The sequence below is a fragment of the Helianthus annuus genome, chromosome 3 (genome assembly GCF_002127325.2).
Source record: "Helianthus annuus cultivar XRQ/B chromosome 3, HanXRQr2.0-SUNRISE, whole genome shotgun sequence".
Classification (NCBI taxonomy): domain Eukaryota; kingdom Viridiplantae; phylum Streptophyta; class Magnoliopsida; order Asterales; family Asteraceae; genus Helianthus; species Helianthus annuus.
In genome coordinates, this window is record NC_035435.2 from 53948000 (window position 1) to 54020088 (window position 72089).

General features: G+C 36.4%; 1 long non-coding RNA gene across 1 annotated transcript; it reads left to right on the top strand.

Annotated features, from left to right (window-relative positions):
• Positions 1-6346: 6346 nt before the first annotated feature.
• LOC110927639 lies at positions 6347-8001 on the top strand. Its single transcript, XR_002585786.2, has 3 exons — positions 6347-6481; positions 7223-7310; positions 7832-8001. It is a non-coding gene; the product is annotated as an uncharacterized LOC110927639 (long non-coding RNA).
• Positions 8002-72089: the final 64088 nt, after the last annotated feature.

The following is a 72089-nucleotide window of genomic DNA, read 5'->3' on the forward strand; positions in this document are numbered from 1 at the left end:
CACTTATGATGACTACCAATTTGGTTTGTTGACTACACTAAGTCTATTAATTCATATTACTATCATGACCAACATAATTCAACGCAAATGTCGATTCAACGATAAGATTTTACAAAGCTTATCAATAACTCATTTAATGTAACTAATCAAGTTACGTACCTTCAAAGTAGACCTTTCAAACGTGCGTCCACACCGGTTTGCCCGCTAGATGCCCCGGCCTCCTTTCCTATAGAGTTCAATCACCTTATGTTTAGAACTCTTGGTTTCACATATATATAACGCACATTTTGTCATACATCATAACTATGCGTTTTTAACTTAAAAATTCAGTTTCAAGCCCTCTTTGAGGCATTTCAACAAACACTATAGAGGCAGAATCTTTTATATCTTTTGTATTCAAATTCATGGCTTGCTAATTAGCTAACTTAATGTCACACCCCGAAAACGGGTTTGGTAATCAAACCACATTTATATTAAAAGACGGGTAATTTACCTTTAGTGGTAAAAGTAACCCGGTGAATATTGGGATTATTAAATAAACAAGAATTTACTAACTAGGAATTTTAACCTAGTTATCTAATAGTCTAGAGATAACTTATAATAGGGTTAAAATTTAGCCAAACTATAAGTTATACAAAAGTGGAGGGACCTAAGTGGTAGAACTAGAAACTAGAATTTAATAAAACAAATAAAAATAAACCAAACACCCCAATTAGAGGTGTCTGGTCGATCAGAGAAGAGAGCAGGTCGATCCCCACTCTTCAAAACCCTAGAACTTCACTAAACTTGCAAATTGAAGGTCCAATTCAGTCCAAAATCGAAATTAAAGCATGGATTATTGATCCTCATCACAAGAGGATTAAAAGGTATGTAAAATTTAATGAAAACTCTTAGCTTGAAATTCTCATGAAATTGGGAATTTCTGAATTTATGGTTGCATGTGTATGTTATGATGATTTAGGAACAACTATAGTGTCTAGGGACAAACCCTAGACAAACACAAGCTGAAATCATGTGAAATTTTAGTGAAAACTATAATCACCATTGTAGGTGATTAGTGAATTATGTGGAAATTGATGAACACTAGGAAATAGATTGTTGATCTAGTGTAAATTGACAATTTTGAAGTGATTTAGAAAATTATAGAAGTTAACCACTTTGTAAGATGGTTGATTTATGTGAAATTAGGGCTAAGAAATAAGCTAGAGATTTGATAAATAAACATGCAAAATTCTGCCCTTAAAGTGTTTGTTGAAATGCCTCAAAGAAGGCTCGAAACTAGAATTTTTGTAGTTAAAACACCTAGTTGTGATGTTTTGGCTATTATGCAAAATGTGATTAAAAAGAGTTCCAAATGTGATGAACGTGGTTAGAACTTTGGTTAAAACGGTGGTCTAAAGATAACGCCTACCGGGTAATTAAAGAATGCTAGAACTAGATGATGAACTCGAATATGCAATTAGTATACTAATGGGCATTTGACTTTAAAAAAAAAGTCATACTGACCTATAATTCGATAAATGGTAAATTTTGATATAAAATGTGTAAGGTGGAATAATCGTATGAAATTATGATTAAACTAACCACCTTGAAAACAATGATGATAGTTTGACTCTTGACAAGCTAGAAGGAGACTTGGGCAAGGAACGGGTTAAACGGTTCGTGTATGGGAAAAAGAGCATAACCGGAGGCAAGGTAAGCGACGCTTACATCCTTTTGTAGAATATGCATTATTTTGTAAATTACTAATGCGATTAGTGTAATATCCGAATTAAGGGTTCCGACGCTATTAACATGAGTCGGAACAAACAAAAATGATAAAAACCATGTATTATGGTAAAAAGAAGCGAAACGGTAATTTAGTCGTGTAATGACTAATAACTAAGAAGTTTTCGTTAAGATTATTTTAAATGCAACTAATAACGAGAAAATGAGTAAGAATGGAAATTTAGTCAAGTATTGGCTAAAGTAAATTAGAGTTAAAAAGGGGCCCCCGTGGCGTAAGCCGAATGGGTGAAAACATAAGAAAGGAGTTTAAGAGAAAAAGGGGTCTAGTAGCAAAAATCCGAAATGGGTCGGATAAACAAATTGGCAATTAATAACCATGTTTTGCTACTTATGAAAATGCCTAGTCTTATAGGCCAAACGGGTCAAATGGTGTGATAACACCTTTTGACAATATCGACTAATATGGTTGTCAAGTCTTATGCTAACAGGACCGATTAGCAAATCGGATAATTTCGTCACTATTGATTTTGTGATAATGAAAACAAGGTATAAAACGGGTCTACTTGTTGATCCGGGCCAGGTACGCATATTCATGTTGTAGTTTAAATTGCTATTTTGGTCGAATAAATGGGAAAGAGAGTCTTTCGTAGTAAAAAGAGTAAAAACCGACCAAAACGCCCTTGTTGGCTAATTCGAACAAACAACCTTTAAAAGTTATTTGGAAACGAGTTCTATGATTAGGTAAATACTTAGAATAAGTATAGAAGCTGAAAGAGGTATTATTTTTAGCCAAATGGCACTATTAGAGTTTTGCCGTAAAATATGGATTCTAGAGGTAAAATTTGGGTTATATAAGATCACCACAAGAAACCCACTTTAATACAGTCGAGGTGGGATATAATAGGATAAGAAATGTGGTGATGGAATACTAGAAGCAATCGAAAGCGTTTTTAGGCTCGAACGTGCTTAAATACCCTTAACGGGTCAAAATAAACATTTGAGTAATAACGGGTTCAAGAATGTATGTAAACCGGGATTTTGAACCTCTTATGATAAATAACAATGAATTTATGGAATTCATAAGAAATCGGAGTCAAATAATTATGATTGTTTGACAAATACAAGAATAGGTCAAAATTGGGTAAAAGGGCGATAAGTTGAAGACTTAAAGGTCTGAATTTTTATTAAACTGAATGTTGGATTTTAACCTCTTAAGGTGAGGAATCAAATTACAATCACGTAGGAAGAAACGGTAGGGCAAACGGACAAGCGGTTTGAAAGATACGAAAGTTTTCGTGTCAAAAAGCGGCAAAATGGAAAGGATGGATGCAGGGGCCGCCGTAACTTACGGTGCCACCGTAAGTTACGGTGGAGCCAAAAATGCTACGGTAGGATACCCCTGATTTACGGTAAGGGAAATGAGGATTCAGGGGCCACCGTAACTTACGGTGCCACCGTAAGTTACGGTGGAGGCCTGAAATCAATTGTTTGTTGTGGATCAAGATTTAAATGTTGGATTTTCTTGATTTCCTTGTTATATTAGTTAATTAATTATCAAAACTGACCTTTAAGTTGGTTTTGATCACAGGTGAATGTCGAGAGTCCCGGATGAAGATCGAGCATCGAGCAAGAACCGAACACACATTATACAAAGCTTCCGCAACGTTGTTTGTCGTTATTCTAAACGGCGAATTAAATCACATTATGTTTATCGCTCAAAATGTAAAAGTTTTTAACAAACCCGTATTTCCGATGTATATGTAATCTTAAATTACATGATTATTTTCGCAAAATATACGTTAAACCTTGATTTATAAGAACGGGTGTTACAAGTTGGTATCAGAGCCTTGGTTTAAGAGATTCGAGTATGGTGGGGAGGAACCATGCTTGGACTTAAACCTTATGCTCTTGACAAAGAATAGTGTTCGGTTCGAGGCTTGATCGCAAATCCGGTAAGTGCATGTATGCTAATGGTTTAGCGTATTAAAGTGTTGTAGACAACACATAGGGTTACCGTGTAATACACGTTACCCCAAATAAATGATTGATATAGTTGACAAAAATACGCGCATTGACGTGTATAGTAGAAAAAGCCTTGTATTATAATACAGGCGATTATTGAAGTTGATATTACTAACTTTTGTGAATATCTTGATTGAAGGACACTTGCATTTAAAGATGACAAGAGTTGAACAAATTAAGGATATGATAGAGGAACGGTCCGAAGTATGACGATAGGAGCATGCTCACTAAGGACTAAATCGCGTAACGACTGCGAACAAGGTTAATGGCAAGAAACGCCCGTCGGGGCAAGCATTACCAGGTGCGTGTTTTTAAATATAATCGCACAATTAGCAATATGCAACAAACATGTAGAGAATGATCGTTGCATAGGTAAATTACAAACTTGGAAAAACCTGAACAGAAATACATATCCAGGATATAATTTCCAAGAAAACCGAATAGAGGCATTACTTATATAGGGCGTGATGTGAAAACTATAAAAAGGTCGTGTATGTCATGTGTTAAATCGCTTACTCTGGCCAAGTAAGTAGTGGCATATGATACCACGAGTTTCTTATAGCGGACACATTTACATCAGATGTAGTAAGGGCGGAGTGAATGGGACTAATTAAAAAGTACCCAAATGAATCAGATAAGCAAAATGTTTGATAATAAGGTAAACGCACAACCGAGTGACGGAAGCGTATTACATCAGGATAATGAGCCCGAATGAAGGGACAAAGAAGCATGTAAAATAATTCAGACAAGTATTGGGAGGGAGTGTACTTACACTCGAACCCAGAAAACACAAGCATGAAAAATGATTTAGACAAGTATTGGGAGGGAGTGTACTTACACTCGAACCCAGAAAATACAAGCACGAAAAGTGATGTAGACATGTATTGGGAGGGGGTGTACATACACTCGAACCCAGAAAAATATAAACATGTAAAACAAGGTAGACATGTATTGGGAAGGGGTGTACTTACACTCGAACCCGGAAAATATAAACATGTAAAACAAGGTAGACATGTATTGGGAGGGGGTGTACTTACACTCGAACCCGGAAAATGCGAATATGTCTCTAAACGGGTCGTTTTTGTAAAACGTCAAACTTGAGGACAAAGTCGGAATATAAAAATGAAGCGAAGTCTTGATGCATACCGGGAGGGTTGCAATAATAACGACTTCGGTGAAACACCCGGTTGATGGGTAAGAATTAAACACATGCGTAAACCAAGAGACGTGAACGCGGGTTGAAAAATCAAAGTAACTTGGATTACGAGTTAGGACTATAAAGTCTCGTATATAGAAATTGTGAGTAAATATGTTCAACTATTCGAAGTCGAATGGGTTGAATAAAGAATAAAGTTGATTGTTTATTAAGTGATGGATTTCACATTAATAGGTCAAACGTGTTGAATACAATATAACGCCGAATGGCACAAATGAGCGCTAGCCAGATAAAGGTAGCGTTAAATGCAAGAGAATAATGAGCCCGGTAATGGGATATAAACAAATAAGAATAAATTAGGGACTGTCAATATCCTGGTATGGATAATTGACAAAAGTTAAAGAGAAGATCCTAAAACTAAAACTTCGGTTTTAGTAAGAAATAATGTTTTTACAAACATAAATTCTGCTAGGAATTTAAATAGTAAGCATGAAAGATACAAGTCTTGACACTGATAGGCGCAAGACGATATATTCGAAAAGTGATATTTTCGAAAATGAAATTTTGATATAAATTAAACATGATGTAACACAATCACGGTCAAGAAATATAATGTGAAGTAGAATCACATTATAACCAAGCAAGCGGTAAAAAGTAACTGGACTAATAAGTCTAGTTAGCGAGACCGGTTAAGGCCAGCAATTCAAATCAATAAAATTTGGCTTACTTGTAAGCGATGGATTCGATATAACTAAACCGAATGAATAAATCTGAAAAAGAAAAAAACAAAAGAAATTATTGCGGAAAGTGAAATATTTCACTAAAGACCTTTAAACGGGTTAAAGTAACGGATTCATAAAGAATTCGATATTATATGAAAGCAATGGATATCCCTAAGTTAACTAAACCAGTGGAAATAACGAGATTACGTTATTTCAAGTTGCACTATGTCGTATGAGTTAAGAAGACAATTAGTAACCGAAAAGATGTTATCATACCTTTCTGGTAATACAAACTATTGGATAAAAGCACAAGTAATGTGTAAAAGATTTTGCGGATCGGATACATTGAGTTAAACTCAATAAGTTATGTAAGAAAAGGTTTGGAGGACGAAACCTCTTTAAGGGGGGTTTTGACTTGTAACACCCCAAAAACGGGTTTGGTAATCAAACCACGTTTATATTAAAAGACGGGTAATTTACCTTTAGTGGTAAAAGTAACCCGGTGAATATTGGGATTATTAAATAAACAAGAATTTACTAACTAGGAATTTTAACCTAGTTAGCTAATAGTCTAGAGATAACTTATAATAGGGTTAAAATTTAGCCAAACTATAAGTTATACAAAAGTGGAGGGACCTAAGTGGTAGAACTAGAAACTAGAATTTAATAAAACAAATAAAAATAAACCAAACACCCCAATTAGAGGTGTCTGGTCGATCAGAGAAGAGAGCAGGTCGATCCCCACTCTTCAAAACCCTAGAACTTCACTAAACTTGCAAATTGAAGGTCCAATTCAGTCCAAAATCGAAATTAAAGCATGGATTATTGATCCTCATCACAAGAGGATTAAAAGGTATGTAAAATTTAATGAAAACTCTTAGCTTGAAATTCTTATGAAATTGGGAATTTCTGAATTTATGGTTGCATGTGTATGTTATGATGATTTAGGAACAACTATAGTGTCTAGGGACAAACCCTAGACAAACACAAGCTGAAATCATGCGAAATTTTAGTGAAAACTATAATCACCATTGTAGGTGATTAGTGAATTATGTGGAAATTGATGAACACTAGGAAATAGATTGTTGATCTAGTGTAAATTGACAATTTTGAAGTGATTTCGAAAATTATAGAAGTTAACCACTTTGTAAGAAGGTTGATTTATGTGAAATTAGGGCTAAGAAATAAGCTAGAGATTTGATAAATAAACATGCAAAATTCTGCCCTTAAAGTGTTTGTTGAAATGCCTCAAAGAAGGCTCGAAACTAGAATTTTTGTAGTTAAAACACCTAGTTGTGATGTTTTGGCTATTATGCAAAATGTGATTAAAAAGAGTTCCAAATGTGATGAACGTGGTTAGAACTTTGGTTAAAACGGTGGTCTAAAGATAACGCCTACCGGGTAATTAAAGAATGCTAGAACTAGATGATGAACTCGAATATGCAATTAGTATACTAATGGGCATTTGACTTTAAAAAAAAAGTCATACTGACCTATAATTCGATAAATGGTAAATTTTGATATAAAATGTGTAAGGTGGAATAATCGTATTAAATTATGATTAAACTAACCACCTTGAAAACAATGATGATAGTTTGACTCTTGACAAGCTAGAAGGAGACTTGGGCAAGGAACGGGTCAAACGGTTCGTGTATGGGAAAAAGAGCATAACCGGAGGCAAGGTAAGCGACGCTTACATCCTTTTGTAGAATATGCATTATTTTGTAAATTACTAATGCGATTAGTGTAATATCCGAATTAAGGGTTCCGACGCTATTAACATGAGTCGGAACAAACAAAAATGATAAAAACCATGTATTATGGTAAAAAGAAGCGAAACGGTAATTTAGTCGTGTAATGACTAATAACTAAGAAGTTTTCGTTAAGATTATTTTAAATGCAACTAATAACGAGAAAATGAGTAAGAATGGAAATTTAGTCAAGTATTGGCTAAAGTAAATTAGAGTTAAAAAGGGGCCCCCGTAGCGGAAGCCGAATGGGTGAAAACATAAGAAAGGAGTTTAAGAGAAAAAGGGGTCTAGTAGCAAAAATCCGAAATGGGTCGGATGAACAAATTGGCAATTAATAACCATGTTTTGCTACTTATGAAAATGCCTAGTCTTATAGGCCAAACGGGTCAAATGGTGTGATAACACCATTTGACAATATCGACTAATATGGTTGTCAAGTCTTATGCTAACAGGACCGATTAGCAAATCGGATAATTTCGTCACTATTGATTTTGTGATAATGAAAACAAGGTATAAAACGGGTCTACTTGTTGATCCGGGCCAGGTACGCATATTCATGTTGTAGTTTAAATTGCTATTTTGGTCGAATAAATGGGAAAGAGAGTCTTTCGTAGTAAAAAGAGTAAAAACCGACCAAAACGCCCTTGTTGGCTAATTCGAACAAACAACCTTTAAAAGTTGTTTGGAAACGAGTTCTATGATTAGGTAAATACTTAGAATAAGTATAGAAGCTGAAAGAGGTATTATTTTTAGCCAAATGGCACTATTAGAGTTTTGCCGTAAAATATGGATTCTAGAGGTAAAATTTGGGTTATATAAGATCACCACAAGAAACCCACTTTAATACAGTCGAGGTGGGATATAATAGGATAAGAAATGTGGTGATGGAATACTAGAAGCAATCGAAAGCGTTTTTAGGCTCGAACGTGCTTAAATACCCTTAACGGGTCAAAATAAACATTTGAATAATAACGGGTTCAAGAATGTATGTAAACCGGGATTTTGAACCTCTTATGATAAATAACAATGAATTTATGGAATTCATAAGAAATCGGAGTCAAATAATTATGATTGTTTGACAAATACAAGAATGGGTCAAAATTGGGTAAAAGGGCGATAAGTCGAAGACTTAAAGGTCTGAATTTTTGTTAAACCGAATGTTGGATTTTAACCTCTTAAGGTGAGGAATCAAATTACAATCACGTAGGAAGAAACGGTAGGGCAAATGGACAAGCGGTTTGAAAGATACGAAAGTTTTCGTGTCAAAAAGCGGCAAAATGGAAAGGATGGATGCAGGGGCCGCCGTAACTTACGGTGCCACCGTAAGTTACGGTGGAGCCAAAAATGCTACGGTCGGATACCCCTGATTTACGGTAAGGGAAATGAGGATTCAGGGGCCACCGTAACTTACGGTGCCACCGTAAGTTATGGAGGCCTGAAATCAATTGTTTGTTGTGGATCAAGATTTAAATGTTGGATTTTCTTGATTTCCTTGTTATATTAGTTAATTAATTATCAAAACTGACCTTTAAGTTGGTTTTGATCACAGGTGAATGTCGAGAGTCCCGGATGAAGATCGAGCATCGAGCAAGAACCGAACACACATTATACAAAGCTTCCGCAACGTTGTTTGTCGTTATTCTAAACGGCGAATTAAATCACATTATGTTTATCGCTCAAAATGTAAAAGTTTTTAACAAACCCGTGTTTCCGATGTATATGTAATCTTAAATTACATGATTATTTTCGCAAAATATACGTTAAACCTTGATTTATAAGAACGGGTGTTACACTTAACATCAATAAAGTCCCCATATAGCATTTAAACATCATACTTTTCTGAAATCACTTTCTATAATCAAATTACACTAGGATAATCATTCTAAACCCTAATGTTCATCATTATCTTGTAAAACCCACAACCCACCTTCAAGGTGTTCATGAATTTTCTGAATTTGAGCATGATTTCACATGTATTTGTCTAGGTTTCACTTCTAGACACTATATTATCCCTAATCTAACCAAATAACATACATGCAACTAACAATCCAGATTTTTCCCAATTACATGAGAAATTCAAGTTGAGGGTTTTCATGAAATTTTACATACCTTGTAACCCCCTTGTGATGAGGATCACGAATCTATATCCAGATTTTGATTTGGAACAAGGATTAGCCTTCAATTGATCAATTTTGTGAGGTTAGGGTTTTTGAGAGAGTGGGGATCGCCCCCTGTGGTTCTTGTATGATCATGCACCCTCTTTTGGGGGTGTTTGGTTTATTTTAGTGACTTAATTAACACTAAGTTTCAATTTGTACAACTTAAGCCCCTCACTTTGATTAACATTAAGTTAGTTGCATTTTTAACCCTACTATAAGTTATTTCTAGACTTGTAACTAACTAGGTTAAAATTCCTAGTTAGTAATTTCTTCGTTTATTTATACTTTATAATTCTAATATAAAGTTTTATATTTTCGGGGTGTTACAATATTCCAGAAAATACCGCTATAAATATATTTTTGGTAAATGATATTTTGGATACAATAGATGAAAATATGATTTTTGTAAATATTACCAAGTTATATCATATTTTCGACAAAGAGAAAATATATTATTTTTTTGGGAAGTAAAAATATATTTTCCTAGAATATTTAGAAGATATATGATTTTTGGGAAAAATATATATTTTCTTGGAATATGTTATTTTTGGACAAAACAAGTTTATATATTTTCTAAAGTGAGACTTGAAAATATAATAATTTTGAACTACAAATAGTTTTGCCAAAAGAAAGATTATGAATAATTTTTCTAAGTGATATTCCCTAAAACATGTGTTTTGGAGATAAATATTGGATATTTGTTCAAAATTCCTGAATAATCAAGTATGAGCATACGAAAATACATGTATAAGATACCCCCATCCTTGGGAAGGAAATACGAAAATAAATACTTGAGAAGTATTATTACAAAATACTGTTTAAACAATTATTCCAAAATTAAATATAATTTAAAGTTAAAATAGTCATTATTTTAACAAGGAATTATAACTTGGGATAATATTAAAAGAAACGTAACTCAAACACGTAAATTCTAAGGCAAGGCACGACCCGTTCGTCTAATAGACATAGTACATAGTAGGTAGTCGTGTTTGCTGACGAGAATTGAGTTACGAGTAACGAAGACGCAAAACTGTGAGTTCATGTCCCCCTTTTCTTTAAACTGTTTTGTTTATTAACTTTGGGGGTGAAATACATGTTACAAAAGGATTACATACAAATACAATTGGTATGGTTAGCCTAGGAAGGTATCATAGATCATGTGAATGGGTAGGCGGATACTTGAGACCATTAATCCTCGTATAAGGACCGACGGGCATGAGTGATAGATCTATTTAGGTGTAGCGAGCCCACACCCATGAGGACCAGGGTGGTCCATAGGGTGACTATGTCTTCCATCCGGAAGCCCGGTACAAATTTGCTAGGTTTGAGTCTTCCTACACCGTCACACATATTAGTGGCCTTGCAAACCATTGGTGATCTTTTCCTTGTTTGCTTTCATACCGGGATTTACAAACATACATACATACATACATACATACATACATACATACATACATACATACATACATACATACATACATACATACATACATACATACATACATACATACATACATACATACATGCATCCATGCATGCATGCATGCGTGCATGCGTTGCATGCATGCATGCATGCATGCACGCATGCACGCATGCACGCATGCATGCATACATACATACATACATACATACATACATACATACATACATACATGCATGCATGCATGCATGCATGCATGCATGCATGCATGCATGCATGCATGCATGCATACATACATCCATACATGCATGCATGCATGCATGCATGCATGCATGCATGCATGCATGCATGCATACATACATACATACATGCATGCATACATACATACATACATACATACATACATACATACATACATACATACATACATACATACATACATACATACATACATACATACATACATACATACATACATACATACATACATACATACATACATACATACATACATACATACATACATACATACATACATACATACATACATACATACATACATACATACATACATACATACATACATACATACATACATACATACATACATACATACATACATACATACATACATACTACATACATACATACATACATACATACATACATACATACATACAACATACATACATACATACATACATACATACATACATACATACATACATACATACATACATACATACATACATACATACATACATACATACATACATACATACATACATACATACATACATACATACATACATCACAACATACATACATAATACATACATACATAACATAAACATACAATACATACATACTACATACATAACATGACATACATACATACAGTAATACATACATACATACATACATACATACATACATACATACATACATACATACATACATACATACATACATACATACATACATACATACATACATACATACATACATACATACATACATACATAACATACATACATACATACATACAATACATACATACATACATACATACATACATACATACATACATACATACATACATACATACATACATACATACATACATACATACATACATACATACATACATACATACATACATACATTACATACATACATACATACATACAAATACATACATACATACATACATACATACATACATACATACATACATACATACATACATACATACATACATACATACATACATACATACATATCATACATACATACATACATACATACATACATACATACATACATAAACATACATACATACATACATACATACATACATACATACATACATACATACATACAAATACATACATACATACATACATACATACATACATACATACATCATACATACATACATACATACATACATTACATACCATACATTACATACATACATACATACATACATACATACATACATACATACAATACATACATACATACATACATACGTACGTACGTACGTACGTACGTACGTACGTACTACGTACGTACGTACGTACATACATACATACATACATACATACATACATACATACATACATACATACATACATACATACATACATACATACATACATACATACATACATACATACATATACATACATACATACATACATACATACATACATACATACATACATACATACATACATACTACATACATACATACATACATACATACATACATACATACATACATACATACATACATACATACATACATACAACATACATACATACATACATACATACATACATACATACATACATACATACATACATACATACATACATACATACATACATACATACATACATACATACATACATACATACATACATACATACATACATACATACATACATACATACATACATACATACATACATACATACATACATACATACATACATACATACATACATACATACATACATACATACATACATACATACATACATACATACATACATACATACATACATACATACATACATACATACATACATACATACATACATACATACATACATACATACATACATACATACATACATACATACATACATACATACATACATACATACATACATACATACATACATACATACATACATACATACATACATACATACATACATACATACATACATACATACATACATACATACATACATACATACATACATACATACATACATACATACATACATACATACATACATACATACATACATACATACATACATACATACATACATACATACATACATACATACATACATACATACATACATACATACATACATACATACATACATACATACATACATAACATACATACATACATACATACATACATACATACATACATACATACATACATACATACATACATACATACATACATACATACATACATACATACATACATACATACATACATACATACATACATACTACATACATACATACATAACATACATACATACATACATACATACAACATACATACATACATACATACATACATACATACATACATACATACATACATACATACATACATACATACATACATACATACATACATACATACATACATACATACATACATACATACATACATACATACATACATACATACATACATACATACATACATACATACATACTACATACATACAATACATACATACATACATACATACATACATACACTGTTTACAAAGGTTTATACATATATACGAAACACATGAACTCGCTTTTGTTGATGTTTTCAAATTACATGTATTTCAGGGAACTAAGTGGATCTGGTAGGTGTTTGCATGTTTTCAAGCTGCGTCATGAATAAAGGATGTCATCCGTGGTCGTGGGGTTTAGGAGATGTATCTGATTCCTGGATGGGATACATGTTTCTAAACTCGGTTTTATTTAAGGTCTTTTGTTGAGTCTTTGTGAACTCATTTAAACATGTTGTGGTTGTAACTTAAAACTTGGTGTCTACGTTTCAGACAAGTATGTTGTGGTATTTTCAAACTAAATTTTATGGATGAACATCTTGTGGTTTTATCATATAGTGTTGTTATGATTGAATGCTATGGTATTAAGAAAGTCACACCAATAATCACGCTTCCGCAAAAGTCAGGGTGTGACAACTTGAGCCGAGGGTTGTGGTGTAGAAAGAGTGATTTCCCTGGGAGAGGGACTTTTAAACATACTTTCATATGAAAGGTCTACTTCATGTTGTGGTGTCCCTTGTACTTACAACATGATCCTTTTGTGACAATACATGAGGAGTTTGGATGATTTGAGTACTTTCCAACAACTGTGAAGAAGTAATAGCAGTGGTTTCAAGTGACATTTGTGTTGTCACTGCATTAACCTCCGGGATCTCATATTCCAGAGGAACCTTTTTATTTTGTTTGGTTTTGATAGGCTTTTTGGATGTCACAGCTTTCTTTTTGCGTTTTCCTGGTGTGTGTTTCACAACACCGGTTGGGGTGTCACGATCACCAGGAGCAGTTCGCTCAACAACAGAAGTTTGAGCAACTGATGTGGACGCATCTAAAACAGGCTCATCCCCCTTTGTTTCAATTGTTGAAACTTTTGACTTTTTATACATAAGTTTAGTAAAAGTTTTACTTGTAAGACTATTTATTTGAAAAGCTACACCTTGTTCAAAATCTGTTTGAGTTACTTGTTTTCGTAGGTAGTAGCTTAGAAGTCTTGGATACAACAGAAAAGCATTACTACGAATACATGTTTTCAATTTTTTCACATTTTTCACATTATTCAACAAATCAGAAAACAGTGCTTGTGATAAATTGTAATCAGATTTTGTTAAAATAGCATAACCCAAATACTGAATGTTCAAAGGTATCTCATTAAACGCGGTGGTTTTGGCTGAGAGACAAGTTAAAAGAGTATGAAACAAAAATTTCATTGGCGGAGGGAAGTTTGGTTTGTAGATAGTAACTTCCTTTAATTGTGCATCATACCCTCTTTCAATGACCTCTGTATGAAGTTCAAGTTTTTCAAAGTTGTTCTTACCTCCTAAGTCGTCCAATGAAAATGTAGTGGAAATTGTAAAGGGAGAAATTCGTACCACACTTTCCCCGACCTTAGATGTGATGGCAACTGGATTATTATCTTTACCCTCTATTTCAGCATTAAACCAAAATTGTCGGAGTCTTTCTGTATGAACCGGAGCATCAGGAGTAAGAATTAATTTATATTTCGATGACGTTAAAAGGTCAATTATTGAGTGATAGCTGGTATTTTTGCTGGTTTTATCGAAGGTGGGGAGGTAATTGTGAGGGTTTTTGATGTTCAGAGACATGATCGGAAATGAAGGTGATTTGGGGATGAAACAGGCTTTAAGTTGGAGAGTTTTTAATATGCTGGAAACTGTTTTTGAAAATTTTAATAATTCGAGACTGCAGTGGTAGAACCTCGATTTAGGGATGAAACAGCTTTTATATGGAGAGAAGAAGTAAATGATGACGTGGCAGTAGTTACAAATATTTGATGGCTAAGATTTGTCCACGTCAGAACCTCTATTGCGACAACCGATGACAGTTGTTTGGAAACCTCTGTTGGTCGTTGGGAACAGTGTGAGTCAAACAGTCATTAGATAAACCGAAGTTATGAGAACAGATGATAACTTTCAGCAGTTGTTTTATTTTTAGCTAACATCTGTGCACGTCAGAAACTTTGTTGTCATAATGGATAACAGTCAGCAGTACAGTAAATCAACAGTCATTAGGATAAACAGAAATTATGACAACAGACGGTAGCCTTTAACAATGGATGTATTTTTAGGCAAGCAGAAGTTTCAAAAACAGTTTTTTTCAATCGGTGTAACTCAACAGTCGTAAGTCTAACATATGTTATTAGCCCAACCACTGTTAGTATCAAATCCTCTGTTAAGCATTTTAAGATTGAATATCATCTGTTATTCGTTAACATCTGTTGACCCATAGCAGACCATTGCATCTTTAGACATTTATTCATCAGCAGATGTTCTCTTTTGTCAGACTTTAGCTACAACACACCTTTTATAACACAAAAATATACCGTAAATTCTTCCAAAAAACTGTTGTTGATAAACAAAATTATATAATAATACTTATAGGAGACGTTATATAATAATACTTATTCATCATTAGCCCAACCACTGTTAGTATCAAATCCTCTGTTAAGCATTTTAAGATTGAATATCATCTGTTGTTCGTTAACATCTGTTGATCCATAGCAGACTATTGGATCTTCAGACATTTATTCATCAGCAAATGCTCTCTTTTGTCAGACTTTAGCTACAACACACCTTTTATAACACAAAAATATCCCGTATATTCTTCCAAAAAACTGTTGTTGATAAACAAAATTATATAATAATACTTATAGCAGACGTTATATAATAATACTTATTCATCATTAGCCCAACCACTGTTAGTATCAAATCCTCTGTTAAGCATTTTAAGATTGAATATCATCTGTTGTTCGTTAACATCTGTTGACCCATAGCAGATCTTTGCATCTTCAGACATTTATTCATCAGCAGATGCTCTTGTTAGTGTATTACGTCTATTGACTTCGTCTTGTATCATGTAATAGGATAGGTTAGGATAATCAGTGCACGAGGTTCGAGAAACAGAAGTTAGTGGTTAAGAGGGTGACTTCGCTCATATGGACCAAGGTCACTTGGAGCGAAATCAGAAACTTCTGATTTCGCTCATAAGGCATGGTCATATAAGCGAAATCACGACTATTATATATAGTGCACTTGTTTGTTCATTTGGCACAGAATCTGAACTGTGTAACAAAGTGCTGCCAAATTGTTCTCAGGTTGTAATCAGTGTTAAATCAATAAAAGAGACATTATAATTACTTTAAGCGTCCATTTCATTGATTCCACCTTTGATTCGGATAAAAGACTCTTCTGATTGACTCATTCGGGTCCAACAACGATCCTACAAGTGGTATCAGAGCACAGGAGGAAGAGTTTAGCTCAATTGGACCAGTTTTCTGTCTTCTACACCTTCTTTCTTCAGTAGAACAAAATTTACCGGTCAAAACTAGATAAAAATTTCACAGATTGATTAAAATTGGACATAGATAAACCCTTCAAAGTTTCACATCGAAATTCGGACTAAAAATGACCAAAATTGACATCCGAGTTAATTTCGCTAATATGGACAATGTGTGATTTCGCTCCAATAACAATCTGATTTCGCTTTTAAGACACAAGGATATCTGTTGATTTCGCTCTTGTGGACTAGATAGTTGTGATTTCGCTTCAAGTGTTATTCTGATTTCGCTCTTAATAGCAAAGAATGCTATATCGCTCCAACGTGCAACCTGATTTCGCTCCAGTGTTCAAAACAGATTTCGCTCTAAAGACTTAACGCCTAATTTCGCTCATAGTGTTGTTGTTTGATTTCGCTCTAAGGGAATATTTGATTAAAGTCTGATTTCACTCAAGAAGTCATATTTCGCTCGAAAGTGAACTTTTTCGCGTCAAGATCATTTCACAACAATCGAGTGTTAGTGTATTTCAGATTATTTGATATTGTTTAAACTGAATAAGTTTGTTTGATTGTTCTCAGGTGATTGAAGGTGTCAAGCAGCGGTGAAGAATTTTACAACACATTCTACAACGCATTCACTTCCGAATCGACAGATCGAAGATCCGAGATGAGAGAATATTCGAAGGAAATCTTAGAGAATTTGAAATTCGAGAACATGTATGGAAGCCAACAGAAACCACCGAAGCTTATGAAAGTTGAAGACTTTAACTGGTGGAAAAACAGATTTGAGGGTTGGGTAAAAGCTTTCGCTCCGGAAAGTTGGTTAAAACTGAAAAGTGAATATAAAGCACCAGTGAAAGAAGGAGGAGAGTTAATAGATGAAAAGGATTTTACAGAAAAAGATATAAAAAATGTTGTGGCTGAATATAAAATGATAACATTGATCAAACAGTCAGTAAGAGAAGATATTATCTCGTTACTTGAACAAGAAAAAACTTCAAAGAATTTGTGGGAAGCGTTAGAGAGAAAGTGTGTAGGAAGTAATGAAATTGTTAAAAACAAAAAGAAATTGTTGCGTAAAGAGTTTGATCTTTTTAGTTGCATGAAAAATGAATCTGTTTGTAAAATGATCGAGAGATTTGGACATCTGAAAATGGAGCTGGCCAGACACAAAATCACATATACTGAAGAGGAGATGGTGGATAAATTGTTTGATTCATTGCCAAATGATCAAGATTGGCAATACTTCGCTCTAATGTTGAAAAACACAATCAAGCCTGAAGAGTTAAAAGTGGATTTGCTGATTGAAAGGCTTGAAAGCCATGAGTTGGAGATAAAAAGATCTAAAGTCAACAATCCAGCTTATCAGCAGAATGTAGAGCTTTACTACCGAGGAAATGCACCACAGGCTGGGTCTCCAAGAACAGCTTTTTCTGCAGAATGTTCAAACTCAGTGAACAATGAAAGTCTTCACAGTGGTTTTCATAGTGGATCTTCTTCAAACACTTCAAGTCAAACTGCTTCAAAGAATTTATTCCAGTGTAATATTGCTGTAGATCTGAAGAATGGGCAGAATTTCAGTGAAGAGTCAGCAAAACAACAGATGATTTTCTTGGCATCTGTACTTGAATCGTATGAAAGCCTCGTTGCAGGGAAGATCGGCAACACCAACTTGACGAAAGAAGATTATGATCAATTAGACCCCGAGGAGATGGAACTAAAGGATATAAGATGGTGCATGGCCAGTGCTGTTCGTCGAGCACAACGGTTCATGGAGATCACGGGGAGAAAGTCAATTGGTGGACCATCTACCAAACTGGGATTTGACAAATCTAAGGTGACATGCTTCAAATGCAAACAAAAAGGTCACTTTTAGCGCAAGTGCAGAAATGCGTATGCTGATGATGATTCTGAAAACCCGTTCAAAGAAGATTATTACAAGAAAGCGATTTACCATCAGAATAAGTCAGAACCGCCAAGATTAAAGCAACCTGAAGAAAGATCAAGGGCTCTTGCAGTTATACATGACGATGAAGGTTACGACTGGAGTCAAGTTTGCCCTGAAGAAGATGCAGTTGGATATGCATTTGTTGCAAATGATGATCATGATACTTGGTGGAAAAGAGACAGTGCGAGATGGGAGATTAGCAAGTTGTATGAACCATTTTAGGAAGTACAAAGAGCCAAGAGATGGAATGAAGAATTGGAGTGTTACATGGATCCACAGGGTAATCCAGTAGTTGATTCGTCCAAAGTGGATTTTGATGCTGTAACCAATTTGTTTCCAAGTGAGGGCACTTTCAACACAAGAAGGCTTTCTGATAAAAGTTACTTGCCGGATTTGATGAACAAGTTAAAAGAGGTTTTTGAAGCAAGTCTACCGAAGGTGGTAGAAATGAAGAAGAGAAAAGAAGACGAATTGAAGAAGATGATTGAAGAAGTGAAGAATGTCGCAAAGCGTGCTGCTGGAGAGGAACAGAGAGTTGAAGAAGAACAGAAGAATGAAGAAGTTCAGAAAGAAGAAAAAGATGAAGATCAGAAAGCTAAGACAGAAGAACCGGTGCTGAATGAGACTGAGGTAAGAAAATCTTCTGATTTATCGAACGTTGAAATGGTTGATGAAAAAGAGAACAAGTGCAGGAATTGCATAGAAATGTGCAAAGCCTGTACTGAAAAAGATAAAATAATAAAAACAAAAGAAATTGAAACAAACGTTTTCAAAATGAAATGTAAAGAAAGGATTGAAACAGAAGAAATTTTGAAATTAAAAATTGAAAAACTGACACAGAAATGTCAAGGTCTTGAAAAGGATAATGAGGTTTATCGACAATTGTGGGCAGCAAAATGTGTTGATTGCGTTGAAAAAGAAACTAAGTTTTTAGATTTACAAAAACAGTATGATTCTTTAAAGTGGTCGAGTCAGAGAGTACAAGAAGCTTATGATACTTTGAAAAGCCAAGTCAAAAGTTTTGATCAAAGACTGTTTGAAACTTTAACAACCAAAGAAATGTACGAGAGCCAGTTTAGAGAAAAGCAAATTGAATTAAACAAATGTGTTGATGAAATTGCTAATCTTAAACAAGTCTTAGTTGAAAAAGAAAAGGTTGTAACCAAACTTCAAAGTTATCATAACTCTTCGTACATTCTCGAACGCATTTTCAACATCAAACCAGATGACAAAGATACTGACAGTTGTAAAAAGGGTATTGGTTCAGAATTTCATCAGGTACCACCACCATTGAGAAACAATTATACTTTTTATGATGAGGAAAAGGTGGCAAATGGTTTGAACATAGCTGACCAGTTACCTGAAAGTATCGATGTGACTTACTCCAAATCTGATGATGCTAATGATTCAGAGGTGGTAAGTAAGGTTGTTGAAAGCGTTTTGAAAGATGAGTCTACAAAAGGTAAGTCTGAATCACAAGATGAAGATCAAGGTAATTTTCATGATGGTTATCTGAAAAAAAAACACAAATTCCAAGAAAAATTTGGATGATGATTCAAAGGGATTGGTCTATACCATGATTGGATCGGACAAACTATTCTTAGATGTTGTATTCCCGATTCAGAATGTGATTTCAGAAAAGGTCGATAAAGTTTTCAAAATGGTTGAGATTGAGAAGTCGGAAATTTCAAAGTTTGCTGGTAAAGGTCATATATCTTTTTATAAAAAACCTGGTTTTAAGAAGAAAAACATGAAGGCTGGTTTGGGTTATAAAAAGAAACATAATCGAAAACAAAATGAAAACAGGATTTGCAACAAAAATTGAATTTTGTTCAAGGAAAAAGTTTGAAAGAAGAGGAAAAACTCAAATTTGGACAGCAGTCTAATGAGGAGTTTGAGGCTATGAAAAAGAAACAACAACAGGCCAAGGATGTTTCAAAGAAAGTGTGTTTTAAATGTGATCAGATTGGACATGTTGCACGAAAGTGTCCAAATCCAAAGCCTGTTGATGTTGAAAAACAGAAATCTGAGGATGTGAAACCAAGGTCAACCAGATTTGATTCGAAACAAACTTGGAGGTACAATACAAACAAGTTTGCTTCATATCAAACTTGGAAATCAAACCCGAACAGGTTTGATTCAAGACAGACCTGGAATTCTCACACACCCAGATTCAGAACAACACAAAGTTGGAAAACATCAGTTGATATGACAAAACCTCAACAGTTTTGGAAACCAATTGTTGTTTAGAAACAAAGTGTTCAAAAAGAATCACATTTTTATAAACGAGGAACACCGACGGGTCAAACATGGTCTGTTAAGAAAAATGACAATTAGGTAAAAGATGAAAAAGTTGAGATTAACATTGATAATGTGTTTGAGAAAAATGAAAGAAACTATCCAGTTTTACTTGGAAAGATTCATGTTCAACTACCTGAGTCTAAACAGGCTTGGGTTGCGTTGTTCAAATGATAAAGTTGTTGAATGTGCAGGTGCTCAACGAAGCTGAAGATTGTGAAAAGGGAAGTTGGAGCAGCCTGGCACAGGAAGAGGTTGCAGGACGCTGGTTTGGTTGAACAGGGAGTTTAGTTTGATTGTTCTCTGTACATAAATAAACAATAATTTTCAAAACCCTAAAAACATGAAAAATAAAAAATAAAAAATATGCTTCTAGTTTGGTAAAATTTGAAAAACCAAAAATATGTTTGTTTTTAATTTTTTGTTCTGAATATATGTTGATTGAATACGCCGAAACCCTCACGGCTGAACAAACATGATTACGTTCACCAGATTGAAAAACGGTTTTCAAACGGTAAAAATCAGTGTGTTGTAAATCATGGGGGTAATTACTGTTTTTAGTGTAATCCAGTTCACAAGAAGCAGAAAATGGATGGCGAGACAAAGCTATCTACATCGGTTATCAAATTTTTAATGATTTTGCGTTTTAGGGGGAGAAAGATTTGTTAGAAAATACAAAAACTTTAGAAAATTTGAAAAATACAAAAACATGATATAATTTGAAAATTTGAGTTTTGCGTAAAAAGATGAAATGATAGTACATCAGTAGACAATTACAGTATGCTAAAGAATTGTAATGATTAAATAGTGTTAAACAGTCTCACTGATGATATGCCGATAGGTTTTTATACGTTTAGTAAACTTTTTCGGGATATAAACCTAAATTCAAATTTGCTTATTTCATGGGGAACACTACTTGGATGTATAGGTAACCCCTGAAATCTCGTTTGAAAGGTCCCTTATTCTGAGATACTTGGTCTTTATACTCAGTGATATCTGGGGTATTATTCCGGGACTTCTGCTGAATGGAAGTTCTGACCTAGTCCCCGAATAATACTTTCTGCAAATGCTTGAAACATAGCATCACCCTCAGCAAGCTGATGAAACAATAAAATTGATAGTCGCTGCTGTTGTAACTAAAAGATCCTCTAAAGGGGACACACCGAAAAGTCGAAGCCGTCATCTCTCTGCGTATACGGAAGTATCGACCTGAGCTCTCACGGCCCTCGCATTTAAACCCTTACAGATATCATTTGTAGTATACTCACCTGTAAGACTGAATAATTGGGATTCTGGATACGGGAGTATATTCAAGAGGTGGGACACATGAATGAGTTTAAGTCTTAAAACACCTAAATCATATCCTGAATCAGTTGAACTTTGTATGAAAATTTACGTGGATCAGTATATCGACAATCTAAGTGAATTGTTTAATTCTTAATGTGTAATTAAGCTCAACGGTACTTGTGACTTGTCAAAATCTGATATGATCCTCTGACGCATACTCAAACAAAAATATTGTATGTAAATATGTTTGTACATATTTCTTTACTGCTTTATATTTTCAGAAAAAACAAAAAGATTTTGATTTCTGCTTTATTTTCGACAACCGATGTCTGAGATGCTGAGTTTCCAAATCTGAGTAAGCTGATTGTGTTTCTGTAAATAAGACAAGTTCATTAATTTGAAACTTGAATTTCTATAAAAATTAAAAAAAAAACAGTTTGTGATATCTCCAAGGTCATTAAGTTGGACTTGGATGATTAACTGTGGGGGATTTGGATGTTTATACTGTTAAAGAGTTAGTTTATGATCCTGTTTGTTGAAATTGCAAATTTTTTGTAGATTGATGATAGGGGGAGTGTTTAAATGGTTTGATTTGTCAGATTACGATATCTGGAAGCTTAAAATGTTGTTACTTATCAAGTGTATGAGTGATTGCAGGAAAAGTCCAGACTACGATCCCGAGAGCAGAGTCTAAGGGGGAGTCTGAAGACAAGCTTGAAGTTTGGAAGGAGCTTGTAGATGGAAAGCTAGGTGTCGATCCCTAAAAGTACGGAAGCTTGTCGAAAAGGGGAGCCTGCTGATGATAATGTAGGATCGGAATCTGACCCGAACGAGTCAATCAGAGGAGTTTGATCAGATACAGGTGCGGAAAACAAGTACCTGACGAAACAGCTAGATCTTCACTTAATTCTCTTTACTGATTGATTTAACACTTTTTACACGCAATTCTCACACCGGCAGCACCTCGGTATGGAATACTGGAAGTTGCAAATGTGGACCTCTCATATGGTATTTATAGGTGAGGTGGACCTCTTATTCGGCATGTCCGTATAAGCGGTCCAGGTAGGTGTGAGGTGGACCTCTTATTCGGCATGTCCGTATAAGCGGTCCAGGTCGGTGTGAGGTGGACTTCTTATTCGGCATGTCCGTATAAGCGGACCAGCACTCTAAAACGCCTAAACTCTCCAGTTTTCTCGTAAAACGCGCCCTAATCTATACAATACAATGAAAAACTCGATCTAAGACGAAATCAACAGATGTAGTGCACCAACAGACTCCCCCTCAGATGTTGATGGAGTCGACTATCGAGTCACAACAATGCTATGTCTTCACATCTTCAGTCTTGATCAGTCTCTGGGCTTTCTTTCTCTCTATCTTCAGACTCCCCTTCTCGATTTACTGGCATTCCTTTGTTCTTCAGTAATATCTTCAGGATCGTTGTCTGTCTTTTCATCTAACAACTTCTCATCTTTTCCTGCAAATTCTCTACCCAAAACATAAGTTTTACAATTTTTAGAATAAAGACATATGCACTAAAACAAACTCTTCTACAAATCAAACTGAAACTTTATCAGTGACAATCTTGATGAATCCCCTGAAAGGTTAAATTATGAAAACATCTGATTTCAAACAAACACTCCCCCTCAAATATTGCTCATCATGTTTAGCACTCGGAATTTTGAAAATCAGCTTTCCAATATCAGTTGTCGGAAATCTTTTTGACTTTTTCAAAATTTTATGCTAAAACACACTGAAAATCTTTTTGAATTTTGGAATAGAGAAACATGTAATGCAGTAAAGAAATATTTACAAACGATATTTTTGTGAGTTCGTGTAAGAGGATCATATCAGTTTATGAGACAAATCACTAACACCGTTAAGCTTCATTTCATTTTAAGTTCTAAACAATTCACCTAGATTGTCAGTATATTTGTCCACTTAAATTTTCACACAAAGTTCAACTGATCCGAGATACGATATTAATGTCTTAAGAACTTAAACTTATCCGTGTATCCCACTACTTGAATATACTCCCGTATCCAGATCCCAATATTCAGTCTTACAGGTGAGTATACCACAGATGATATCTGTTCAGGGGTTAAATGCGAGGGCCATGAGAGCTCAGGTCGATACTTCCGTATACGCAGAGAGATGACGGCTTCGACTTTTCGGTGTGTCCCCTTTAGAGGATCTTTTGATTTCAACAGCAGCGACTATCAATTTTATTGTTTCATCAGCTTGCTGAGGGCGACGCTTATGTTTCAAAGCGTTTGCGGAAAGCATTATCCGGGGACTAGGTCAGTACTTCCATACAGCAGAAGTCCCGGGATAATACCCCAGATATCACTGAGCATAAAGACCTAGTATCTCAGAATAAGGGACCTTTCAAACGAGATTTCAGGGGTTACCTATATATCTAGGCAGTTTTGTTAACCCACAGAATAAGCAAGTTTGAATTTTAGGTTTATATCTCGTCACAATCTACTAAATGTGTAAAAACCTACTGGCATATCCGCAGTGAGATTGTTTATCACATTTTACTTTTCATTTCTTTTGCATGTTATGACAGTCAACTGATGTACTATCATTTCCTCTTTTCACAACGAAACTCATTTTAAATTTTATCATGTTTTTGACTTTTTCGAATTTTCTAATGTTTTTGGATTTTCTGAAATTTCCCTACTCCCCCTAAAATGCAAACACATTTCAAAGGAAATTTGAAAATAACTAGATTCTTGACCCACTTGAAAACATAGAAAACAACACAAACTGTACAGAAACATGACAACTAATATCAAATCGCCTCAATTCGCCATTCACTAGGCATAAACAATTTGAACTCCCCCTCTCACAAACCATTTTCTCATTTAGATTTCAAAACACTTAAGTTTGTTTTAATCAAAATGATTTTTCCGGAAAATGAGTTTGTTAAGATAAAAACCACTTGTAGATTTACCACTTGTTTAAAATCGGGGATATGGTTCATCATCTTGTTCTTTGTAATATCATGAATTAGTAAATCAAGTACAACTTAATGTCCCTGATTTACTATTTTGCAATTAAGCAACCTGTACCACTTGTAAAATAACCATACAATACCACTTGTATGTATGTACAAAATGCCGATTTCTGCTTCACACTTACCAACCTGGAAGCTCCGGCGTAGTCATTCAACCTGTAAAGTTTTAACAATTTTAAGACTTTTCCATACAAATTCATAATACAAGAATGATGCCGATTCCTGATCCACGATTACAAACTTGGGATCTCCGGCAAAGTCAGGTTTTTCAATCGAAGAAAATGTCCACCCAAGCCTGACCAGCCTTGGGTGTTTTCAAGTCGGATTTAGTTGGGGTGTAAGTTGCTTTCTTTGTAGCGTAGAAGTCTTTTACCCCTTTCACCTTCCCATCGACCATCTTTCCGAAAATCTTCTTAACTTTCCCATTAAATGCTTTCTCAACATCAAAATTATCTTTTTCGGAAAAATCCTGATTTGAGATTTCAGTCTTTCCAACTTTTCTTTTAAAATTCTCAGTCCTCAATGGTGGAAAGTTCTCATCATCCATTGAAGGAACTGAGTTTTCATCACTCTCATCAAACTGTGGCTCCTCTGATTTTGTGGAATAAGATTCATCGCTATATTTTACCTCAGATTTCTTAACAACCCATTTTTGGTTGTCAAGTTTTACACTTCGTTTGTAAAATCTCTTCGAACATTCACCAACTTCAAATGTAGAATTTTTGAAAACTTTAAACTTTTCAGTTGGTGGTTCGGTTTTATCAACAACAACTTCTTTCATTTTTCCAGAAACTCCCTGTTTTGTGTTCGTCGCTTTCGGACAGTTCCATGCAATGTGACCGGCTTCATTGCATCGGAAACAGGTTCTGGTTTCTCTCTTCACGTAAGCTCCATTCTTTCTCTTCTCGGCAAGAAATTCTTGGTTTGTTTGTCTCTAGAATGTGCTTTTTGCTTCCTCTTCCGAGCTAGTACCTGAAACAAATTTTGTATTTGTTTTAGAAAATTTTTCATTTTTATAGTTTTCTTGTGGAGTAAAACCAAGTCCTTTCTTTTTGTAGCTACGATTTTGGTTTGGTTTCTTTTGAAAACCCGAACCAGAATTGTAACCTTTTTTCTTGTTTAGACGTTGTTGAACTCTTGAGGTGTAAAATTTAGGTTTTACAATAAGATTTTCATCTTTTATTTCAGAAATATTAATTTCTTTTAGTTTGAAAACCTTTTTAATCATTTCTGATTTAACACCTCTTATTGGAAATTCTTTATCAAAATATAATTTGTCAGAACCATTCAAAGTATATGCAACTTCAAACGTTTCGTCATTCAAATTAGATTTTGACAATAAAAACTCTTTACTGTAAACCCGTTTTCCCGATGATTTAGAACTCTTTTCAGACGAACTCGAACTCCTGACTGACTGACACGAACTTTCGGACTCGGACTTTGACTCTGACTCCTCATCCTTATCCAACACCTGATCAACCACTCGTTTTATCAGTTCGGACTCATGATCTGTGTCGGACGCTGTGAACGTGACGTCAATATTGTCTGGTAAAACATCGGTTATCTCGGATTCTAACTTAATATTGACCGTCTGTTTTAGTTCTTCCTCTTTAGGTTTTCTAGGCGAGTACCCTTCCCAAATCGGAGGCGGACACTTATTATAACAGACACCCTGTTTCTTACCAGTATCCTTTCTCTTCTTTGGTTGTTCATCTTTAAATGCCTCAAAACCTCTGTTGGATAAATTCTGTCGATTACGTAGTCACAACCTTTGTAACTTTGCAGCAATCTTCTGATTCTTTCATTCTCAGCTGCTTCACTATCCAACTCTTTCTTCAACTTTGCACATTCTTCTATATACATGTTGATCTCTTTCTGCTTTGTCATCATGGTAGCATTCAACATCTTCAAAGCTTTCTCTCTTTCAGAGTTAGTCTTCTCCAGACCATTCACATGCCTATTCAATACATCATACGACTTTTTCAAGTTTTTTACATCAAATAACAATTGTTCTTTCAACTTTTCTAACTCACTAAACCTCTCGTCTTTCTCTATACATTGTTTACAAGACTCTAAACATGTAAGACAGGGTTTTGTGACTTCAACGATCTTTTCGATCTCTATGATTTTTTCAACTTCAACAACTTTCTCAGCTTCAGTCACCTTTTCTGCTTCAATAATCTTCTCATTAACACTACTATTATCAGTTGGTGATTGATCAAACTCTACTAATTTGTCAGAACTATCATCCGAAGAACCAGAGTTAGATGATGTTTGATCAAAAACGAATGCTCTTTCGGAACTTTCATCTGAAGAACCAGAATCAGTTGATGTTTGATCAACAACAATTGATTCTTCTGAACTTTCATCGGATGAAACAGATTTTTCTTCTTGATTCTTCTTATTCACATCATTGTTCTCCATTTGTTCTTCAAGCTTCTTAATGAATTGACAAATTGACAATCTAGAGTATTCTCCATTTCTTTTTAAATCCAACAGATATGTACCCCTTTCTTGTTGAGGTATTGAATTGGCTAATCTCTTAACCCATTCATTTGGTTTTTCTGAATACCCTTCTCAGACATTGAGCGAACAAGATGGCTATATCTCTCAATGATACTCTTTGTATTCTCTCCTGGACAACCTGAAAACGAGTCAAACTCTTTCTTTAATACATTTATTTTATTAATTGTTTCACTAGTCATATTAAAGAAATTTAAGTCTATGATTTGGAAACACGTTTATCGAGACAGTCACTTAAAATGAAATATCAAATTCAAACTAGATCCCCTTTCAAATGAAATGATTCACCTCGTGAAACACCTGAAACAAACAAACAAAACACAATCAGTTTAAAACACTTATCAAAGCAACTGAATCAAACTGATACTCTGTGCGAACTGAATCACTCGAACTGATGAATAAACTGTGCGGACTGAAGTTTTACAATCTGTGCGAACTGCTATGACTCAGATCAATCTCAAACGAACAAATTCACTACGAACAAACTGATGGACTTTCAAACGACGTGAACTTTTGACAACTTGAACTCTCAAACGTACCAAATGAAACGATTTCTTTCAAACAAATTTTCACGCAACCTGAACACACTAAACGACCTGGAAACTGTTTTGACCAACTTCAATGAGCTAAGATGAGTCGAAACTTGTATACCAGAAAAATTAATAGGCCTCAATTACAACCAATGACAATAGATGATATGAACGGTTTTTTTTTTATTGGGCCTCACCTATTTTTATAATATCCGACCACAATTATGTATAACCGTAGCTGATTGGGCCAAAATTTTTAGTGGGGCGGTGCAAATGGAAGAGGATTGGGCTTTTTGTGCGGTAGCTGGGATCGGATCAGTTGAAATAGTGGGGCGGTGCACATTAATTCAATAACGACAATCACACTTAGGACAATTTTTGTGGTGGGCTTGGATTGGGCTGTTTGGGCGGAAACATCTACCACTTAGCCGACAACACACAAGCGATCCACTTTGGACTAATCACATGAATTTTGAGCGAACCATAAACTGTCTTATCAGCGGTCCTCAATTGTTTGAATAAGCGGACCACAACAGTTGTTCAATGAGCGGGCCTCAACTGTTTGAATAAGCGAACCAACCAACTAATATGGAGTGGTCCAGCATGTTACACAATGAGCGGTCCATAATTGATTTTATGAGCGATCCTGAACCTTTGACCAAAAAGCGGTTCAAGTCTGTTCAAATAAGCGAACCAGACATGTTCATACGAGTGGACCTGCAACTTTGACGCGATTTCGAACGAAAAAATCTCGATTTCTCCTAAACGGCTAGGAGTTTCGATCTGAAACTTGGTAGGGTTTTAGATCAGGTATACACGCACAACATATCCAAAAATCAGCTGAAACGGACCGTGAAAACCTGTTCTGACGAAAAAAGAAGGTGTAGAAGAAGAATATGTGACGAAATCCAGCAAATTTCAATAGAACTCCTCCTCCTGAAGCTCTGATACCACTTGTAGGATCGGAATCTGACCCGAACGAGTCAATCAGAGGAGTTTGATCAGATACAGGTGCGGAAAACAAGTACCTGACGAAGAAACAGCTAGATCTTCACTTAATTCTCTTTACTGATTGATTTAACACTTTTTACACGCAATTCTCACACCGGCAGCACCTCGGTATGGAATACTGGAAGTTGCAAATGTGGACCTCTCATATGGTATTTATAGGTGAGGTGGACCTCTTAGTCGGCATCTCCGTATAAGCGGTCCAGGTAGGTGTGAGGTGGACCTCTTATTCGGCATGTCCGTATAAGCGGTCCAGGTAGGTGTGAGGTGGACCTCTTATTCGACATGTCCGTATAAGCGGACCAGCACTCTAAAACACCTAAACTCTCTAGTTTTCTCGTAAAACGCGCCCTAATCTATACAATACAATGAAAAACTCGATCTAAGACGAAATCAACAGATGTAGTGCACCAAGAGATAAAGCTGTTGATGATAGAGCCAGTGATGAGATCCTGGTATAACATTCAAAAGTGTAATGCTGATCAAGAGAGTGATGGATGCTTACAATGTTACAATCTAAGTGAGAAGGCAAAATGATCAAGACTGAAGAGGTGTCATGATAAAGTTTAGTCACTGAAGACTTCGTCAATATCCGAGGGGGAGTCTGTTAGTGCATTACGTCTATTGACTTCGTCTTGTATCATGTAATATGATAGGTTAGGATAATCAGTGCACGAGGTTCGAGAAACAGAAGTTAGTGGTTAAGAGGGTGATTTCGCTCATATGGACCAAGGTCACTTGGAGCGAAATCAGAAACTTCTGATTTCGCTCAAAAGGCATGGTCATATAAGCAAAATCATGACTATTATATATAGTACACTTGTTTGTTCATTTGGCACGGAATCTGAACTGTGTAACGAAGTGCTGCCAAATTGTTCTCAGGTTGTAATCAGTGTTAAATCAATAAAAGAGACATTATAATTACTTTAAGCGTCCGTTTCATTGATTCCGCCTTTAATTCGGATAAAAGACTCTTCTGATTGACTCATTCGGGTCCAACAACGATCCTACAGCTCTCTTTTGTCAGACTTTAGCTACAACACACCTTTTATAACACAAAAATATACCATAAATTCTTCCAAAAAACTGTTGTTGATAAACAAAATTATATAATAATACTTATAGCAGACGTTATATAATAATACTTATTCATCATTAGCCCAACCACTGTTAGTATCAAATCCTCTGTTAAGCATTTTAAGATTGAATATGATCTGTTGTTCGTTAACATATGTTGACCCATAACAGACCTTTGTATCTTCAGACATTTATTCATCAGCAGATGCTCTCTTTTGTCAGACTTTAGTCAACAATGGTAAATCATCAGTCGTTAGAATACACAGTTGTTTCATCATCAGCAGATGTTCTCTTTTACCAAACTTTAACTACAACAGACATTTTACAACTCCAAGTATTGACTCTCTGTAATTTAAAGGAGCACAGATTCTTCAAAAAACTGCTATCAATGATCAAATTCTAAACATTTGTTTTATCTTTGCACTCATCTGTTCACCATCAAACTAACACTTGATACTATTAAACTTCTGTTGACTTACCATACAGATGTTAAAACACAATTGAACATCAACATAATCTGTTCACCATCAAACCAACCCTTGACACTATTAAACCTCTGTTGACTTACCAAACAGATGTTCAGACACAATTCAACATCAACATATTCTAAATCTTACTCAAACACTAAATAAGTAAAACCAAAACACAACATAGATTCAAAAAATTAAAATTTATTCATTTATTCATGACATTAAAACTACAACTCCAATCATTACATCACATACTGAACAACATTAAAGTTCAACTCTAACAATAACAACAAGAATTAAGAAACTTTAGCTTCAACTCCATCGATTGATGAACCTCTCGATGTATGTCCTTAAACATCGCCATGAACTCCACGTCTCTATCACCGCACTCTATATTACTAAAAACACAAAGCTCACGAACGGAGGTTGAAGGCATCTGCATAAGATCTCTGGAAACCTGCTCTCTAATGAACATGCCAACTTATAATCCATCAAAACATCTCTTCAACTCTTGAAGAGTAGCCCTATCTTCATACACCTGTTCCTCGATTTGCCTGACAAAGCGCTGCTTTAAATCATCTGATTTTGCATTTGTGAATGACGCCATTTGAATAAACTATATTACTCGACTTTCCTGAAAGTATGATATCTTCGTAGGAAGATTTTATGAAAAACAGGTGTAGTGACTATGATTTTATATACTGAAATTTGTAATTGTGAAAACGTGTAGATTTAATATATAAACATATTAATTTATATTTCAAAACAACAGTCTTTTAATGCAAAAAAACCTTTTCAAACCCCAACTTTTATGGGAAAACTGTAAAATTAAATACCAAGAAAGCCAAGGGACAAAATTTCGAAACTCAAAGAACAAAAGCAGATTATCACACTTACAATTAATCTCTTCATTTACCATGTAGACGCGTTTTTAAACTCTATAAAAGACCGATGATTACTTTTGATTCAAAACATCAACAAATTGTCTTACAAATCACTTTCTGTAAAAAATTGTTCGAAATCAGGAAAACCAACCAAAAATCTACATGGCAAACTTCAGCTTCTACCACTGGTCAGACACCAGCGATGTTAAAACACAATTCTCGATGTGGTCACTCAAAGAACAAAGAACAGACCAAGAACTAAACAGGAAAGTCGACATAATCAACGACACTAATTACAATAAAACCTGGAACAACATAGCATTGCTCGATGAAGTCCTCCACTGTCCTCCATCAGAGTTCCTGAAGAATGCAGAAGAGTTTCTGACACAACTTCTAGAACAGGATCAGAAAATCTGCAACATGTTAACTGACCTGAAATTAAAAAGAGAGCATGAAATCACATGCAGAAAGGCCAGAGTCTACGAAATCTTAGCAAGTGTTAACCCTAGCGTGTAATACGTTATAAATATTTCATTAAATTTTTTATATTTTTCTATGTAGCAGTTCATTTCAATAATATATAATGCATGTTAACATATTCTAAAATGTCAGTGTAAATAAAAACTCTCAACATCATCAACAGTTAATCAAAATAAGAAACAAACCTAAAATGCAAAGGTCTCTTCTGAACTGTTGTAGCACATCTGAGTTTTCACGATATTGCACGAATCTATACTTTCTATAAAAGGAGAAAATCTTCCTGACGCAAGAAAACCTGACTTTTGATTTAACGAAAATCGAACAATGCAACTCTCCCATCAAAGAAGGTAGCACATGCAACTTTTCACGATGTTGCAACAATGATACTTCAACATCGATATTGAAAGGTTGATGTGTGATGGGAAGCTTCATTGAAACGACGATGTTGGAACAATGATACTGGAACGATAACATGTAAACATAATCAACAAACATTCGAATAAAGAAGTGTAATCGGAGATTAGCGGCTGAATCACGAGAAAGATGCATTTGAGAGAGAGAGAGAGAGATACGCTCATAGATGTGAGCGGGAGAGATTTGAATGTGGAGCCAGATTATTAACCCTTATTTATAGGATTAAAATATATGGTTTGAATTTTGAATGTGGAGCCAGAATTTTGAATCACGACAGATGTTTATTGGGAACTGATGTTTGATTATAAAATTATAAAATGTTGAGGGCAGATGTTTAAACAAAAGTTTAGATGATATTTTATAGTAGGATTTATATGGGCAGACCTTTCCTTAGCAGAGGGTTGGAATATGAATGTGGGCCAACTTTGAATTTTAATAAGACTTTTAATATTACGTTTTATGATGTAATAATGACATAAGAAAAGCATTGTTGGACATGCTCTCTAGCTAACACATCAGTTTTTCTTATATCACTTGGATTTCTCCTTTTATAGAAAGTATAGATATTAAAATCACTATTCATTTTAAATCGTTTAATAATATATATATATAGTAATAATTGAAAAAAAAAAGAAAATATTCAAAAATAACCAATGGAAAAGACTCGAACCTATGCCCTAAAGTTGCCAAGCATCGCAAGAAACGGAACTAACCAGCAGAACACAATGTTTTTGTTAATTTTTTTGTACTTGTATTAATATATATGTAAATACTCTTGTAGTGACAAATAAAAAAAGAAAGCTAGTGGCATCCATTGATTAGCTAAGTAACCAATAAAATAAAATTATTGTACAACCTCTTTGAAAATATAAGTTATAGAATAAATCCAGCTAAAATGACTTAATAACATTATAATTACCAAAAATATTTTTAGTTTATATTATTTCTTTATTATTTTTTCTTAAGTAAAATGCAAAAATTGTTTATGAGGTTTGGTCACTTTTTGTCACTTCAGTCCAAAAATGATTTTTTTTTTTTTTTTTTTTGTAACTGACCCCTGAGGTGTCATTTTTGTTGTCATTTCCATCAAAATCACTAACTTTGTGAAAATGTATCGTTATCTTCCATAGACGATTTTGCCAATTCTCAAACCTCAAAGACGTTATTGACACTTTCCCATTTATTCTTTGGTTTTAAATCTTATAAATTTTATTTTTATCTTTAAATAAAAAACAACAAAAATAATTATAAATAAGGGTTGGGTTCGGCTACAAAGTCTAAATTTCCTAAAAAGTGTAAAAAGTCATAAAATACTATACTTTCAGCCATAAAACACACCTAAAACGCACAAATAACAGAGTGAAGATTACTAAAACACCATATTTAAACCCTAATAGTCCATAAAAACTTCAAACACACCATTGTAGAACTATGAATATCAAACACAACATGCTAATCAACATAAAACACAATAATGTTTGTCATTCCATAATCAAAGCCTTATCATCCAAAACACAACACAAAACCTACATATATGATGTTTTAGTAATCTTCGTTATGTTATTTGTTGGGTTTTTGTGTGATTTTTTATGGTTGACATTACGGTGTTTTACGACTTTTTACACTTTTTAGTAAATTTGGACTTTGTAGCCAACTCTTAGCTTATAAATAAAATATATACATATACACACATTTGTATATTTACACACTTATTTTTTTAATTTTATTTTTTACCTTTAGTTAAAAAATAAAAATAAATTAATGATATTTGGTACGACGGGTCGACGAGGGGAGATGAGGTACGTGTGCCGTGATAAATGGGGTGGTTGTGGCGACGACAGTGGTGGTGGTGATGGAGGTGGATAAGAGAGAAGGATAGAAGAGAAAGAGTGTCACACCCCGATTTCCACGTGTCTCACCGGTGGGCCCGGTGGGGGATTACCGTGACGATGTTGGCAACAATATAGTCAAACCACACAATTATATAATGCACAGCGGAAGCATAAGATAAATATGTAAATTTCAACCTTTGATCGTAATATCAAAATGTATTACAGGGGTTGAATATATCCACAGTGGATCGTAAATAAAAGTAAAGTATTGTTCCATCAGATACTGCAATCAAGCTTGCGAGGCTTATCCCGACGCTAGGGAGCTAATACCAGCCAATTACGTTTAGGTACCTGCACTTAATCTTTTTGGGGAAAATACGTCAGTTTACACTGGTAAATACATTCAACTGACACATTTGAAAATGTTTATTAAAATTGATTTGAATGCACAAGGCACAAACTCTTTTATAACTTGGGAAAATTCAAAATGATCTTGTGAACGTTTTACATGTTCTTTTATGCGTTCAGTAGCCCGGGTCGTGCCGGGTTAAAGATTTATAGACACACCACGTTTGCGTAAAACCGTAGTATAAAAACCAACGGCTACGTCTTTTAGTTTTAATGTCGACACTTTATACCGGGTGTACGCCTACACCGGGATGTCGATGGTCGTGGCCATTTCGTAAAATGATGCCAAGGATATCCGGGACAACGGTCATTAAACCCCCCAAAGGCTTATAAGCAACAAAACTGTTTAAATGAGCCGATCATATTTAATCAATTAACCACCTAAGCGATGGAAGTATATAATGCTCAATCAAGCGGTATTAATATACCGTAACCCAAGCCCATATAGGGGAAATAAGTTAAAGTATTTACCTTTGCAAGTATTAATCCTTAATTTAGATCAAGTCACCGATAGCTTTTACTGGGGCTCCTAATCTGGAACGAAGGTTTTAATTAACCTCTTAGAATCCTAACGGTCCTTGTATTAGCCGTAGCTTTAAACCGGTTGATTCCGATATATAGATATGGTTAATTCGCACGAAAAGGCGAAAACCGAGAATGGAGTATGATTTGGACCCAACAAGTTCAGAGACTTGTTTTATATGGGTTTATAGTTCATACTCTGGATTTTGGGGTTCAAATAATATAATTTGACCCATATCGGCTATTGCACGAAAACTAGTTTCATGAGCCGCACCGTGTGCGCAAATAGGCGAAACGGTTAACTATGAGAGTCGTACGCTTATTTCCTAAGTCAATATGCCTTAAAAGTATTTTGGTATCAGTAGGATACCTTCCGTAATGCCCGTAACGAGTTTAAGTTTATATTATGCCCCGTAGGGGCTTTTCGGTCATTTTAAAGACTTTAAAAAGGCTTTTCGAGTTCTACAGGAAATCTGAGTTTCCCGAACAGCTTATAAAGCTTAAAACACTTTATTTATTATTTAAAACCAGTGGCAATTGGAATCGGGTCAAAAGACCTTGTAGAACTCTCGTTTTGGTCAAAAAGGGCATATTCGGTATTTACCGAACCGTAGCCATAACCGCAGGTTATGAGCAAAGGTAAAAATTATTAAAAATCTTTAAAATTCCCAAAATATTATTTTACCACAGTGGGTAAAAGTTTTGGTGCCGAAAACTTGGGTTAGATGGGCGTTATGCTAATTGCGCCGTTAATTACAAAACTTTCTTAAAAGTGCGCCTTTTAGCATAACTCTCATTCTAGACCTCGGGTTGACATGAAACTTTAAGGACATGCTTATAATTTAATAAGCAAGGTTTTGGTCCGTTCACGTGTCCGAAATACTCGTTTTAATTTTAAAAGGCCGTTACGGTCAACTTTTTAGGCGAATGACGGAATCGCGCAAAAGACTCGGATAACTCATGAACCGACCACAGAGGCGTATACCAACATGTGACCTGGTCCTAAGAGAGTCCTAAGGTATATTTATACCTCACTAAAACGGGTCAGAACTGAAGTCAAAGCAAAAGTCAACTTTTGCGACTTTCGGCTCCGAACCGGTTCAATATAGTAAATGATCGATTCAAACGAGCGCAAACAAGTTTATATACTTATTATCATGTTTTATGATTGTCAAAACAGGTTCCATAACATATACATTACAGATTATGCTTAAATCGCTAAAATAGCTTTCTGTTGACTTTTTAACCGCACGTTTGACTCGATAATTGACATAGTTAGAGTGGTGATCAGGGGGAACCATTTTAGAGGTTTAATACCCACATAAATACCAACTTATAACCATTTTTGATTCGTCATAAGACTGAACCATTTGCAAGATATTGCAATGACAACCGTTAGTTACGACGGTTGCGTTTATGAGCTATAACTATGGAAATGTGAAACCAAAATGGTTACGAACGACTTACAGAAGTTGCTTCTTGATTATAGAACAGAAGAGAAGGCTTGGGAGCACTTAGAATGATCAGTAGTTGTGAGTTTTGATTGTGTGAATGGTTATGAACTAAGGTGTGCTATTTATAGCAAATGTCAAGCATGTATGATCATTACAACACCTACAACAGGTCAGGGGTGATGGGTAGATGTCCCCTAAGTGTTATGGGTTGAGCATAGGGTGCCCATGCCCATTTGTTGGTTGTTTGATCATTCAAAAGCTCCAAAAGCCAAGTAGTTACTATAATTCTGCATCTGGGCGTCGTACGCGACCCGCATGGACATTCCATGCAACTTTTACGCGGGTCGCCTGGGATCAGAAGATCAGACGCGTAATAGAGGAGGCTCGCGGCCCGCCTCAACTTATGTTTAAACCTTACGCGGGTCGCGTGAGGTTATATTTTCTGAATTTTTCAAATCTTTTATAATGATTACAGAATCGGGCCATTAATAACGAAATCTTTCGTAATGATTCGCCTGACCTTTCGGATTTGAAGGGGTAACTTTGCGGTTTGGCCCTCGGTTATTTACCGATAGGGGCCTCGTGTTAATTACCCGCATTATTAAGTCCCCGGTTTATTTATTAATTATATTGGAAAGCCTTAACCTTCACTGTTGACGCTTTTAACCCTTCTTCTACGAATTCGATCGTAACTTTCTCGTTTCATATCGAAACTTCGCGAAATTTATATATATTATTTTAGTGAGGGTATAATACCGTTACAAAGTCTTGGGAACGTTAAAGGGTCACTCAGAGGTATTATTAAACATGTTGACACAGTTAACCCCTGTAGTTTGTAATCTCTCACTTTCTTCCGCGTTTTATTTTTGTACGATCTATATTTTATTCGTTTGAAGGTTTAAGCATTATTTAGGGATACTATACAGTATATTTACCCTTGTTGACATTTATAACCCTCGAATTTATATACTTTCAAGGTTTGTCAAAATTAGTCCTTTATTTATTATAGATGCCACGTGTAAGCAAATGACACGTGTTAGCACATCATTGGACACAAAAATTCGAGGTGTTACAAAGAGTGTGTATGGTGTCTATGTGTGTACAGTAACGGGGTTTAAACGAAAACTCAATGGGGGTCAGACTCTCAAAATCCAAATTGGTGGCGGCCAGACTCTTTAAAAATCCAATATAATACACTATAAAAAAAGTTCATAAATTTTCAGTACAATTATCATTACGAGTGAAAAATCTAATGTGTGTATGTATATATAATTATAAATGTGTGTGGGTGTATGTATATATATATATATATATATATATATATATATATATATATATATATATATATATATATATATATATATATATATATATATATATATATATATATATATATATATAGGGGGCTGCTAGAATGAGAACCACCCCGAGTTGTAAGAACCGCGATAACTACACCCCACGGAGCGCCGTTCACCATGATTTTTTTTTACAAGTAGATGTGTGTATTATAAACACAGCCGTAAAAAATCATGGCGAACGGCGCTCCGTGGGGTGTAGTTTTTTACACCACAAGTTTGGTGTTTTTTAATTTTTTTTCTTTTTTCTTTTTTTTTTCACCAAACTTGTGGTGTAAAAAACTACACCCCACGGAGCGCGTTCGCCATGATTTTTTACGGCTGTGTTTATAATACACACATCTACTTGTAAAAAAAAATCATGGCGAACGGCGCTCCGTGAGGTGTAGTTCTCGCGGTTCTTACAACTCGGGGTGGTTCTCATTCTAGCGGCTCCCTATATATATATATATATATATATATATATATATATATATATATAGGGTGGGTTTCCTATACAAAGTGTGTTTTTTTTCTTTCTAAAAAGTGTAAAAAATGATCATGGTCATTAGATTAGGGTAATTGATTGATAGATTAAAGGAGTGGTAAAATTGTAATATTTATTTTAATTAAATTGATTGATTTCTTAGATTAAGGGTATAATAGTAAATTTAGCATGCCTTAAATTTAGGATCCCACATGCAACCCCCCCCCCCCCCCGGGTCTTTTAAAACACCGATAATTTTTTTACACGCAATTTATATTTATAAAGAAGGTTACACCATAAAAACGAGCATTTTTTATCGTTAATATGAGTACCATATTGCTACATATATTAAAAAATTACGTTTCAACCGGTTGATTTGTCTTACCAATTACGGTGTGTATTATATAACAACATGGTGTGTTTTATAGTTTGAATGACAGGTATTATGTGTTTTACGTATGGTGTGTTATACAATATAACACATCGTGAAGAACCTCAAAAATTATAAAAAAAAAAAATATAAAGACATGTCATTCGTTAATTATAACTAGTATAACACATCGTGGTGACCAAATACTTGATAAAACACAACCTCAATAATTACACAAATAAATCTTCTTCTTAAAACAAAAATTTCTATAACGCATTGTGAATGAACATATAACTAGTAAAACACATTGTCAAGAATTTGTTATGAAGGATTGTAATTGGTAAAACACATCGTTAAGAAATTGTTCATGTAGGATCTGTTTACATGCAAAAATGAAAGCTGTAACACATTGTGAATGAACCTGTAACTGGCAAAACACATTGTCAAGAATTCATGAAGAATTAGACGTTGACATTTTTTTATCAGTAGAATTCAATTGAATCAAACAAAAAAAAAACGTGAAGAATGATGATTGAAGGATGCGAGATTCGTAACTATGTAACGATACTTTTAAATTTTTAAAAGATAGGGGGTTTCCTTAAAAATCTCAATTTTATTGTTTTAGAAAAAATATTTTCCAAAAATAACTTAATTACTGAATTACCTTTATTCCCTTTTGTTAAAATTCACTAGATGTCACATATCACCACAAGAAAACTTTCTACACTTCCTATGAAAAATGGACTTTATGGCCAACTCCTATCCTATGTATATATATTATGGCTAATTTATTATTTTTTATTTCAAAGGTAAAAATGAAAACTAAAAAAATAAGTGTGTATATACAAATGTGTGTGTGTATATATATATATTATATTTATAAGTATTTTTTTATTTAAGGATAAAAAGAACATTAAAAAAAATAAAAGAATAAATTGGTAAATTATCAAAATTGACCCTAAGGTTTGGAAATCGTCAAAATTATCAATGAGTTAGTGATTTAGATTAAAAAAAAATAGTAACAAAAATGTAACACTAGGGTTTCAGTGTTTCATTTTTACACTGAAGTTTCAAAAATGACTAAACTTCAGCAACAATTTTGATACTTTACTCTTTTATTTTCTTTAACAGGGAGTTAGTTACATAATAATCAAGAAAAACAACCACTACCAAGTGGCTAGACCCAAAAAAGCACCAAACGATATCTATATTTAAACTATTTGAAAGCACAAATTTTGTTGGTTCATATATTTGACTTTTGATATTATGAAAAAAGATCATATACAAATACCCTTAACGTATAAAACATGTGAACTGAAGGTTTTCTTAAAAAACCGTGGTGGTATTGTAGAGTAATTATCAAAATTACTCTACAAATACAAATGATCTTGTATTGTAATTTTGTAAAATGATCTTGTAGGGTAATTTTGATCTTGTAGGGTAATTTTGTACAGTATTATAATTACTCTACAAATGATCTTGTAAGATAATTTTGATCTTGTAGGGTAATTTTGCAGAGTATCGTAATTACTCTACAAATGATGCTGTAAGATAATTTTGAATTGTATGTTGTTTCTAAACATGTAGAGTAATTTTGATAATTGCCCTATAAGATCAATTTACAAAATTACCTTACAAGATAATTTGTAAAACAATTTTGATAATTACCCTACGAGTAAAAAAAATTATGAAAATCTTACCCTTTTTTTTTTTAACTTTTTCATGTCTTTCGTATGTTTTATATGTTAAGCATATTTGAATGAGAACTTAACTGTGAAGATTCTAGATATGTGTTAACATCCATAATCTCCAAGATATCAAATCAAATCAAACATTTATGATTCCCTAAACGTTGTCTAATGCAATATCTTTAAAAAATGGCAGACAACATGTAAATCCGGTGAAGATATTTAACTAAAATAAAGAGAACAAGAAACAGGTTGCTTTATTCCATAACTCCACATGCCTTAAATAGGCAATGACACAACGTAAACAAAGAAGACTTTTTCTAAAGTTACCACTAGACTCTCCCTAATACCCGGACATAACAAAAGACCGGTTAAAAGCAAACTACCTAATACTTTTTCAAACTTCACGTGCATGACTCTTGAACTCAAAACAAAACACATGCAGACTTAAGTTGGGTTATGACCCATTATTAACTGACCCATTAAACAAAACACTACTGGCCCAAATGTAAACCCATCAAGATTATCCAACAATCACCCCCATAATCTTGATCCACCCGTTTCTTCAAAGCAAAGTCGGTTCATCGTCGTCTCGAATCAAATTCGCCTCTTCTTCTTTTGTTTCCTTCTTAGGACACTCGCTCGCATAATGTCCGTATTCTTGACAATTATAGCACTTGATGTTTCGCTTGTCTCTATACCAACCTTGATCCTTTCGGTCTTCATTGCTTTGGAACCGACCACCTCGACCTCTACCATAACCGCGACCTCTACCTTGACCACGACCACGTCCTTGTCCGGGTTGATCAAAATCACCCCGCCTAGTTCTTTCCTCCCAATCTTCCTTTGTAAGCAACAATTGGCCTTGATCATTTTCTTCGTCATCATGGGATTTAAGCCTTTCTTCGTACGTCTTCAATCGCCCGACCGCCTCTTCAAACGGCATCGTATCGACATCCGAGTACTGCTCAATAGACGCCACGATCTGCATATATTTCTTAGGAACGGAATTTAACAATTTTCTTACCATAGTTGCGTCTTCAAGAGTCGATCCTAAGTTCTTGAACTTCGCTTCAATCCCGCTTATCTTTCCCGCATAATCGTCTAGTGTCTCACTCTCCTTCATTTTTAGCTTTTCCAAATCGCTTCTTAAAATCGATAGCCGAGCTTTCTGAACTCTATCAGCCCCTAGATAACGAACCTTGATTGAATCCCACACGTCCTTTGCGTACTTGTGTTTTGCGACCAGAAGCAAAACATCCTCCGGTAAAGACTGAAAAATTATAGCTTTAGTTGTGTAATTTTTCTTGTCTTCCACAGTAGCTCCAGTGACCGGATCTATCGCCTCCCAAAGACCGTTCGCCCGTAGGATTGTTTCGACCAAAATCGCCCACGAAGTGTAATTTGTATCCGTTAATTTCGGGCACTGCAACGATATGCTACTGCTACCTTGGCTACTTACGGGTACAATCGTATTACCTTCTTCCGTTTTCTTATCACCGGCCATTTTCTTTACCTGCCAAATAATCGAGAAACAAAATAAAACTAATAATGTTTATATCTTCTCCCTTTTTTTTCGTACAGCAACACCACAATACTACTTTCTTTTTTTTCCTTTCACTTTTCAACCAAAACAAACACCCCTCAAACTTCAATTCACACAGAATTTTTTTCCTTCTCTTTGATCACACAGATCTCTCCTCTTTTCCTTCAATAAACACAACCCACACACAGTAAGTTTTATCTTCAAATCACACAGATCTATTTTTCTTGATTCACACAGAATCCTCCTAGATCACACAGATCTATTTCTTTTCAAATCTTCGAAGCACACAGCCACACACCTTCACACAGATTTTCGGTGTCTTCTTCTTCACATGAACACGGCTCACACAGTGCCTTGTTCGACTCTCTCTACGGTTCACGAAGAACCCTTCACGATCCCTGGTATGAGCCGAAGCTCTGATACCAAATGTTGGATCAACCCTCTTTGAAACAAAGACACTCACGTAGAATTGTATTTTGTAAAGGCTCACAAGTATATTGAAAGAATAAAAATGAATGTTGCAGATGGAAAAGAGAACAAGAAACAGGTTGCTTTATTCCATAACTCCACATGCCTTAAATAGGCAATGACACAACGTAAACAAAGAAGACTTTTTCTAAAGTTACCACTAGACTCTCCCTAATACCCGGACATAACAAAAGACCGGTTAAAAGCAAACTACCTAATACTTTTTCAAACTTCACGTGCATGACTCTTGAACTCAAAACAAAACACATGCAGACTTAAGTTGGGTTATGACCCATTATTAACTGACCCATTAAACAAAACACTACTGGCCCAAATGTAAACCCATCAAGATTATCCAACAACAACAACAATATATCCCATTGAATGACCAAACAAACTTTTACACAAGAAAAAAGGAGCAAATCTTTGATACATCACGTGAGAACCCGAGTGCATAATATGATACCGAATATATTTATATTTTGTGGGGGTGATACAAAGATCCGTTATGTGTTTTTGCATTTTCTGTGTATCAGTGTCTCTCTTTGTTTTCTGTATTATATTTATATTATGTAAAATTTTTTACAAAATTACAGTGCATGTACTTTACGTTTATATTAATTTTTTTTTTTTACAAAACCTAGTTAGTTTTTTTAGTTAATTTAAACACATGCCTAGCACATAATGGGCATAATAGTCATTTTAAGAAAATAATAATGAAGGGTATAAAATCCAAATCTTATTCATATTGGAGCCTTTAAAATGACCAAACCATATCAAAATAAACTGCAAATTATTTCATAAGAAAATGCAAAAAAAAAAAAAAAAAAAGAAGAAGAAGAAGATCAAATCATGACCAAATAAATCTTAATCAAACATGATAGTTATAACATAACATAACATAATAGTACGAAAACAATTGATCAAACAATTATCACAAAATACATCCCCTAATGACCAAAAAACATAATTAGCAAAAAAAAAAAGGTATAACACTTAAAATCATTTATTCTTGTCTACACTCATTTTACCTGTTTCAACACTCTTGTTATCCTTGTCAGCAGTTTTTTTACCCTTGTCGACCGGCTTCTTACCATTTTCAACAGAATTCTTAGCTTTGTCAACTCTCTTGTTACCCCTATTAACAATTATTTTCTACACCTCATTAATTATTTTCTTAAAATGTCTAATTTACCCATCAAGTGCTAGGCATTTGTTTAAGTTAATTAAGAAAACTAACTAGGTTTGTGGTAAAGGGCGTGCATTGCAACAAAAAATAAACGTAAAGGACGTGCATTGAAACTTTTATACATAAAGGATGTGTAGTGAAATTTAATGTAAATGTAAAGGACGTGCACTGCAATTTTATCTTTTTTTCTGAAAGGTGTATTTTATCAAACCATATTTGCATTACATTAAATTTGCACTAGTTTCCCACCAAATATTCCTATTTTTTAATCAGTATTTGTACAACAAATAACTTAACGTCTTCATATCTCCCATAATCTCTTCTCCTTTGGCCACCTTATTCGAAAAGAGCATCTGGTTCCTAGCTTTCCATAATCTCCAGCACGATACTATCATAATCCATTGAAACGCCTCTCGTTGTACCTTTCCGAGACCTTCATGGTTATGAATTTAAAGGAGATCTCGGACTCAGAAAGCGAAGATCGCTCAGACCTAGCACCATATCCCAATTAAAAACCAGACCCATGATATCACCTCACACGTCGTAAAGACGTGAGTTGCCGACTCTGTATCTTTATCGGACATAACACAATTCAAATATTCAACCTGGATGTTTCTTTTTTTTATAAGGCTTCCCGTGTAGGAAGTCTATCCATCTCTGCCCGCCACACAAATATGTTTCATTTACTAGGCACCCACCTACACCATTCCATTGCATTGTTATCCTGATCACATGCCAACACCCGCTTAACCAAGCTTACGAAAAAATCCCCGACTTTTCTCCCAGCCAAGACCATGCATATATGTGGCCTGTAAGAGTAATCTAACATCCCACAGTACTCCTTAGCTCCTTTTCTCTACCTCTGATGACGGTTCTCGCAACCAATCCCAAACATCCAGCTCCTCGTTACCAACTCTATATTTTACCCATCATCCTTTATCCCTTTCAATCACGTATAAATTTGGAAAGCGGTTCTTTAAAGGAGCTTTAAAGATCTAAGGATCAAGCCAAAAGCATATACCTTTGCCATTGCCCACCCTACCTTAACAAGGTCATGGATTTTAACACCTCGGCCACAAAGCATCTTGCTTCAATTTTAACCACATTGTTCCAAGTACCAGCAGCGATGTATTTATTTGAAGGTAGATAATCTTTACCCCTAGGCGAACCATGAAATGCCACAATCTACATAGATTTGTACTATTAACAAATTTTTCCATTTCTATTTTAGAAACAGGTTTTTATCAATTTGATCGTTTTTTAATTCATTGGATAAGAAAAAAGTGGATAGTATATCATACCAGGCTCTTGTTGCTTGCTTTAGTCCATACAAAGCTTTGTTTAGTTTGTAGACAAAATCAAGATGGAATGTATCTTCAAATCCTGGTGGTTAACATACATAGACTTCTTCTTGGATTTTTCCATAGAGAAAGCACACTTTATATCCATCTGATACACCTTGGTGTTATGGTTGATAGCAAAGGCCAAGAAGAGTCTTATTGGCTCCAACCTTGCTATAGGAGAAAATGTTTCATCATAATCTATTCCTTTTTCTTGTCTGTAACCTTAAACCACGAGTCTGGCTTTGTTTTCTAATAATAATGTCCATTTTATCAGTTTTGTTTTTAAAGACTAGTTTTGTACCAATTGAACTTGTATCCTTTGGTAATATAACAAGTTCCCATACGTGTTGTCTTTTAAACTGAAGGAGCTTTTCCAGCATGGCTTCTACCCAACTGTTGTCTCTTAATGCCTCTTGGTATTTGACAGGTTGGGTAAGTGATAGAAAACCAGCAAAGAGGCAGACATTTGAGGTTTAGCTTCTTGTGAGCACTCCTACATTGACGTCTCCAATGACTTGTTCTTGTAGATGTGATCTGAATTGTTCCCAGTGTAGGGAATGATGGAATTTTTGGGTGAAAGACATAATTGGGAATTCTCTGGTGAAACCTCTGTTGCCATTGTATTATGGTCAACAGTAGTTTGGAAAGGAGGTGGCGGAATTGGCCAAAGAGGTGAATTGGTTGTGGAAAATAGATCAGTGGTTTGAGGTTGACTTTAGTCAACACAGTTGTTGTTGATTGACTGTTGTTCGGTGCAGATGAACTTTGTGGATCAGAAGAGATTTTGTATTGAGATGGTATCTCAACCAAATCGGTATTCATGTTGTGCTGCTTTTGGTTTACCTGTATTAACATCAACCCTTGAACTAACTTCTTCAAATTTGCTTTTATCAGGATCAAAGAATTCTACAGGATTTTTAGAGATTTCAAGGAAAAAAGTTCATTAAACTTTACATTTAAAGTTTCTTCTATAGTCATGGTATTTATGTTAAACACTTTATAAGCCTTGGGTGTAAAAGAATATCCCAATAAAATAACCATAATCAACCTTGGCTGCAAATTTTGAAACTAAATCTTTAAGATTCAAAATAAAACATGGACAACCAAAGATTTTAAAAAATGAGATTAGTGGTTTGATATTGAACAAAATTTCATAGGCAGTCTTTTGATGCCTTGGGTCAATTAAGACTCTATTTTGAACATAGCATGCAATATTCACAGCCTCTACCCAAAAGGACAACCGAAGGCTAGAATCTACAAGCATAGTTCTTGCAGTCTCAATTAGGGTTCTGTTTTTTTCTTTCAACAACACCATTTTGTTCTGGTGTTCTAGGAATACTGAATTGTCTCACTATTCCTTTTGATGTACAAAATTCATCAAGCTCTTGGTTTCTGAATTATGTCCGATTGTCACTTCTGAAAATCTTTATAGGCAGATCATATTGTTTTTCAATTTTTATGACAAATTCCTATAAAATACCCGCAGTCTCATCTATGGAGTGTAAAAAATAAGTCCATGTAAATCTAGAAAAATCATCAACTATTACTAAACAATATCTCTTTTTCCTTAAGCTCATGATTTTTACTGGACCAAATAAATACATATGCAACATTTGTAAGCATTGGGTTGTTTTGGACTCTTCAATGGGTTTGTAAGATGCATTGTGTTGTTTACCTGTCAAGCAAGAAACACAATATTCATCACACTTGATGTGACAACTGTAAAAAATCCAGGTATCCGTGCAATTAATTAACCATGATTAGTGCCTAATGACTGTGCTGAATTACAATTAACTACTTTCTGATTACTGCATCATACTTACATTTGCATCACATATTGCATAAAGTCACATCATTATTACATGCAAACCATATTGACATAAATGATGCACAAAGCACAGTTAGCGGATAACTTAGAAAAATGCTGACAGAACTCAGCACATAGACAGACTGTGCAATGAGACACAGAATAAGCCAGAAACCAAGTATTACACTAGTATAGTGTGTAGGAAAGTGAGGATCACAAAACTGCCGTTCTAAGTAATAGTTTAAGTGCCGGAAAGTGCCTAAAACCCACATAAAGTGCAGAATTCTGCAAAATACAGCAAAAATCAGCATTTTAACAAGCTAGTATCATGCAAAAATATGACTAAAAGGTCCTGAATGCTTTCCTAAGTATCGGGAATTAAAAGTGTCACAAAAGGGTATATAAAGCACACTAAACTGCAAGTTTAGCACATTAACTGTAACACCCCCCAAAATTCCACCTGCGGAAACCCCGCGAGGCGTGTTACGCATCAGAGTTCGAGCCACCAATCACATTGAACCAATAATGAATACTTAAATAAAACATGTTATTAATTACCAATAGAAATGTCAAACATGATAATAATTCCCAAAAGTTGTGTAGCGGAAGCATATAATAAATTATTTAGCAGTTGTTTCGTAATAACACTTAAACCAATGTATCAACATAAGATAATACGAAAGCCTCGATCCATGACCACTCCAGCACTCCCAGATAGCAAGTCCATGTTCCAGAGTTAACGACCTACAAGCATGCAACAAGTGTGTCAGACTACGCTGGTGAGTTCAAGGTTTTGTTAACGTGTTGAGTTACCAGATGTATGTTAATGCGATTCAATGTTGCGTTACGATGTTGCTCATGTTAGATACCCTAGGGAGTGTGCCCATGTGTATCCGGGGAGTGGTTACCCCTTAACGACTGTTTGCTATGTTGCCATCGTTAGATACCCTAGGGAGTGTGCCCATATGTATCCGAGGAGTGTGCCTCTAACAACCATAGCCATACCCAGATAATTAGTTCACGCCCGTCCTTACGGCCCGGTGTGAGGTTTCCCACCTAATAGCGCTATCAACTAATTACCCCATTGCCCTCCAGGCAATAACCAAAACCGATTAAGTTGTTTACCCAAAGTTTCCCTTCCAAATGTTTACCAGTTGTCCCAAACCACCGGGACGCATGCTTGAGAAAATGTAATGAACTCACCTGGGATTGCTCGGCAGGTTATACCAAAGTTACTTGAATTAAGAATGGTCAATCACGTCCTAACAGGGTTATCGTACAAGTCAGGTTTTGACTTAAATAATACACGTATGTTTCACATAGGTTAACACAGTACGAACATGTGAATATCATGGTAAACACATAACAGTCAAGCAATGTATTCAACTTGTGCGAGTAAAATAGCCCAATAGTAATCGGCCCAACATGTTGTGCGATCCCACAATTTCCCCGGCCCACAATAATTAAGCCCAACAGAAAGAAGTCCAATATCATATATGATCCAATAACAATGCGGCCCAAATAGCATGCAAATAACTTGTGCGGTCCGGTCGAGCTTGTGCGACCCGGTTAATCTTGTGTGACTAAACTGGGTTGTGCGATTGGCCTTTGGGCTTTGAGGCCCAGCAGTAAATGTGCGATCCGATACACATAGGCCCAAGTCAGAAATCAGCCAACAATCTTGTGCGACCGAGGGCTGCTTGTGCGTTCGGGTCCTCTTGTGCGAAGAGACCCCTTGTGCGACCAAGGGTCTTGTGCGAATGGCCTCTTGTGCGATCAAGAGGCCTTGTGCGGTTGGACTTGTGTGCATCCGAATTTATGCCAAACAGTTATATTGTTTCCATAATTCATGCTCATTAGTTACAATCTTAATCAATTCGTTTGACCAAATAATAGTTTCCATTCCAATAAACACAATTAACAGTTTCCCAAACACCCCATATTCGATCAAACAAGGAGTTCTATTCCAAATTCATATGAACCCTAATGTAATTATAACATGCATAATAACAATCAACTATAATATTCGGTCTGATTACATTCATCCAAATCTTAGATCATCACACAAACAACCCGAAACATATAGCATATTGACCGATTTATCAAGCATCAATAATTACTATCTGATTAATATCTTACATCCGATTTGTGTGAACATACATGAGAGCCGATTTAACAACACACTATCAATTAACATCAAAATCAAGCATGGTAACAAGACTCCTCGATTATCATGTAAAATCGCTAATAACATCAACATTCAATCAACAAAACACTAATCACTAACCGGATTGAGAGGAGAAAAGAAATCGGCCAAGGCAAGAGCTTCGAGGGAGATGGTTGCCGTCGGGTTCGCCAAAAGGAGAGGAAGAGAGCTTAGGGTTTCTTTGTGTGATAGTGTTGTTGTGACAAATGAGGATTAAACATCCTCACATGTGTTATGCGATCCAAAGAAGGAGTGGGCCGAACCCTCAATGGGCTGCCCATGATTCGGATGTAAGTAACACGGCCCAAAGGGCTTGTGCGATCGGGTGGATGTTGTGCGCTTCATTTATGTTGTGCGGTTTCGGGTCAAGTAGCATAATCACATAATCATAACACATAACACATACAACATAACAATTAATAATTATAATAAGTCACATAAGCATGTATCGTTACACAAAATAGGTTCGAATTGCGTGTTGTCACAGTATCCCCAACTAAAAAGAAATTTCGTCCCGAAATTTGGTATGCACTCACTAACGTAAGCTATATTGTTCACTAGTTTTCCTGGGGTGTCACATCATCCCCCACTTGAATGGGAATTTCGTCCCGAAATTCACTAGTTGCATCAACATTAAGTTTGCTAGGTTCTGCCTGATCTGTGGGGAACAAATGTGGATACTTAAGTTTCATCTGGTCCTCGCGTTCCCACGTGAACTCTGGACCACGTCTTGAGTTCCAACGAACTCTCACAATCGGTATGCGGCTGTGCTTACGAACTTTAACTTCCCGATCCATAATTTCAATTGGTTCTTCGACAAACTGCAATTTGTCGTCTATCTTCAGCTCTTGAAATGGTACTACTAGTGTTTCATCAACCAAACACTTCTTTAGCTGCGATACGTGAAATACATCATGGACATTACCCAACTCAGCAGGTAATTCCAACCTGTAGGCCACTTTTCCAATTCGTTCCAGAATTTTGAATGGTCCTACATAGCGAGGGTTTAGTTTGCCGCGTTTCCCAAAACGCACCACACCCTTCCAGGGTGAAACCTTTAACATAACGCGGTCATTAACTTCAAATTCCAGCGGTTTACTACGCTTGTCAGCGTAGCTTTTCTGACGATCGCGAGCTGCGGCCATACGGTTTCGGATCTGCACAATGCTTTCTGATGCCTCGAGAACAAACTCAGGTCCTGTGATCTGACTATCCCCCACCTCATGCCAACAGAGAGGTGAACGACATTTCCGCCCCTACAGTGCTTCGAACGGAGCTGCCTTAATACTTGAATGGTAGCTGTTGTTGTAGGAGAATTCTATCAACGGTAGGTGCTTCTCCCATCCTTTTCCAAAGTCGAGTACGCATGCCCGAAGCATATCTTCGAGTGTTTGGATGGTGCGCTCGCTTTGACCATCCATCTGCGGGTGATAAGCGGTACTCATGTCGAGTTGGGAACCAAACGATTTATGCATTGACTGCCATAATTCTGAAGTGAAACGCGGATCTCGGTCTGAAATGATAGAAGTTCACCCCATGCCTAGAAACCACTTCCTTAAGATACACTGCTGCCAACTGAGAGCATTTGTCTGTTTCCTTGATTGCTAGGAAATGTGCCGACTTCGTGAGGCGATCAACAATCACCCAAATGGTATCGTTCCCAGCCTGGGTTCGAGGTAGCCCTGTCACGAAATCCATGGCGATCTGTTCCCCCTTCCATGTGGGTATCTCTGGTTGCTGCAGTAGACCTGAGGGCTTTTGATGTTCCGCCTTGACTTTAGCACAAGTCAAACATTTGCTGACGTAGGTTGCTATATGAGCCTTCATGCTGGGCCACCAGTAGGTAGTTTTCAAGTCGTGGTACATCTTATCTGATCCAGGATGTACAGAGTAGCGTGATTTATGTGCCTCTTCCATTACAAGTTCTCGTAAGTTGCCAAAGAATGGGACCCAAATGCGTCCAGTTACGTAGTAAGCACCGTCTCCCTTTTGTTCTAGTCGTTGTCTCGAGCCACGTAAAGCTTCAGCTCGAACGTTCTCTGGTTTCAACGCTTCTAACTGAGCGTCTCGTATCTGGGAAGGAAGGTTGGACTGGATCGTGAGTTGCAATGCTCGCACACGCCTAGGTGCATTATCCTTTCTGCTGAGGGCGTCAGCTACAACGTTCGCCTTGCCCGGATGATACTTGATGGCACATTCATAATCGTTCAATAATTCCACCCATCGTCGTTGTCGCATATTCAACTCTTTCTGGTCGAAGATATGCTGGAGACTCCTATGTTCGGTGTAGATGGTGCATTTGGTACCGTACAGATAGTGCCTCCAAATCTTCAACGCAAATACCACCGCTCCTAACTCCAAGTCGTGTGTCGTGTAGTTCTTCTCGTGCACCTTCAGCTGACGAGAAGCATAAGCTATCACCTTCTCGCGTTGCATCAACACGCAACCGAGACCCTGAATGGACGCGTCACAATATACCACAAAATCTTCGGTGCCCTCTGGTAAAGACAAGATCGGTGCACTGCAAAGTTTCTGCTTCAGGACTTGGAAGGCCTCTTCCTGCTTCGTTCCCCAAGAGTACGTTGTATTCTTCTGTGTCAGCGAGGTGAGAGGTTGTGCGATTTTCGAGAAATCTCTAATAAACCTTCGATAGTATCCAGCGAGACCAAGAAATTGGCGCACCTCAGAGGGAGTCTTTGGTGCCGCCCAATTTTTAACTGCATCCACCTTCGCAGGATCCACATGTATCCCGTTCTCGTTAACAACGTGCCCAAGGAAATGCACTTCTCGAATCCAAAAGTCGCACTTTGAAAATTTCGCATACAGCTGTTCTTTTCTCAAAAGTTCCAAGATGAGACGTAGATGACGCTCGTGATCTTCTTTGTTCTTGGAATAGACTAAGATGTCGTCAATAAACACTATAACAAACTCGTCGAGATAAGGCTTATATACGCGGTTCATGAGATCCATGAAAACCGCTGGTGCATTGGTCATTCCAAACGGCATGACCAAAAACTCATAGTGTCCGTAGCGCGTTCGAAAAGCAGTCTTGGGAACATCCTCTTCCCTAACCCTTACCTGGTGATAGCCCGACCTTAAGTCGATCTTTGAATAGAAACTTGACCCTTGCAACTGGTCAAACAAGTCGTCGATGCGTGGTAACGGATAGCGGTTCTTAATGGTCACCTTGTTGAGCTCTCGATAATCAATACACATGCGGAATGACCCATCTTTCTTCTTTACAAACAGCACTGGGGCTCCCCAGGGCGAAGAACTGGGTCGAATAAAGCCCCTGTCCAACAACACTTGCAGTTGATTAGACAGTTCCTGCAACTCTCCAGGTGCTAACCGGTATGGGGCTCGAGCAATCGGAGCCGCTCCCGGCGCAAGATCAATCTGGAATTCTACTTGACGATGAGGAGGTAACCCTGGTAGCTCCTCTGGGAACACATCAGCGAATTCTCGCACCACTGGTAGATCCTCGATCTTACTCTCTTCAGGTTGAGCGTTGGTAACTAACGCTAACAGTGCAGGATACCCCTTTTGTAGATACTGCTGTGCACGCATGGCCGTGATAATCCCAACCATCGTCCCACTACGATGCCCTTGAACTAACAGTGACTCCCCATCAGGGAGAGGAATACGCACAACTTTCTCCTTACACAAAATTTCCGCTTGGTGCTTGGACAACCAATCCATCCCTACCACTATGTCAAAACTACCGAGTGTGACGGGAAGGAGGTCAATGTCAAACACCTGACCCACGAGATCTAGTTTGCATCCAAAAAGGACATTCGAGGCTTCTATCGTTTTACCATCTGCTAGTTCTACTACTTGTTTAACTTCTAAAGGTGTTGGGGTTATCCCTAATCGTTGACTAAACTCTAGGGACACATAACTCCAATCGGCACCCGAATCAAATAATACAGAAGCAGTACGATTGTTAACAGGAAACGTACCAGTTACAACGTTGCCGTCATTCCTGGCATCCCCTACTCCAAGCTGGAACACTCTGCGTCGAGCACCATTTCCCCCATTATTGTCGTTGTTGTTGTTGTTCCCAGCATTGTTATTATTCGGGCGGTTGTTGTCGTTGGCGTTCTGGTTTAACTGAGGGCAATCCCGCTTAAAGTGACCCTCGTCACCACATTGATAGCACCCCTTCCTGAAACCCTGGTTCTGCTGGGGTGGTTGTCCCTGTTGCCTCTGATTCTGCTGGTTTTGTTGCTGCTGGTGTTTGGGCTGTGGGGCCCTACAATCCCTGGCCTCATGGCCCGCCTTACCATACCTGTTACACATCCGACTGCACGCCCCGAAATGATGATAGTCACACTTGTTACATTGTGGCTTCTTCCCTGCATACGAACCCTGGCTGTGGCCACTTCCCTGGCCTTGATTGACAGAAGACGACTGGCTGATGCTGCGGTTATTGTTGTTGTCTAGCCTTTTCTGAGTATGACCAGCACTGGATGCTCTGTCGTAGTCGCTCCACTTCCGTTTGTTATCATTAGCAGATGTAGTAGCAGTGGGTGCCGCAGCAGCAGTGGTCGAAATACGCGGGGGTAACGAATTGCTTTCTACCTCTTGGTCCACAATCTTATGAGTCAGACGAACGATCTGTGTCAAGTCATTGAGATGGGCTGCAGTGACCAAGCTCTTCACACGCGGAGGCAACCCTTTGATGAATAACTCAATCCTCCGAGACATAGGCCGGGACAAGTTCGGGCACATGTCGGCCAGTTCATACGATCGCTTCACATACGCTTCGACTTCAGATCCAACCATCTTCAAGTCGTAGTACTCGTTTTCCAGCTTCTGGACTTCATCCCGAGGACAGTACTCCTCCCTGATCAGTTCTTTAAAGTCTTCCCAGGTTGTGGCATTCGCTGCCTCGATGCCCAACAACTGTACCTGGGCGTTCCACCACGTTAGGGCACCATCCGCCAAGGTACCCGCAGCATATTTCACCCTGTCCCCAGCGGGACAGTTACAGATAGCAAACACAGACTCTGCTTTCTCGAACCATCTCAAAAGTCCCACAGCCCCTTCAGTCCCGGTGAAGGTCTGTGGCTTACAGTCCATAAACATTTTGAATGTGCACGCAGGCTGGTTAGGTTGTGGTTGCGCTTGCTGACCTAAATAACGGGAGGAAACACATTATAGGAATGAAAAGACGTGTACGTGGTATAAGAGTAAAGAGTACTTGGTACATTCCGTACCAGCTTGATAGGCTGCTAAAGCCTCAGCTACACGGGTATTGATTAGGTCAGTCAACTCAGCCCGAGTCATGTTGATGTTGCCACGTCCGTGTCCTCGTCCACTCATGATTCTATATATGGAGATGAACCGATTCAGGAAATCGAAACGAGATGGAAATCAAGTATCATGTTCGTATCTACGTACTACCAAGTTTACACATAGTAAGGCAGAACCCTTCTCACGCTCGATAAGCCTCACTGGGACTTGCATGCACCCCACGTTATTATTAAGTGTGCACCCATAATAATAAGGCAATTTGCATGCTTATCTCAGTGCCTCTTAGCTTGCGCTCAAAGTTTCCCCCGTTCAAACAACACAACAGATGGTATCACAGGTCTATGGTTCACATGAGTCGAAGGGTAGTGTCACACTATCAAGTCACTATGGTGTTTAATGTTTCAGTTCATATACGTTGTGAGTGTGTGACTGCTAAGCAAGTAATGTATAAAGTGAGAGAGACGAACCTTGCAATCTGGAGCTGAGTGTCATGATCGATTTTCGAAGTTGTTCGGTTATAGTCTGGTTTTACAAAACGTTTTAAAACCTAGTTCATTATAACCAGTGGCTCTGATACCCACTGTAACACCCCCCCAAAATTCCACCTGCGGAAACCCCGCGAGGCGTGTTACGCATCAGAGTTCGAGCCACCAATCACATTGAACCAATAATGAATACTTAAATAAAACATGTTATTAATTACCAATAGAAATGTCAAACATGATAATAATTCCCAAAAGTTGTGTAGCGGAAGCATATAATAAATTATTTAGCAGTTGTTTCGTAATAACACTTAAACCAATGTATCAACATAAGATAATACGAAAGCCTCGATCCATGACCACTCCAGCACTCCCAGATAGCAAGTCCATGTTCCAGAGTTAACGACCTACAAGCATGCAACAAGTGTGTCAGACTACGCTGGTGAGTTCAAGGTTTTGTTAACGTGTTGAGTTACCAGATGTATGTTAATGCGATTCAATGTTGCGTTACGATGTTGCTCATGTTAGATACCCTAGGGAGTGTGCCCATGTGTATCCGGGGAGTGGTTACCCCTTAACGACTGTTTGCTATGTTGCCATCGTTAGATACCCTATGGAGTGTGCCCATATGTATCCGAGGAGTGTGCCTCTAACAACCATAGCCATACCCAGATAATTAGTTCACGCCCGTCCTTACGGCCCGGTGTGAGGTTTCCCACCTAATAGCGCTATCAACTAATTACCCCATTGCCCTCCAGGCAATAACCAAAACCGATTAAGTTGTTTACCCAAAGTTTCCCTTCCAAATGTTTACCAGTTGTCCCAAACCACCGGGACGCATGCTTGAGAAAATGCAATGAACTCACCTGGGATTGCTCGGCAGGTTATACCAAAGTTACTTGAATTAAGAATGGTCAATCACGTCCTAACAGGGTTATCGTACAAGTCAGGTTTTGACTTAAATAATACACGTATGTTTCACATAGGTTAACACAGTACGAACATGTGAATATCATGGTAAACACATAACAGTCAAGCAATGTATTCAACTTGTGCGAGTAAAATAGCCCAATAGTAATCGGCCCAACATGTTGTGCGATCCCACAATTTCCCCGGCCCACAATAATTAAGCCCAACAGAAAGAAGTCCAATATCATATATGATCCAATAACAATGCGGCCCAAATAGCATGCAAATAACTTGTGCGGTCCGGTCGAGCTTGTGCGACCCGGTTAATCTTGTGTGACTAAACTGGGTTGTGCGATTGGCCTTTGGGCTTTGAGGCCCAGCAGTAAATGTGCGATCCGATACACATACGGCCCAAGTCAGAAATCAGCCAACAATCTTGTGCGACCGAGGGCTGCTTGTGCGTTCGGGTCCTCTTGTGCGAAGAGACCCCTTGTGCGACCAAGGGTCTTGTGCGAATGGCCTCTTGTGCGATCAAGAGGCCTTGTGCGGTTGGACTTGTGTGCATCCGAATTTATGCCAAACAGTTATATTGTTTCCATAATTCATGCTCATTAGTTACAATCTTAATCAATTCGTTTGACCAAATAATAGTTTCCATTCCAATAAACACAATTAACAGTTTCCCAAACACCCCATATTCGATCAAACAAGGAGTTCTATTCCAAATTCATATGAACCCTAATGTAATTATAACATGCATAATAACAATCAACTATAATATTCGGTCTGATTACATTCATCCAAATCTTAGATCATCACACAAACAACCCGAAACATATAGCATATTGACCGATTTATCAAGCATCAATAATTACTATCTGATTAATATCTTACATCCGATTTGTGTGAACATACATGAGAGCCGATTTAACAACACACTATCAATTAACATCAAAATCAAGCATGGTAACAAGACTCCTCGGTTATCATGTAAAATCGCTAATAACATCAACATTCAATCAACAAAACACTAATCACTAACCGGATTGAGAGGAGAAAAGAAATCGGCCAAGGCAAGAGCTTCGAGGGAGATGGTTGCCGTCGGGTTCGCCAAAAGGAGAGGAAGAGAGCTTATGGTTTCTTTGTGTGATAGTGTTGTTGTGACAAATGAGGATTAAACATCCTCACATGTGTTATGCGATCCAAAGAAGGAGTGGGCCGAACCCTCAATGGGCTGCCCATGATTCGGATGTAAGTAACACGGCCCAAAGGGCTTGTGCGATCGGGTGGATGTTGTGCGCTTCATTTATGTTGTGCGGTTTCGGGTCAAGTAGCATAATCACATAATCATAACACATAACACATACAACATAACAATTAATAATTATAATAAGTCACATAAGCATGTATCGTTACACAAAATAGGTTCGAATTGCGTGTTGTCACATTAACAAACCAGTATCCAACCGAACAACCGGACACTACCCGAAACATCAAATTTACACTAGAAGCATTGTTTTAATATTTTCAAGATAGTTATGATCCCCGAACATCATAACACATCTTATAACATATTAACACACTAAATCCCTAATCAAGACACTTGAAACTTAACTTGATTGTGTAACTAGTAGTTGAAACACAACTAGTACCCCCCCCCCCCATTTGGCGACGGTCACAAGGTGGGCCACCACCTTGATTTCCTTGCAATATTTTATTGGATTATGTTTGTAAAGCCTTGGACATATTAACCACTAGTTTAAGAAGTGTTGGAAGATTTCTAATATAAACCCTTAGTCCTTAACCCATTTCATCATCTTCTTCAACAACACAAAAACTCCTCTCACCCTCCACCATAGCTACGGCCAAGCACACCCACACTCAACCCACCATTTTCAAGTCTTGTTCATCCATTCTAAGGTGTACACAAGGTGTAAGAAGCTAGGTTAGGAAGCTTGGAGGGCTTGGAGATTGAAGGACCTCTTTCATTTGCTTTTATCCATCACATTCATCATCTTCATCTTCTTGAGTTTCATCCCTAGCCTTGTGCTAGTAGTAAGGCTCTTATCATCTCTTGTTACTTCTTGTAATGTTGGTTAAAAGATAATATATGTTGCTAAACATGAAGAATACTAATGATCAAGAAGATAATCTCTAACCTAAAGCTCACTAACATAAGAATATATGTTGTTTTAGTATATGTGTGAGACATGATGATTGATCTTGTGTTTATGATGTTAAACATCATATGGAACTTACTAGATTGTGATTAAATACATGATCTAGCAAGTTGAGGTGATGATCTTGTGAAAGACCAAGATGATCATACTTTATGTTTCACATGAACTTGAAAATAAGGATGATTTTGGATATGATGAAGTATGAAACATGATAGAAGTCTTGTATAAAAGTGATTTCAAGCATAGTTTTCTCAAGAAACCAAGTTCATTTGCAAGATTTACATAATCATGGATTTTAAAGAAAGTAACCATGTTTTTAGTGGTATATCAAGTGTAGAAATACATTGTTAATAAGAAAAATTCAAAAGAATGATTTCTAGAAAAAATCATTTTGTAAGTTGTAAAAGACTAAATCTTGCAAGAAAGGAGATTTACAAATAAATAACCAAACTTTAAAGGGTAACTAAGCTTACTAAACACACTAGTAAGTTACTACAAGTTTTTATAAAAGTTCAAGTTCACGTTGTTGTGTAAATTGCATGATTTTGGCACTTGGTAAGTGTTGATTGAATTGTTAATTGTTTGGGATGATTTTAAAATAAAATGATATGCTTTGAAAGCATGGAAACCTCCATTTTTAAGGGGAAACCATGGCAAATTTTTTGTAAAAATTTAATACTTAGAAAAATATTTTAAACAAGTATTTACAAGTATATTTTAACCATGATTTTTCATATAAGAGTTTGCCATGATTTTTGTTACAAAAAGTATAAATATTGGAGGTTGGTTTTTGTAAATAAAAATGACTAAATATGTATTCGAAAGATATATATTTAGAAGACACATGTGTGTGATTATTTGTATACTTTGTGTACTAGTTATATTATTTTAGGACTTGAAATAACATAACTTAACAAAATACCAAGAAATTACAATCCAAAATATTACCAAAAATCTCAAGGAATAAATATACAAGTTACACACATAATATTGTAAAACCGAACGAAAGAATGTAACTTACAAAATATTCCAGAAAATACATTTATAAATATATTTTTGGTAAATGATATTTTGAATACAAAGAAACGAAAAAAATGATTTTTATGATTATCTCAAAGTTATATCATATTTTGACAAGAAGAAAATATCTAATTTTTGGCGATTAAAAATATATATGTTTCCTTGGAATTATTAGGAGATATAATATTTTTGGGAAAAATTTATATTTTCTTGGATAAACTTGAAATACATTATTTTGGATGAAAATAAGTTTATGTATTTTCTAAAGTTAGACTTGAAAATATATTATTTTGGAACTACAAATATTTTTGCCAAAAGGAAAAAATTATAAATAATTTTTCTAAGTAATAATTCTTAAATATATATATTTTGGGGCTTTTATTAGAAATAATATTCCGGAAAGTTTAAAACAAAGTTTAGTATAAGAATACTTAACAATTATAAGAAGATACGTATTCTCATACGTATAAATCCACACCGGAATACGACACCAATACATGGCAAAAATATACAAATAGAAATACAAATATGCACATCCTCGGGAAGGAAGTACAAGTATAAATACTTGGGAAGTATTAAAAATAGGATATACTGTTTTAACGATTATTCCAAAAATTAATTCGAGTTAAAATATTAATTATTTTAACAAATAGTTGAATAAATTGGGATGATATCGAAGACATAGAAGAAACGTAACCCAAAAACATTAATACTAAGACAAGGCACGACCCGTTCGTCTAATAGACATTAGTACATTGTAGGTAGTCGTATTGTAGGATCGTTGTATGACCCGAATGAGTCGTTTAGAAGAGTTTTGGATCCGAATCAAAGGCGGAATCGGTAAAACGGACGTGGAAACAACTTGATTCACTTTAATATGTCTCTATTTTTGATGTAATAGTGTTACAACACCTCAAGACAGTTTGGCAGCACTTCGGTACCAAATCAGACAAACGTTACAAATGATTTCGCTTGAAGGGTTTATATAGTTGCCTAATTCCGCTTGAAACAACTTCACACGAAATTAGATTCCAAGCGGAATCTAATTCCGCACGGAATTACTCAAGACAAATTTCAAGCGGAATTAACCACTTCAAACGGAATTACCTCTAAATCCTATTTCTCGAACTACGAGCCCTGATCTATCAATCCTATTACATGACATGATTCAAGACGAAGTCAATAGACATAGTGCACTAACAGACTCCCCCTTGGATGTTGACAAAGTCTTCAGCATCAAGTCTTTATCATGACACATCTTCAGTCTTGATCAGTCTTCACGCTTTTTCCAAATTGTCTAACACTGTAAGTATCCATCAATCTTTATCTTCTTCCATCAGCTTCCATCTTAAATGTTATACCAAGATCTTACTCTGGCTTTTACATTCACAGCTATTAGAAATACTCTCTTCAGGCTCCCCCTTTCACTAAGCTTCCGTGCTTTGGGATCGTCACCTTGTTTTCCGGTTACAAGCTTCCCCTTGCTTTGAGCTTGTCTTCAGACTCCCCCTTAGACTCAGCTTTCGGGATCGTAGTCTGGAATCACATCCTCAACACTCATATTTCTATAAATATAACCATCTTGATCTTTTTTTCAATTCTCAATCAATTCTAAAACACTCTCTCTATCAACAATCTTCATTGATTTGGCAATGTTTGAGAATCCAACTCCCTCACAGTTAATCATCCAAGTCCAATTTAATGACCTTGGAGATATCACAAACTGTTTTTGATTTTTTATTTTAAAAATTTCAAGTTTCAAATTAATGAACTTGTTTATTTTCAGAAACACAATTAGCATATATAGATTTTGAAACTCAGCACTCAGACATCGGTTGTCGAAACTAAAGTGAAATCAAAATCTTTTTGGATTTTCTGAAATATAAAGCAGTAAAGAAATATTTACAAACATATTTACAGACAATATTTTTGTTTGAGTTCATGTCAGAGGATCATATCAGTTTATAACAAATCACTAGTACCGTTGAGCTTTAAACACTTTCAGTTCTAAACGATTCACTTAGATTGTCAGTATACTTGTCCACTTAAATTTTCACACAAAGTTCAATTGTTTCGAGATACAAGATTAATGTTTTATATGACTTAAACTTATTCGCGTGTCCTACCTCAGAATATACTCCCGTATCCAGATTTCTATATTCAGTCTTACAGGTGAATATACACTAATGATATCTGTAAATGGGTAATGCGAAACCGTGAGAGCTCAGGTCAGAACTTCCGTTCAGCAAAGAGATGACGGCTCGACTTTCAGGTGTGTCCCGTTTGGGGATCTTTTCTTCAACTGCCATTGATACATATCTTTCAATATTTCTCAATTTTTTAGCAGAGGGCTGGCTTTAAAGATTAAAGCTTTTGTAAAGTATTATACGAGGACTAGGCTATTGCTTCCGCAAAATCAGAAGTCCTGATATAATACCCCAGATATCACCACGCACAAAGACCTAGTATGTCAGAAATAGAAAGCCCTTCAAACAAGATTTCAGGGGTTACCTATATATCCGAGAGATGTTCCCCACGAGATAAGTAAAGTATTTGATATTTTGGTTTATATCTCGACAACAATCTACTAAGCGTGTAAAAATCTACTGGTACATCGTCAGTGAGACCGTTTATCACAATTTAACTTTCCATTTCTTTAGCGTATTGTGATTGTCTACTGATGTACTATCATTTCCTCTTTTTACACAATAACTCTTTTTCGAATTTTATCATGTTTTTGGCTTTTTCAAATTCTCAAATGTTTTTGTATTTTCAGAAAATTCTTACTCCCCCTAAAATTCAAAACCATTTAAAGAAAATTTGATATCCGATGTTGATTGCTTTGTCTCGCCATCCATTTCCTGCTATTCGGAGCACATTAAGCATAAGATATAACATACCCCCATGATTTACAACACATTGATATTTTACAGTTTGAAAACCGTTTTTCAATCTTATGAAATTAATCATGTTTGTTCCGCCGTGAGGGTTTCGGCATATTCAAGTAACATATTTTTGAAATTTTTGAATTTTTGACAAATTTAAAAAAACAAACATATTTTTGATTTTTCAAATTTTTGACAAAATGAAAACATATTTTTGGTTTTTAATTTTTTTCAATTTTTAGGGTTTTTGAAATATTGTTTATTTATGTACTAAAAAACAAACAAACTAAACTCCCTGTTTCAACCAACACAGGATCCAGCAGCCTCTTCCTCCTCTCGTTGTGCCAGGCTGCTCAGTTTTCCATTCTCATAGTCTTCGGTTTTCTTGAGCACCTGCACATTCAACTTACTCAATTGCTTGAACAATTTTGCCCAGGTCTGTTTGACCTTAGGCTTTCCAACACAATAAACTTCACTCAATTTTGGAAAATCTTTGTCATTCTGAACAAAGACTTTTTCAATTTTCATTTCAACTTTTGAAATCATTTGTTTCTTAGCAGACCATGTTTAACCTTTTGGAGTACCTCGTTTGTAAAAATGTGAATCTTTTTGAACATTTTGACTTTGAACAACATTTGATTTCCAAAACTGTTGAGGTTTTGTCATATCAACTGATGTTTTCCAACTTTGCGTTGTTCTGAATCTGGGTGTGTGAGAGTTCCAGGTCTGTCTTGAATCGAACTTGTTCGGGTTTGATTTCCAATTTTGATTTGAAACAAACTTGTTTGTATTGTACCTCCAAGTTTGTTTCGAATCAAATCTGGTTGACCTTTGTTTCACATCCTCAGATTTTTGTTTCTCAACATTTTCAGACTTCTTTTTGTCAACATCAACAGGTTTCAGATTTGGACACTTGCGTGCAAGATGTCCAATTTGATCACATTTGAAACATGTTCTCTTGGATACATCTTTGACCTGTGGTTGTTGCTTTTTATTTTAGGCTAAGAACTCGTCATTAGACTGACGTCTAAATTGAAGTTCTTTCTCTTCTTCAGAACTTGTTCCATGAACCAAGTTCATCTTTGTCTGATAGTTTGGCGTTTCATTTTTTTTTCGACTTTGTTTCTTCTTATAACCCAACCCAGCCTTCATGTTTTTCTTCTTGAAACCAGGTTTGTTATAAAAAGTTTTGTGACCTTTTCCAGCAAACTTTGAAAGTTCAGATTTCTCAATCTCAACCATTTTGAAAACTTTGTCAATCTTTTCTGAAATCACATTCTGAATCGGGAATACAACATCTAAGAATAATTTGTCCTATCCAATCATGGTATACACCAATCCTTTTGAATCATCATTCAAAATTTTCTCGGATTTTGTGTGTTTCAGATATCCATCATGAAAATTACCTTCATTTTCATCCTGTGATTTAGAATTACCTGTATTAACCGACTCTTCTTTCAACACACTTTCAACGACCTTACCTACCACCTCTGAATCACTAGAATCATCAGATTTGGAATAGGTTATGTCAGTGTTATCTGGAAATTGATCTACCATGTTGAAAGCTTTTTCGACCTTTTCATCATCATAAAATGCAAACTTTTCCGGTGGTGGAACTTGATGAAACTCTGAGCCAATGCCTTTCTTGTTTTGCTCAGAATATTTTCCATCCGGTTTTATGTTGAAAATACGTTCAAGCACATATGATGACGCATGGTAACTTTCTAATTTGTTGTTATCCTGTTCTAAATCAGCAATCTGACGTTTTAACTTAGCAACATCCTCAATATAGGAATTTACAACATCTTGTTTAATTTCATACATTCGTTTTAGTTCCTTTGTTGTTTCAGAACAATAATTCAATCTTGATTGAATAGATTTCATTTCACCCTTCACCTTTTCATATGACTCTTTTGTAATATGATATGCCAATTTTATTGAATCATATTCTTTCTTCATTTCTTGACAAACATTCTCTTTTTGATCACATTCTTCTGTCTTTTTCAAAACATTTTCTTTCAAAATCTCATTTTCTTTTTCTAATTTTTTATATTTTTCTAAAAGTGTTTCATTATTTTCTTTTAAAACTTTTTCGTTTTCTAACATTTCTTTGGATTTATTTTTGAAAACTTCTTCAACTTTTGTGAATTCAAGATTTCTTGTTCTGAACTTTTCACCTTTTTCAGTACAAGCACTGCATGGTTCCATGCATTTCCTACACTGTTTAACAGTTTTTAAGCCTTCAAAATCAGAAATTACCTCAGGGAGGGATTAGCACTTTGGTGTTTGATGCAACTTCTGTCTTATCAGCATCTTTCTGCTCTCCTTCAACACCAACCTCATCACCAGCATCACTAGCAATCTCCAAAATCTCATTCTTCACTTCAGCCAAACTTTCAATTTTCTTCTCATCTTCTACAACCTGCTGTTCTTCAGTAACAACTTTCTCAACCTCTTCATTCAACTCAATTTTTTCTTCAATCTTTTCTTTCTCAGCAACCTTCAAATCTTCCTCTTTAACAACTTCGACTTTCTTCACAACCTCAGCTTCAACAGCTTCAGCTTTAACCTCTTCAGCAGCTTTCTTCAGATTGTTTACCATTTCTTCAACATTCTTCAACATTCTTCGTCATTCTCTCTTCATCCCTCTTCCTCAAACACGATGTTATGGAATATCTTATTTCCTTTTCATGCCTTTTTGCATATGTGTCATCTTTTAATACATTTCTATAGTATTCGGCAGATTGAGGAATTATGAGAAGAACATCTTCAAAAATTATGTCTTTCTTCGGAACAACAGGTTCACCTTCTCTGTTGAAATAGCACTCTCTCTTTTTATCCCATCTCTTATTGATGACAGCACTCTCATACTCTTCTTGCATTTCATCCATTCTATTCAAAACAATGTTTCTTTCTCGGTATGTTTTCTCGCTCAGAATTTCTTCTCTAGTTTTCTCTTTGATTTCAGTTGTGCCTTTTGCTTCTTTGTTTTCCTCTTAAATTTCAGCACAAAAAACATAATGTTTGCTTTTTGATGCGTTTCTGCCATGAGCTGTAACTATATTTTCCAAACGAGCTTCTTCTTGAAGAATCTGACTCCAATCATATCCTTCATCATCATGGAATACAGCAAGTGCTCTTGATTTTTCTCTGGGATTATTTTCAATCATCTTTGGTTCTTCTCTGCTATGGTGGTAAATCGCCTTTTGATAATAATCATCATTGAAAGGTTTCTCTGTTTCAGCAACTTCAGAATTTTTACATTCTCTTTTGAAATGACCTTTTTATTTACATCTGAAGCAAGTCACTTTGGATTTGTTGAATCCAAGCTTTGTTGACGGACCACCTAATGATTACTTCATGGTAATCTCCATGTATCTCTGAGCTCTGCGAATGCAACTTGCTAAACACTAGCGAATGTCTATGAGCTCCATTTCTTCTGGATCAATCTGGTCATAGTCTTCTTTGGTCAATTCGGAATTTCCAATTTTGCCTGCAACTAGACCTTCTAACGATTCCAGAACTGATGCAAGAAAGCTCATTTGCTGTTTAGTTGCATTGATGCTCATAGCCGGAGAATTTTTTAACTTAAGAGGAATGTTGCACAGTATCTCCTCTGCTTCTTTAGAACTAGCTTTTGAAGCAGATAAATGATAACCCGGATTGTAGCCTGATGAGCTTGTCTGGGGTTCTTTTGTTCTTTCACCACTAAATGCTGTCTTTGGTGAACTATCAGCTTTCACCGAAGGTAAAATACCTTTGTAATAGAAACCAACATTCTGTTGATGTAAAGAACTGCTCATCTTGCTTTGTTTCTGCAATTCAAGCTCATGAGTTTCAATCTTTTCAATTAACGCATCAAGGGAAATTGTTTCATACAAAACATCATTTTTCAAAATGAACACAAACGTTTGCCACTGATCAGCTCGTGGTAACGCTTCTATGATTTTGTCAATTATTTCTTCTCTTGTTTTTTCAATCTTAAATCTTTCCAGTTCGATTTTTAGATGACAAAAACATTCAATCATTTGTCGACCTGATTCACCGTTAAGACTAACAAACAAATCAAATTCTTTCTTTAATAAAGCAATTTTGTTTTTCCTGATTTGCTTACCCCCTCTGCCTTAACCCGTAAAGCTTCCTAAATAGATTTTGAAGATCCATCATGTTGTAACAAAGTAAACATGTCATTTCTGATGGATGATTGAATTAAGGAAATCATTCTTTGTTCAGCTGCAAATTCGGATTTGTCTTCTTTGGATAATTTCTTGAGTGGAAGATCTTCTCCTTTATCATCTCTTGGTCTTTCATATCCAAACTCCATACAGAACCAGCTCTCGTGTGCACAGGCTTTTACCCAGTTGATGAAACGCTCTTTCCACCATGTATAGTCTTTAATACTTTCAAGAGTTGGTGGTTTTGAATGTGTGTCGTAGAAGTTATCATGTTTAATGTTCTCATTTATCGCTTTTGTAATGGTTTTTGGTGTGACAGTTGAGATTTCGGAAGACTCGGATGTAAACGCGTTGTAGAATGTATTGTAGAACTCTTCAACCATGATGTGAAATTCTTGACTTACCTAATCACAATCAAACAAACTCAATCAGTTTAGTCAGTATCAAATAACTTGAAATAAACTTACACTCGGTTGACGTGAAATAATCTTGATACGAAATATCAACTTTCAAACGAAATCACTTTTTGGTGCGGAATTAACTTTGGTGCGGAATAACAGTTTCAAACGAAAATACTAATTCAAACGGAATCACAGTTTTTCAAACGAAATCACTAATTCCGTGTGAAAGTAACTTGCACTTCAAACGAAATTAACTGATTTGAAACGAAATTATAATTTCGTTTGAAATGATTCAAACGGAATTAAATTCCATGCGGAATTAGCTTTAAGTTCAAGCGAAATTAACCCAAAGAAGCTAATTCCGTGCGGAATAAGAACCGATTCAAACGGAATTATATTTTGTCCGAACAGTTTTTCAAGCGGAATTACAAGTTTTTATCAAATTTAGATCGAATTTTAGTCCAATTCTTTCAAGGATTAGTTAAAACACTGTTTCGCATGATATATGTGAAATTTAATCCATTTTGACCGTTAAATCTTGTTCAATTTAGAAAAGAAGGTGTAGAAGTAAGAAAATCTGATGAAATCAAGCTGAATTTGGTAGAACTCCTCCTCCTGTGCTCTGATACCACTTGTAGGATCGCTGTATGACCCGAATGAGTCGTTCAGAAGAGTTTTGGATCCGAATCAAAGGCGGAATCAGTGAAACGGACGTGGAAACAGCTTGATTCACTTTAATATGTCTCTATTAACCACTTCAAATGGAATTACCTCTAAATCATATTTCTCGAACTACGAGCCCTGATCTATCAATCCTATTACTTGACATGATTCAAGACGAAGTCAACAGACATGGTGCACTAACACGTGTTTGCTGAAGGAACTTGAGTTACGATTATTGAAGACGCAAGACTGTGAGTTCATGTCCCCCTTTTCTCTTAACTGTTTTCAGTTTTATAACTTGGGGGGTGAAATACATGTTTCAAATGATTACAAAATGCTTACAAACAATTACAATTGGTATGGTTAGCTAGGGAAAGTACAGTAGATCATGTGAATGGGTAGGCGCACTCTTAAGACCATTAATCCTCGTGTTAGGACCAAGGGGCATGAGTGATAAATCTATTTGGGTGTAGCGAGCCCACACCCATGAGGACCAGGGTGGCCCATAAGGTGACTATGTCTTACAGCCGTAGGCCCGGTACAAATTTGCTAGGTTTGAGCCTTCCTACGCCGTTGCACGCATGTTAATGGCCTTGCAAACCATTAATCGGTCTGTTTCCTTGTTTTGCTTTCATACTGGGATTTACAGACATACATACATACACTGTTCACAAAGGTTTTATACATTCATATAAACAAACACATGAACTCGCTCAACTTTTGTTGATGTTTTCAAACTACATGTATTTCAGGGAATTAAGTGGATCTGGCGGGTGTTTGGATGTTCCAAGCTGCGTTATGAATCAAAAGATGTCATCCGAAGTCATTAGGGTTTTGGAGATGTATCTTAATCCTGGACGAGATACATGGTTCTAAACTCGGTTTAATTTAAGGTCTTTTATCGAGTCTTCGTGAACTCTTTAAAACATGTTGTGGTTTGTAATTTAAATTTGGAGTCTACGTTTCAGACAATTATGTTGTGATATTTTCAAACTTAATTTATAGATGAACATCTAATGGTTTAATCATATAGTGTTGTTATGATTGAATGCAATGGTATTAAGAAAGTTACACCATAATCATGCTTCCGCAAAAGTCAGGGCGTGAGAGCTTGGTATCAGAGCTTCGATTGTAGCGAACTAGGATTCTTTCTCGAGTCTAGACCACAATCATTAGGGCTCTCACGAAAATGTTTTCACAACATACTTTCATTACATACAACGCCCAGATCCAGGAAGACAAACATTTTTACACACAAAAGGCACGAAACACATTTCACAATTTATGTTTATGATTAAGTCTAAGAGACTGGGTAGTTCAGTTTGAGAAACTGGGTGGTTTAGTTTGAGAGACTAGGAAGTTTAGTCTGAGAGGCTGGGTGGGATAGTCTGGGAAGACTAGGATGGATACGTGCATACATTGTTATTAATTACATGTTTATTGATGATTGTTGATATATGTGCATATGTTGTGATTGTTTTGTTACAGACACTATGTCTTCGTCTGAGAGTGGACTATCTGATACTATCGACCCTATGGCTATCGTTTCGGATGACGAGATTGTCCCAGAGCCTGAGATTTTTACCTCTGACACTGAGAGTGACCCAGAGATGATGTCGGATGATGACGATGATTTCCAGCCTTTTGCATTACCTGACTTTGGCGACGATGTACCGCATGCTGATGGTTTACCCGACGAGGATCCCTTTCTTATTCCTATTCCTGACCAAGACCATCTCATCCTCGGACATCCCGATGGTGAGCATGGCGTGGTTCCGATCCTCGCCCCTTAGCCTTTTGTGGCTTTTCCTCTTGAGGATTTGCCTTTTGATGACTTGTCTGATGATGATGTCGAACTTTTCATTGATGGTCCCCCTGATGCTGCCCAGGGTGATGGAGTTCCAGCTGAGGATGTCATTTTTATTCCATTCATTGAGATTCCTATTATTGAGGTTTCATCTGATCATTCTGATCCAGATTCTTTCGAGTCTGTGTCATCCACCGCCTTGCATGCAGTGGGACTGCGACGTTACGTCCCTGATACTGATGACGACACAGCCATGTCGGCTGCACCGGTTCCCCCACATGACGTTGAGCCTGGACATGAGATTGATTTTGTTCCCGACGATCAGCCTATTGATGCACCCGCTGATCCTGAGCTGGTACCGGCCGATCCTGAGCCTATACCTGCTCCTGAGCCTCTACCTGACCATGATCCTATACCATTTGGCATACTTGTTGTTGCACCCCTTATACCAGACCCGATTCCTGCACCCGCTGACCCTGCTGCTTTTGCCGATCAGATAGATCCCCGATACGCCTTCACCAGCAATGGGTGGATAGAGGATGACGATGATATGCCCCCTTTTGTTGAGCCTGTTACTCCCCCTCATTCACATGCACCTGTTGATGTTGCCCCATTTCACCCGATTGTGTCCGACGTTCACCGTACTGACCTGCCTATCACATTCTTGCAGGACATTCCTCCACCCCATCCAGGGGAAGGCCCGTCTAGCCAATAGCCTGGCCATGACCCATACGTGTCAGCAGCTTTTCCTCACATACCTCAGTATACACCCACTGCTCATTTTACTTCTGCACCACCAGGCGAGCCACTCATATGGTTTCCGGCGAACACTATGCCAGTTTCTGATCCATACCATCCCTCCCACTTTATTGGCTACACCTGTCCTTGCAGCTTCAGCAGGAGATTCTGTGTCGTAAAGTTATGGAGCTTGAGAGGATTCCACGTCCTCCACCTTGTTCATGTCCGTCACCTTTTGCGACTCCACCTGCTCCTCTTTTTCCTTATCCAGATTTTGATGTTCGATTTCTCACCATGGAGCAGCAGATCAATTATCTGTTGCATCGCGTTCATTCTCTTGATGAGGAGTTAGCGCATGTGTGTAGTTTGCTTTTCGTTCCTCCACCTCCTCCTCCACCATCAACATAGCTGGTTTTTGGTTTTATGCAGGTAGTCTGCTTTTGATGAGAGTATCGCTATTGAGCCTAGCTTGCAAAGCCCTTTCGAAGACCACTTTTTGATTTTATGACTGTTGTAGATTGATAGACATTTTGGACAAGGGTAGTGTGACCCTGTAGTCCCTTTTGATGTGGTATGATACGTTTGTAGAACATGTAATTGTATTTGTGGTCGATGATTTATGAAAGCTCAATCGCAATATTCTCATTATATACATTGTTGAATTCTACATTGGTGATATGAATGTGGTGTTATGTGCTTACTTGCGTTGATAAATGTTATTACATACACATACTACATGCTTATATACATAAGACCTGACCTATACAATCTTCTTTTAGAAGATGCCTCCTCGGAGAAACAACCAGTTGCCCACAACAGAGGCTGAACTACAAGAAAGGATTTCACAAGCGATAGCACAGCACGAGGCCTTGCGCTCTGAACACAACGGGGGTACCTTAGGAAATAACCCACCTCATGGTAATGCTTAAGTCACTAAAGACACATTACATTACATTTGGATATTCCATGTACGTTCACTAATGCTTTATGTGAATGATGTTGCTTGTACAGGCTGTACCTACAAGCAGTTCCTTGACTGCAAGCCTCTGAATTTCGACGGCACTAGGGGTGTTGTAGCTTTCATTAGATGGGTTGAGAAAAATGATTATGTGCTAAGAATGAGCAAGTGTGCGCCGAAGCACCAGGTCACCTACATTTCTGGACTGTTCTTAGACGGAGCTCTATCATGGTGGAACCTCCAAGTTCAGACCTTGGGAGAAGAGGCTGCATATGCTATGACTTGGGACGAGATGAAGGAACTTATGTGCAAGAAGTACTATTCAAGGGCTGAGATTCAAAAGTTGGAAACCGAGTTCTGGAATCTAAAGATGGATGGTCCAAAGATTGCTGAGTATGTACAGAGATTCCATGACCTGTCTCGCGTAGTTCCTTACATGGTTGATCCGGAGTTCAAGCGAATCGAGAATTTTATTTGGGGATTAGCACCCCAAATCATGAGCATGGTGACGACATCAACGCCTACAATGATCATCGAGGCCATTGATCTAAGTGTGGCATTGACTGAAGAAGCGATTAGGCTAAACAAGTTCTCAATCTCTGATGGAAAGAAAAATGAGACGCATGTTGAGTCGTCAGGTGAGAACAAAAGGAAGTTCTCAAATTTCAAGAAAGGCACCAGCAGTGCTAACAAGAAGAAAGATGCGAACCCACCAGCCGAGGTCAAGACTGGTGTTGAAAACAAAGGAAAGGGGTATATGGGCACCTTGCCCATATGCGATGTGTGTCAATTTCATCACACTAGACGATGCTAAGCCGGAAAGTGTGAGACGTGCGGAAAAGTTGGCCATGCCAAAGAGGCATGCTGGTATGGTGCCGGTCGTGGTAATGGTGGTCTGAGGGGTAATGGCAACGGGAATGGAAACGGTAACCATGGTGGAAA